Source organism: Phaseolus vulgaris, chromosome 8 (assembly GCF_051622355.1).
Source record: "Phaseolus vulgaris cultivar YP4 chromosome 8, ASM5162235v1, whole genome shotgun sequence".
In the NCBI taxonomy this organism is placed as follows: domain Eukaryota; kingdom Viridiplantae; phylum Streptophyta; class Magnoliopsida; order Fabales; family Fabaceae; genus Phaseolus; species Phaseolus vulgaris.
The window spans coordinates 3,053,857-3,124,983 of NC_143505.1; the positions used below are offsets into that span (position 1 = coordinate 3,053,857).

General features: G+C 32.8%; 9 protein-coding genes across 14 annotated transcripts; 5 read left to right on the forward strand and 4 right to left on the reverse strand.

Annotated features, from left to right (window-relative positions):
- The first annotated feature begins 55 nt into the window (after positions 1 to 55).
- Positions 56 to 3,187, forward strand: LOC137825864 (uncharacterized). Its single transcript, XM_068631657.2, has 2 exons — positions 56 to 526; positions 2,384 to 3,187. The coding sequence occupies exons 1-2, from the start codon at positions 161 to 163 to the stop codon at positions 2,942 to 2,944; spliced, it is 927 nt and encodes a 308-aa protein (XP_068487758.1). The 5' UTR covers positions 56 to 160; the 3' UTR covers positions 2,945 to 3,187.
- Positions 3,188 to 4,830: 1,643 nt separating this feature from the next.
- Positions 4,831 to 6,781, forward strand: LOC137824033 (calmodulin-binding protein-like protein). Its single transcript, XM_068629456.2, has 2 exons — positions 4,831 to 5,575; positions 5,848 to 6,781. Exons 1-2 carry the CDS (start codon positions 5,003 to 5,005, stop codon positions 6,613 to 6,615), a joined length of 1,341 nt encoding a protein of 446 aa, XP_068485557.1. The 5' UTR covers positions 4,831 to 5,002; the 3' UTR covers positions 6,616 to 6,781.
- Positions 6,782 to 8,556: 1,775 nt separating this feature from the next.
- Positions 8,557 to 9,232, reverse strand: LOC137824035 (LYR family of Fe/S cluster biogenesis protein). Its single transcript, XM_068629457.2, has 2 exons — positions 8,848 to 9,232; positions 8,557 to 8,745 (listed from the first exon to the last, which is right to left on the reverse strand). Exon 1 carries the CDS (start codon positions 9,135 to 9,137, stop codon positions 8,853 to 8,855), a length of 285 nt encoding a protein of 94 aa, XP_068485558.1. The 5' UTR covers positions 9,138 to 9,232; the 3' UTR covers positions 8,557 to 8,745; positions 8,848 to 8,852.
- Positions 9,233 to 23,267: 14,035 nt separating this feature from the next.
- On the forward strand, positions 23,268 to 31,467 carry LOC137823872 (putative galacturonosyltransferase 14). The gene is made up of 6 exons (XM_068629180.2): positions 23,268 to 23,900; positions 24,747 to 24,802; positions 24,894 to 25,049; positions 27,874 to 28,464; positions 29,865 to 30,167; positions 30,486 to 31,467. The coding sequence occupies exons 1-6, from the start codon at positions 23,684 to 23,686 to the stop codon at positions 30,768 to 30,770; spliced, it is 1,608 nt and encodes a 535-aa protein (XP_068485281.1). The 5' UTR covers positions 23,268 to 23,683; the 3' UTR covers positions 30,771 to 31,467.
- A 2,280-nt stretch (positions 31,468 to 33,747) lies between these two features.
- LOC137824341 (membrane-anchored ubiquitin-fold protein 2) lies at positions 33,748 to 38,099 on the forward strand. Of its 4 annotated transcripts, none has more exons than XM_068629953.1 (5): positions 33,748 to 34,131; positions 34,594 to 34,883; positions 36,326 to 36,490; positions 37,490 to 37,601; positions 37,692 to 38,099. In XM_068629953.1, exons 2-4 carry the CDS (start codon positions 34,751 to 34,753, stop codon positions 37,561 to 37,563), a joined length of 372 nt encoding a protein of 123 aa, XP_068486054.1. In that variant the 5' UTR covers positions 33,748 to 34,131; positions 34,594 to 34,750; the 3' UTR covers positions 37,564 to 37,601; positions 37,692 to 38,099. The 4 variants fall into 4 exon arrangements, with proteins under 4 accessions (XP_068486054.1, XP_068486056.1, XP_068486053.1 ...); XM_068629955.1 differs by having other exon boundaries at positions 37,508 to 37,601; XM_068629952.1 differs by having other exon boundaries at positions 37,490 to 38,099.
- Positions 38,100 to 39,403: 1,304 nt separating this feature from the next.
- Positions 39,404 to 46,208, forward strand: LOC137823387 (chaperone protein ClpB3, chloroplastic). The gene is made up of 10 exons (XM_068628493.2): positions 39,404 to 39,937; positions 40,393 to 40,611; positions 40,741 to 40,978; positions 41,219 to 41,414; positions 42,003 to 42,057; positions 42,276 to 42,426; positions 42,680 to 42,988; positions 44,029 to 44,294; positions 44,532 to 45,458; positions 45,692 to 46,208. The coding sequence occupies exons 1-10, from the start codon at positions 39,686 to 39,688 to the stop codon at positions 46,025 to 46,027; spliced, it is 2,949 nt and encodes a 982-aa protein (XP_068484594.1). The 5' UTR covers positions 39,404 to 39,685; the 3' UTR covers positions 46,028 to 46,208.
- A 1,268-nt stretch (positions 46,209 to 47,476) lies between these two features.
- LOC137824010 (UDP-glycosyltransferase 83A1) lies at positions 47,477 to 53,167 on the reverse strand. Of its 2 annotated transcripts, XM_090293969.1 has the most exons (3): positions 53,028 to 53,167; positions 49,224 to 49,627; positions 47,477 to 48,511 (listed from the first exon to the last, which is right to left on the reverse strand). In XM_090293969.1, the coding sequence occupies exons 1-3, from the start codon at positions 53,036 to 53,038 to the stop codon at positions 47,664 to 47,666; spliced, it is 1,263 nt and encodes a 420-aa protein (XP_090150095.1). In that variant the 5' UTR covers positions 53,039 to 53,167; the 3' UTR covers positions 47,477 to 47,663. The 2 variants fall into 2 exon arrangements, with proteins under 2 accessions (XP_090150095.1, XP_068485523.1); XM_068629422.2 differs by lacking the exon at positions 53,028 to 53,167 and having other exon boundaries at positions 49,224 to 53,021.
- Positions 53,038 to 53,792, reverse strand: LOC137824011 (EID1-like F-box protein 2). Its single transcript, XM_068629424.2, has one exon. The coding sequence runs from the start codon at positions 53,790 to 53,792 to the stop codon at positions 53,046 to 53,048; it is 747 nt and encodes a 248-aa protein (XP_068485525.1). The 3' UTR covers positions 53,038 to 53,045.
- An 11,899-nt stretch (positions 53,793 to 65,691) lies between these two features.
- LOC137826968 (uncharacterized) lies at positions 65,692 to 68,568 on the reverse strand. Of its 2 annotated transcripts, none has more exons than XM_068633135.2 (2): positions 68,354 to 68,568; positions 65,692 to 67,444 (listed from the first exon to the last, which is right to left on the reverse strand). In XM_068633135.2, exon 2 carries the CDS (start codon positions 67,397 to 67,399, stop codon positions 65,858 to 65,860), a length of 1,542 nt encoding a protein of 513 aa, XP_068489236.2. In that variant the 5' UTR covers positions 67,400 to 67,444; positions 68,354 to 68,568; the 3' UTR covers positions 65,692 to 65,857. The 2 variants fall into 2 exon arrangements, with proteins under 2 accessions (XP_068489236.2, XP_068489235.2); XM_068633134.2 differs by having other exon boundaries at positions 68,157 to 68,568.
- Positions 68,569 to 71,127: the final 2,559 nt, after the last annotated feature.

Consider the following 71,127-nt stretch of genomic DNA (forward strand, 5'->3'; position numbering starts at 1 on the left):
TGTATACAAGTAATTTTTTTGAAATTAGTGTAATCTAATTAGATGATTAAGTATAATTGTCTTGTGCCATATAAAGTTTTCTCTTTCTTCGCATCTTCTTGGTCATCGTCTTCATCATCCTTAATTTCTTTATCTCCATGCCACTCAAAAAGGCATAGTCATGGAATACGGAAATTGGGCTGATTCGCTGCAAACTGAAACCCCACTCCTTTCTTTCCCCCAACCTTCCTCCTCCTATGCTCCTCCATCATCTCAGATTACCCATTACCCCTCTTATCCCCAAAACCCTAATCCCTCTTCTTCTCTTCCCCTCAACCCTCCTGGGGTTGATTCCCACCCGCCGTTGAACCCTATCATGTATTCGGATCATGAATCTGTTCCCATTCCCAATTTGATCTATCCTCAGAACCTTGTTGGGGCTGATTCCAACTCATTTGTGCCTTCTTCTGGATACTATGTGGACCAGAACTGGGCTGCCAGAGAGGCTGTTAGGCAATTTGGTTCTAACCCAGCTGTCTATGCACCTGTAAGTGCTGGTTTCTTTCTAATTTTTTGTCTTAAGTTTTGATTCTTTTGGAGGAAAAGGTGGATTTGGATAATGTGTATGCATGAGTTTGATTCCTTTTGTATTTGTGACTGGTTTATGGTGTTTTCTGGTTGCAAGTGTAGAGGGTAGAGATGTACTTATGATGTTGGTTGACAATTATTGATCTGCTGTAAGCAAGGTTTTAAATTACAGTCACGGTGCTAGTCTTGTTGAGATCCTTGATATTGTGGGAAATTGTAGTCAAATCTGGGCTACTATCGTGGAGAACCCTGTGTCCTTGCTGTTGCCACTGAAATTGTTGTGACTGACAGTATTTTAAAGCTTTGCTGGTGTACATTCCAATTAGTTTAATGAAGTAGTTGAAAATAAAAATAAAAATGATCATGTTCTTGTCTAGTGGCAGTTAGTTGAAGTGTTGTAGGAACTTGATTTGTTGTTAGTGATTATTGGTTTGCTTTGCTCGTAGGGTCTACCAGTGATGTATGACTGGGTTTTTTCTCTTCTTTTGTTCGGAGACAGGTCAAATCCATGTAGAAATCTGTGGATACATATTCCAACTGAAAGGAGCTTCCCAAATTTTTACTTCCTATTCTTTTTTTACCTCAAGTTTTCTTCTTCTTTGATTCAAAGTAGGAAAACAAATTGTTGTTAATATTTTGAATTCATAGAGTTGGTCATCTGGATGCTTAGACATGCTTAGTATAGCTTCATATTTTTATTCAATTAGATTAGAAGTTCATGTATTTTTAAAATTACACTATTTACTATAGCTACATTGCAGATTATACAATGGTTTTGTATTTCAGTACTGAAATGACTTTGGACATATATAGAATCATGGATGAGTATGAGAGGAATTAACATATAGGTAGTCAACATTGTTTTACGTAAACCTAATCTTCTGATCCATTCATGATTATATGTTCCTCTTAGTAGAGCATACTCTTACTAATCTAATACACATCCTCTATATCTGGGTAGTGAAAGTTTTATGACCTCAACATTATGTTATGCGATTGTTTGGGTTTCACATGAATCAAGTAGACATTGTCTGTTATCTAGATATCAATTTATAACAAATTTAAATGAAGGAGTGTAAAAATTTATTCTATTATATATTTCTGAAATTGAGTGGATTATGATTTTGAATTTATTTAAGTTGTCTATAGGTTTCAAGTTACTATGAACTTTGTTTGGCAGTTCATTGCCTTTGTGTCATTGACCGTGCCATTTTTAGTTTTCCATTGAAAATTGACCTGAATAATCTAAAAGGTAAAGAAAGTGAAAATGAAAGTGAACAAGTTTTGCTTACTACTTGGATAGGAGTAGTAACTCATGACATTGATGAAGTCATTCAGCCTATGCTATTAGGAATATTATGGTAAAAATTCATTGTGTATTATCTTTTATAATTGTAGTCTCGGTAATTTCCTCTACATTCATCGTGTATTTGAAACCAGTTTTGTAAATAAGTGCTTAACTACAACATGTTGGTTCAAATAGCTAGGAGGGGAGACTCTGCTAAGACGATAGGTTAGGTTTTCCCGAAAAATAGTCAGGTTTTTGTGGGGAGATTAGTCATTGTCAAATACTCTGCACAAATCACATGGGGACCCCAAAAAGGCAATTGATGAAGGCTATGTTAAAAAAATTCCTTGAGTGACTCTGGGTTTTCATTGTATTATTGTTTTTGAGATTGCACGGTTAAGGATTTGAATAGTATGTTGAAGTTTGTTTATTGGCTGTATGCAATTCTTGATTCTCCATTTATTTTTTCAATTGCACTGTTATTATCTAGATTTGGAAATAAATACATAAATACATGCAACCGTGCAGGGCATCTCTATACCATCCAATGGCTCGGAACAGTTGGGTATGGTAGATCCTATCTCCATGTGGTGGGCAAATAATGCAGCTCAACTTCATGGCAATGGAATACTGAATAAAAAACAGAAGAAAGCTAAAACTAAGGTTGTGCAACCTGCATATTGTGAAGTTTGCAAGATAGAATGCACCGGCAAGGAAGTGCTGGACCAACATAAATTAGGAAAGAAGCACAAGAGGAACTTGGAAAAACTAAGAGAATCATTGAACCCAACCCAAGTTCAACCATCTGGGTCTTCTAATCCTGTAATAGGACCCCAGTTACCATACGACAAGAGCAAATCAACCAGTGTGAACAATATTAAGAGAAAAAAAGTTGAAACTGTTGAAGACTTGGAAAAAAAGAAAAAGAAGGTTCTTGATGGTGGGGCAGCAGCCGAAGCAGTTAAGATTTGTGCTATATGTAACGTGGTGTGTAATAGTGAGACAGTCTATAATTACCATCTTACTGGACAAAAGCATGCTTCTATGCTGAAGAAAGCATTTCATCATACACAGTCCTATGCCAGTTGAATTCGCCCCTTATATTTAGGAATATAGCTTATTTTGGCACCTCCATTCTGAATTCGAATAGAATATCCATTACTCAATTTTTAGTTTAGATATGAACTTGGGTGAGTATATACACTTTTAGATTGTTTTAGCAGATGAGAACTTGAGATGCAACACAGCGTCTCTGCAAGAACATGTAATCTTGCATGCTCACAACACTGAGCTGCTTTCTTGGAACATGAAAAATGAATCCATTTTACTTCACCATATCTCTCCATACCGATTTTCTTAAAGAAATGGTTTTGGGTATAAAACTCAATTTACAGTTCAAAAATACTTTCACTTTATTGTCCAAATAAAAACAAATTTTCTGATCTCACTTTTAAAATATCATTTTCAATCACTATTGCTTTGATCTTAAATCTTTTTAAAATCAACATTATCAAAAATTAAAATAAACTGTCAATAAGATATGTGAAAAAATGTATAGAATTTTTTTTCATCTTTTTAATACCTTTGCCCTACTCTATTTAGGCTTGAATTGGATAAGCTTAAGTTAGAACAACTCCATTAGTAGGAGTCAAATTGAAGACTATTAATGAAATTAAAATAATCCCTTTTCAGGCCATTTTCATTTCAATAACTCGTTTATTTTTTATTTTGAGGGTTTTAAATGGGTCCAAATTTAACAAGAGAAACAATAATAGAGTCTTTCAATAAAATTATTGTTATTATTAGTCCAAATTTATGAATTATATTAAGTAAAAAACTACTTTATAATTTCTATTTTTTTTTCTCGATTATGTCACACGACAACATTCCTAAACACTTTAGACACCAACTTTGCCACCATCATCGTCACAACATCTTAATAATACTTCTACATACCCCACACATCTCTCTCTCTTTTTTTTTTAAGAATTGTGTTTTCACAATATAGGAATTTTCTATCATTACCAACACATTTGTCTGAATCCCTTTACATACACTCAGCTCATTCAAAATTAAGTTGAAACTGTAGGTTTAACTAATATTTTTTCCTAGTTTAAAATAATTTTCAATTTTTAAAATATTTAGGTAGTTTATATATTTAATGTTTTAATATTTTTTATATAAAGAATTATATTTAATTATATTTTGTACATATATAGATAGGTTATTTGTCTTAGTAAGAATATAAAAAAATTATCTTATATTCTCTCTCTTTTCTTTTCTTACTGAACCTAATTTCATTTAACAAACTCTGATGAAAAAAAATAACTAACAGTTTTTCAATGAGAATAAGCATAGATTGAATATTTTACTTAACTCTATCTAGTAATTATGTTTTATTTTCAAATTATCTAGTAAGTAGGGATTGCAAATCAACTCATCTCCGTGGTATTTTCCAAATTTTTTTCTAATTTTGATAGGAAATATTAAGTTTGAGTATAAATATGTATAATTTTTGAATTTTTAAATTAAGTGTTATATGAAATAAGTAGGTACATATTTACCTGTCCCAATATTTATCTTCGTTGTTATATTCGTTATTTTTAAAAATTATTAAAACATATTTAATTTATTAAAAAATTTAATAACTTATATTAGCCTTGTTGTCATGTTCGTTATTTTTAAAAATTATTAAAATATATTTAATTTATCGGAGATTCTAATAACCTATATTAACTTTTTTTATCCTGAGATTCACAATTTATTTATGTCATACATGTGATCATTCTCACGTAATTCTTTTTTCTTTCTATTATTATTTTCCTCAACATTAAACTAAACAAACATTAATTTCAATTGTTTAAATCCCCGAGGATTATTAAATATAATAAATATAATATATGTAATAATAAAAAATATAAAAAAATCAAAATTAAAGTTTACAAGATAAATTAAATAATGAAAATATGTTTGATCATGAATTATTTTACTAAAGAAAATACATATCTGATTAGAGGAGAACTTTAGAAATGGTAAACGAATTCATTACAGTGTCTTAAATACCCTTTGAACTGGCCAAGTACTCACGAACAAGACCAAAACCCTTCTTCCCTCGAAGTGTTGCTGGTCCTCCTAGACGCTGAATGAATGGCCTCTCACTGCCACTGCCACCACCACCACCACCACCAAACTCCTCCTCCTCCTCCTCCTCCCACCATCACCACCATCACTACCCAATGCTGCTGTTACCACAACCCTCCTAACACCTGTTGCACACCCCCACCACCCCAACACCACCTTCTACACCCCATTGCATCACTCCTCTCTCAACCCCAACCTCACCCTATTCTTCCCTCCCAACAAAACTACACCAAATCTTACACTCGCCACAACCTCGCCACCCAAAACCACCACCTTCAACACCAACACGAAACCCATTCCGCCATCTCATCTCTCCTTCACCGCATCGAATCCCTCGAGTTCTCTCTCAACCACTACACCCACCATTCCCTCCGCCACACCGCGGCCAGCGTCATCCAAACCCATTTTCGCTCCTTCCTTGTTCGCAGATCAAGAACCCTAACCCAACTCAAACACCTTGCTTCCATCAAATCCACCTTCAACGCTCTCAAATCCTCTTGTTCCAACCATGACCACGTCGATTTCGCTGCTCTTTCTCTCAAAGCCATGAACTTGCTCCTCGAACTCGATTCCATTGAGGTAATCCAATCATGGGAATTTTCTTTTCAAATTTATTATTTTTTAATAAAAAAGAGTAGAAAAAAACTGATAAAGTTGGTTAAATGGGTAAGGATCAGAATCCTATCCGTGAAGGAAATGAGTTTGAATTCCTTTAGGAATGTTAAGATTTTGTTGGTGTGCAATCTGTATGTTCTTTCTAGCACACTTTTCTGAGATCTGTACTTGTGCTCTTTAGCCTAATAACCTCTTTAACCCCAACAAAACCTTAAAAGTTTCAATTTTGATTCTAGGGTTGCGATCCGATGATTGTAGAAGGGAAAAGGTCAATCAGCAGAGATTTGGTTCGGTTTTTGGACTCAATTGAAGAGGTTGCTTTGAGAAAACACGTGCTTTGTGTTAGAGCAGAAAGGCCTGTGAGGTCTGGTAAGAGAGTTCAAACACCGAGAAATGCAGGTGATGACGAAAGGAGGAAGCTGTTGCATAATTTGAGGGACAGGGTTGAGAAGCTTAGTAGATTGTGCAAGGTTTCTGTTAATGATGAAGAAGATTCTGAGTCTGAGAACGGTGCTCATGATGATGGGGTGACCAATGTTTTGATTGGTGGAAGTAGTGAGGTGTCTCCAAACAAAAATGGCGTCTTCCTTCGTAAGCAAGGAGTTCAACCTGGAGTGAAGAAGAGTGTGAGGTTTGCTAATGTTAGTGATGTTTATTGTAAGAGTGTAAGATTTTCCGATGGAAGTTGTTCATCCAGTGATGAGCAAGGAGAGGTTTTGGATAATGTGAGTGGTGCGATAGAAGATGATGGTGTAAATTCGTATCAGGGTGCTGATGACGAGGAGGAAGTGTTGGTGGTGGAGAGTGGAGGATCATCGCGAAGCAGTGATGATGGTGAGAGGAGCAGCAGTAGAAGGGTTCTGGAAAATGAGGGAAGAAATGCAGTGAAAGAGCAGCTTCATGCGCACCAAGAAAAGCTCCTGTTCTCTGCTCCTAAACCACTTAAGATGGAAAACAAAAGTGGTGTGAAGAAGAATAGTAAAGGTGTGAAAATTTTGACGTGAAGGGCCATGGCATGGATCATGTAAGACTGAATTTTCGCTCTATTTGTTGTTTAATTGTAATCTAGGAGTTTTTTTAATTGGATTTCAGATTGGTGGAGTTCATTTGTGTGTCTCGCTGGTTCTGTAATGGACTTGAAATGTTCAACTTCAATTGTTGTTTGCTGCATTCGGTTTATCAGCCCTTACCAACACTATTTGAAGCAGTGTCACTTGTTTTCTCACGTTGGTAGTAGGAGACGTGTTACTTTCCTACTGATTGACTTCAAGCAGCTGTGAAACAAAAGACATGCTATCAACTCTACACATCTCCCAACATGCACTGCACTATTTTGGTACAATGAGAATAAAAGGATAATAGTGAATAATGTTAGGCCATTCCTCCATTTGGCGGATTTGAAAAATATACTATTAAGCATTTGTTTGGACGATTTTTTACGGAGAAAAATTCGAAAAAAAGAGCTAAAATAAGAAGTACGTGGAGAAGCTCTGCCAATATACTTGCCTCTAATAAGTTGGAGTGTTTAACTTATGTATGATGTCATCGTCTATGATAGAAATCTCATGTGGCCCTTAGTTGCTCAACTAAGGGAGAAAACTTTTCAACTAGCACGAAATTTTGAGAACCGGAATTATCTGCTGCCTCTACAGCATCATATTCTCCACAGTAAAAATCTTAGTCTTTCACTGTATTTTCTCTCTTTCTTAAACTATTATGCAATTGATAATCAATGATTTGAATTTAGTAGCGTATTGACTGTAGACAAGGAAAAGGATTAGCAAAGGTTATATGTAGCTTGTGACAGTAGGCCAGAAATTGCCAGAAATATGGTTAAATGGCTCATTGAAGAAAACCCATAATTTTATGATGGATGGCTTTATCAATGATATGCTTTGGTTCGTATCTTATTCATTATTTGCATCATATACCTGAATGCCGATGTCAGTGAGCTAATCAGTTAACCCACCCAAAAAATTTATACACAGAAAGGATGATTGTTAAGCAAACCACGATTTCTTATCTGACTCGTGTAATTAAATGTAGGGTTCAACACTGGTCTTGAGAAAAAGATATAAAACGGCCAGAAAAATAACAAGAGAAAGCTTAAATGTCCAACCAGAGTTAAATTGAAGAATGATTTTATGAAGAAATATCGTGTGACTGATTAGTACGTCGTGAGACATTTTGATGTGTATTCATGAACCCCCATAACACGATAAATTTAAAGCACCCCATTTTGAAGTGAATTGAGAGAAAGGAGAAAAAAATAGAGAAAATAATAGATCCTAGTGACGGGATAAAAAATTAAGTAAATGAAAAGGAAACAATATTCTTCTTATCATATTGTCTTCAAAAATCGGAACTCGAGGTTGTGAAAGAAAACAAAACAAATTGGAAGAATCAGAACGACCTACGAATTTGACTATCTTCTATTATATTTTTCATGAGCGTGTCTTTACAAACACATGCCATGTAGTTAGCACCAAACACGGTTTCGTTTTTCTAAGGTCCTCCTTTATGCATTGTGCACAATTTTGGAGGATAGATGCTGTCTCTTTGAAGCCGTTGATTACTTGTTATACAATTCAATGGAAGTGAAGTTCACCGTAATTCTAAAATTATCACCGCTCAGCAATGGTTTCATCAATCCTCTGCTTGGTGACTGTGTCTAAAAATTGAACATAAGGTTGCATCTAAATTCATGTCTAAAATATTTTAACAATGTTTTGAACTTGAAAATCCATTGTCTATTCTTTCGACCATTCCTTGACACTACCATTTTGCCCAGATTCGTGAAATCCCAAAAGGAGGAACATGCAGAAATCATATAGCTTATATTTAAGCAAAAGAAGACATTGCAATGCTAATAAGCGCTTAACCAAATTGATATCACCATCAAACAAAAAATTATAAAATTTTCAGTAAACCAACTAAATCATCCCTTCTAAACCCTAGAAAACGGTTTTCCTTTTATTATAAGAAAGCACCACTCAAGTTTTAAAAAATATGCATAAAGTTGCCCTAAAAAATGACTGCAGGAAATTAAATAGCAGTTCTAGGTTGAGACCTGAACAAGACCTTCACTTCCTTACAGATAAGGGAAACACAAGTCTCCGATTAGTTCTCAGAACCTGAATTAATACCAACACAAGTTATTACCAATTAATACAGCAAGTAACAAATTAGCGTCACAAAGAGGCATAAAACCTAAACCCTGTGATGCTATAGATTACCGTTACTAGAAAGGGACTTGCTGGAGTTCCATGACGCTGCGGAGAGGAGGCGCGTAGAGAGAGTACACGACGGTCTGTCGTTTGACGACGGCGAGCTGAGACTTGCCGTGGGAATAGGCGGAGGAAATTGAAGAGGGGTCTGAGAGAGAGGCGTTTTGCCGAAAGGCATCGATGGTGCGTCGAATGGTGTATTCCCTAATGTTGTAATCAGGGAAATCTCGAGCGACGCGTAGGATGGAGCGGAAGAGAGAGAGGATTTGTGCGGCCGAAGGAGTTGCAGATGCACTCATTGCTGAGTTCGAATACAGAACACGGATTCACAGCTTCAGAGAGAGAGAGATATGTGAGAGAAAATGCAATAAATTTGAGTGACTATGAGTTTATACGTATTGGGTCCAAAAACCTTGCCCAAATCAGTTCCAACAAAAATGTACTCTACTCTCTATGCCTCTATTTTTTTTAATGTGTTTGTTTTTTCTAGATTTAGAAAATTCACAAATTGATTAAAAAAAATTATTTTGATTTAATTGATTCTTAGACCTAACATAAATGTTGTAGGAAAATTAATTACTTAAAAAAGAAACATGTGAAATTAAATATTAGGTCAAAGTTGTATTTTTTTTTTAAATGTAAGCTACAGTTATTAAAAACTAACGAAAACCTGGATCGGGTTCTAGTGTGGTCGGTTGATTGGGGTCTTGGTGTTTCTTTTCTGTTGTGGTTGCTTTGAAATGATTGGAATTCACAGTGAGAAGAATTCCACCAGTTGACAAGACTTTGACGATCATATAATTATGAGTATAGTGAGTAGTGTATGCATTTCAGGATCTCAAAATCCTTTTATAATGCTTGTCCTTTAGGAGTTAACAACCATCAAGATATTCTATTAATATATCCCTTTATTTTAGAAAGAGCATTATCTCTAACTGTTTATGTTTTAATATATTTTGGTAGTCATTCGGGCTTCTTGACAAATCATTGGGTCTATTCTTGTTTTGGGACACCTTAAGTATTTACCTTCTTAAACTAATCAGACCAAAATAATATGCATAGACCAATACATTATTATATGTATAGTATTATATATGTATTTATATTTATTTAAATGAAATATAAAGATAGCTGTGGGAAATATAGGAGCAGAACCATTCGTTGGAGATAAAGACTCCGATCGGTCAGTTGCCCGACTGGTATTTTCCCCGAAACCGGTCAATATCATATCCAGATCCACCTTAGTCAGAGTTGCATCAACTAATACGGAATATCCGGTGTTAAGGAGCTCTAAACCCCTGTTTATTCGTATCTAAATTATATATATATATATAAGAAAAACATTAAATTCTTCTTTAAAGGGAATACCAACTAAAAATAAAGATGATATTCAGGATGTCTTTTTGCGTATTATTCAAAAGAAATAAAATTGTTGTTAATGAATATCTTCATTAAAGTTTACAAATTTTATTTATTATTTTCTTATTTGTGTATTCTTATTGAGATTAAAAAAAGTAGATGGCTAAGTATTATGATTTATTTGATTCTCAAAAGAAAAATAAAAATCGAATTACAACGTGAAATAAAAAAAAAAGTAAAAAAAAAGCATAATGAAAGTGGAAGAAGAAAGAAGTTGCTTGGTGAAGCAGTTTTTAAAACAAAACTATAATATCATTCTTAAAATCAGTTATAAAGAGAAATATAATTATGAAAAGAAAAAAAATAAGATGAGAAACTCCAGTAATAAATCCTAAAAAAATATATATTTTCTAATCTATTTCCTCTTCTCCGCAACAATGTCGTATTCGGAACGCATTCATCCTCCTAATCGACTCCCACATCAACAATGACATCAAGATAACTTTGTACCTGTGCAAAAATCTGAATGCCTTGCGGTTTGGGATATTCTGCTTCTCTATCTTCTTCCTCTTCCGCCTCCACTTGTTGTACGAAAATGAGAAGACTAATAATAATGAGGAGCATTAACAATTAAACAATTAAAATTTATACAACCTGTATTGATTGATCATAACAAATAAACGATAATGACATTAGTTCAATAAGAAATACCTTTAGATTGACGAGAATGTCTCCTCCTCAACGGGACAGGGAAAGAATAGGTGATAGAGACCGGGAAGGACGCCATCAATAGGCGCATTGGCCTCTCCACCGATAACCTCCACAAATTCCTCTCCACCCCTTCCATCCTTCTCGACGGTGAGAGAGTCATCGCCATCAACTTGGAGCACGTCAAGGCCATCATCATTGCCCAAGAGGTCATCTTCCTCAACTCAGGTGACCTCTTGATGACTTTTTACGGCAAGTGAACCGCTTTGTCAGAAGTAATAATTGTCCCTAGGGACGGATATTGATCCCACAAGGAACAGTGAATTATCAAGTACAATAATCGCTAAATATAGAACAAAACAATTAAAACTATGTTGAAAGTGGTTGTGTTGGCGATGATCAATAAGAAAACAGACAAAAAATTGGTTGCTTCAAGTTGGAAAAATAAGGATTAGGTTTTGTCCCTCACTTTTATGTATTTTGATTAGCATGTCAATATTAAGTTCTTTGATTGAAATTGTTATCCATATAAAAATCATTTATATCGGTTTCTCGCATCTAAAATCCTTCCCTAACTATCCCTCGTATAATTATAAGAACAATTTAATAACAATTAACATTTCAAGTCTATTCCTAACACTATGTTAAGTATTGTTGTTTAGGTCAGAACCCCAAAAATACTTTCCAATCAATTTTAAGATTCTCAATTTGTCACGAAAAATTATTAAAAGTAAAACAACAATACCAATAATCAATCAAGAACTGAATATTTTATTATAAGATATCACCTCAATACATAAGAGTTCGAGCAAATTACTCTCAATCCCAAATGGTAGAATTAACCACGCATACTTCTAGCACCTTCCATTCTCTCAATTGGGTTACAATTCATTTTATGATATTTTCCTCTGAATCTGGCACACTAGAATTGTGACTCTAGTCCCGTATTTAACCTAATTTGCTAGGGTTCGGTGATTTTTTGTGTCGCGCTCATAGGCTTAATGATGTTGGTCCCTCTTAGAGGGACAACAAACAACTTGATGTCTATGAGCTTGACACGCTTATCGAGACTTACTTTATGCAGAACGATAACACATTGAAGAAGCTCTCCACGGTATGCACACCACTTTAGGTTATGATCTTTGAATATTTATGATCTAATATGGTTATCTTTTGTAACAAATTTTCGTGCTTTTATAATTTTCTAGTTACCTGAAAAAGAAGTGAAAGTTGATTTTTCTGTTACTCTCTCTTTCTTATTTGTATGTTGTCTTGATAAAGCTGAGGAAATATGTTGGTGAGAAGGAGACCTACATTAGAAACACGCTCGCTTACCAACAAAACAATCTCTTCAAGCTGGGAGTTGTATTGTCCATAACATTCGTGGGATTGGCTTTGTTGATGTGGCATCCTAAAAATGATGTGATAGTATAAAAAATTGGATTTGTGAATACGCGTCAAGTGAAACTGCCCCAAAAGATACTCCAAAAGAAGAGATTTGCAGTGGTGTTATTCAAATTCTCAGAATATGAAGTTTCTGAAATTGTGAAAGAGGAATTAGGGTTTTGAAGAGTAGAGTGAAGAGGAGAGATCGGGAGAATTTAATGTCATATTAATATAATCAACCCATGGCATAATTGGTTAAAGCAATTATTTACAAAATTATTGTACGCAATTAATTAATTTGATGATGATATAATCTCATGATTAGTGAATCACTACATAATTTGCTTGTAATTTGGAAAGAGAAAGTCTCCATACATGCATGTGTGGTTTCATTATTTGATCATATGTGCAGGTGAGGGGATGAATTGAACCAGTTGTTCATGGACGGTAACCATGTAGGTGAGATGTGTCTAACAGAAAAGTTAGACAAACAAATCTCTTTCGGAGACAGGTATTTACTTTTCTGTTAATACATCTTTAAAATTTCTTTCATTCGATGTTGGACCCTCTTACAGGGACATCAAGAAACTAACTTGATGTCCAGGAGCTTGACACACTCTTGGAGACTTATTTTATGCATAAAGATGACACATTGAATAAGCTTTCCACGGTATGCACACCACCACTTTAGGTTATGATATTTGAATATTTCTGATCCAATATGGTTATCTTAAGTGAAAGTTGATTTATTTGTTTGTTGTCTTGATAAAGCTGAGGACATATGTAGATTCGAAGGAGACCTACATTAGAAACACGCTTGCTTACCAACATAACAATTTCTTCAAGCTGGGAGTTGTATTGGCTTTGTTGATGTGGCATCCTAGAAATGATTTGATAGTATAAAAAAATTGGATTTGTGAATACGCGTTAATGAAATTACCCAAAAGAAGATATTTGCAGTGGTGTTATTCAAAGTCTGAAGTTTCTGAAATTGTGAAAGAGGAATTAGGTTTTGGAGAGTAGAGTGAAGAGGAGAGAGCGAGAGAATTTAATCTCATACTGATATAATCAACCCATGACATAATTGGTTAACGCAATTATTGTACGTAATTAATTTGATGATAATATAATCTTATGAACTACATAATTAACTTGTAATTTGGAAAGAAAAAATCTCCATACATGCATGTGTGGCTTGATTATTTGTCATATGTCCAGGTGAGGGATGAATTGAACTAGTTGTTCATGGACGGTAACCATGTGGCTGAGATGTGTCTAATAGAAAAGTTAGACAAACAAATCTCTTCTTGAAACAATATTCTCTTTTTTGTTTTTACCTCTTTAAACTTTCTTTCATCCGATGTTGGACCCTCTTACGGAGATATCAAGCAACTTGATGTCCAGAAGCTTGACACGCTTATGGAGACTTACTTATTTTATGCAGAACGATGACACATTGAAAAAAGCTCTTCAAGGTATGCACACCACCACTTTAGGTTATGATCTTTGAATATTTCTGATCTAATATGGTTATCTTAAGTGAAAGTTGATTTATTTGTTTGTTGTCTTGATAAAGCTGAGGACATATGTAGATTTCAAGGAGACCTACATTAGAAACACGCTCGTTTACCAACATAACAATTTCTTCAAGCTGGGATTTGTATTGTCCACAACATTAGTGAGATTGACTTTGTTGATGTGGCATCGTAGAAATGATGTGATAATATAAAAAAATGGATTTGTGAATACGCGTCAAGTGAAACTACCCCAAAAGAAAAGTTTTGGGGTAGTGTTATTCAAATTCTCAGAATATGAAGTTTCTGAAATTGTGGAAGAGGAATTAAGGTTTTGGAGAATAGAGTGAAGAGGAGAGATCGGGAGAATTTAATCTCATACTGATATAATCAACCCATGACATAATTGGCTAACCAATTATTGTACGCAATTAATTTGATGATGATATAATCTCATGATTAGTGAATCACTAAATAATTAGCTTTTAATTTGGAAAGAGAAAGTCTCCATACATGCATGTGGTTTGATTATTTGATCATATGTCCAGGTGAAGGATGAATTGAACCAGTTGTTCATGGACGGTAACCATGTGACTGAAATGTGTCTAACAGAAAAGTTAGACAAACAAATCTCTTCCGGAGACAAGTATTCACTTTTTTATTTTTACCTATTTAAACTTTCTTTCATTCGATGGATAACCCTCTTACAGGGACATCAAGCCAAGAGCTTGACACGCTTCTGGAGACTTACTTACTTTATGCATTACAGTGCAGAATCGAACACCCAAAGGGTTACAAAGGAGAATAACTCCTTTTCACACTGGTTAATTCCTGTCAACTTCATACAACAATTGAGATCCCCTTTCCCACAACAGGTTGGTCTTTATTTAAAGACCCCATCACCTCAACTAACTAACCCAACAACTAACTAACCCGTTCAACCTTTATTTTTAAATTTCCTTCTCTGATATACCCTCCAAGTGCTGTCTTTATTTTCCGGCCTAACATTGCTCCTTTCTGCCAAAAGAACCTTGTCCTCAAGGTTGAAATCGGGAAACTGCTCCTTGATGATAGCCACATCCTCCCATGTAGCAGTATCATTGTCCCCTTCCTTCCATTGAACTAAGATTTGTGGAACGCGTGCTCCTTGCATTGTTACGTCACGTCTATTCAAAATTTCTCTTGGATAGAGGTTCGTAGCCTTTCCCTGAAATTCTTGAGGCAAATCCGGATATATTTGGTGTTGTCCCACTGCCAACTTGAGTTGAGACACATGAAAAATCGGGTGTATTCAACGTATGCACACCACTTTAGGTTATGATCTTTGAATATTTCTGATCCAATATGGTTATCTTAAGTGAAAGTTGATTTTTCTATTACTGTCTCTTTCTTATTTGTATGTTGTCTCGATGTCTCGATAAAGCTTAGGAAATATGTTGGTGAGAAGGAGACCTACATTAGAAACACTTGGTGAGAAATAGACCTACATTAGACACACTTGGTGAGAAGGAGACCTACATTAGAAACATGCTCGCTTACCAACATAACAATTTATTCAAACTGGAGTTTTATTGTCCACCACAATCATGGGATTGGCTTTGTTGATGTGGCATCCTAGAAATAATGTGATAGTATAAAAAATTGGATTTGTGAAACTAACTCCAAAAGAAGAGAGTCGGAGAATTTAATCTCATATTGATATAATCAACCTATGACATAATTGGTTAATGCAATTATTATACGAAATTATTGTACGCAATTAACTTGTAATTTGGAGAGACAAATTTTACCTACATTAATTAGTTTGAGAAAGGTACAAATCACAAATCAACAGAATAAAAGAAGTCAAATTTAATTAGTTAGTCTCTTATCATATAGAAAAGGATAAAGAAAAAAAACATATATATATATATATATATATTACAAAATCATAATTTTTTTTATAAATAAAACTTATATAGTTATATTTTTTATGTTATATTATATTTTTAAACCAGTTTATTATAAAGTTTATCAAACAGTTATAATTTAATAGTGTATGGTGTATGAATTTTAAACTTATAAGTTAAAAGCTTTATTAGCTAGTGGCTAACTTATAAACCAATTTTTCCAAACACAATTCCTTTTAATAATAATGAGTTATAAGTTATGAATATGTAATTTATGTTAAAAAAAAAATTATTCATCTTCTATAATCTATAGAAGGCTTGTTCTTCCTGCACCCCCACATTTTTCTTCCTGCACCCCCACAATTTTCAATATTCCAACATTAACCTTGAGCAAAAATTTGAAAAGGGCAACGTTCAGCACTTCCACATTCACTGCTCATCTTCATCCTTGGGTTTCAAGTGTTGTGGAGGTTCTTCATAATTGTTGGAAGCAAGGCGGAGGAGTATACAACGTTGCCGAAGTGTTGTCTGGGTTATAGAGGTAAGAGTAAAGGTTTTTTTTAAGAAACACGGTGGTTATGGAAATTTCGGGATTACCGGATATCGGACTCCGGTAATACCTTCCGGATTCATGAATCCGGAATAAATGAAATAATGTGTTCCGGATGAGGGGGTGTTCCGGAAGTAAAATGCAATAATATGTTGTTCTCCGGATTTGTGAATCCGGAAGCTAAAATTTCATTACGGATGGGTTGATCCGGTACAGTATTTTGTGTTATGGATTCATGAATCCGGAATGCTTTACTTGCATTATGGAGTTATGAATCCGGAATTGTATTTTGCATTATGTTTTTTTTGTGTTATGGATTCCTGAATCCGGAATAGTCTTTTTGAGTTATGGATTGTTGGATCCGGAATGATTTTTTCACTTATGGATTCATGGATCCGGAATGCAATAACTTTGTTTTATTTTTTTTATTCGTAGAAGCATGGATAGTAGTGAAGAATTTGAACAACAATTATATGATGGTGTGAATGTGTGGGATGATGATGATATTGAGAATTCATTATCTAAATCGAAGGGATATGAATGTACAGATGCGTTTACTACAAATGAGGTAAAGTTAAGTTTGTAAAGTATTTTTAAGTTGTTTGTTAATTAGTAAATAATTTGTTATGATAACTTTTGTAGATATTTCGTACTCGGGATGAGCTCCTAAAGTGGGTTAGAAAAGTTGCGTTTGACTTTGGTTTTTGTATTGTGATATTGAGATAGGTATAGGATGCCCTTGTTTGAAGTTGTTGGTGTAACCTCAACGGGAGTGACTTTCAGTGCTGCATTTATGTTACTCGCATCAGAACGTCATCATAACTTTGTATGGGCCCTTGAGAAGCTGAAAGGTTTGTTTTTGAGATTTGATTCATACCCGAAGGTTGTGGTTAGTGATAGAGATATCGCCCTGACGTCGTCCATAATGGGTACTCACCGGAGGTCGATCATCCTCAGCCATCTGGATGATATATGGGTGTGATATAGACCGGAACCACTCCAAATATGCAGGAATACAGGTTCCAACATCAGCTGCTAATACTACACCTTGTAGGAGGTTAGCATTATAATCTAACCATCGATGGTCGATATCAGATGTGGATGGATCGCCATGATGAACGGTGGTTGGGTGACTAGGGATACACTGTATATATCCAAACTGTCTGAGTACACGTTCAGGCAAATGCATCTGCCTACAACCCCTCAACCGAATGTACCCTGAAAATAATGAAATCCACTCAAAAGGACGCACCGCTCTATGCTCTTCATAGGGCATCCATTGAACAGCACCAACACAGAGGCTATCTAATTGCATTCGAACTGAGGCAAGTGTGGACAACCTACTCCCGACCACATATTTCATACACCGCGGCTCATCCTCAACATAGGCATCCCGAAGCTGTCGGTGTCCAATACTCGGAAAGTGCTCATATATCCATGATGAAAATAACGTGACATACCCAGCTAACTGTCTAGTATTTGCATAGGAACCATCTCCCAACTGCTCATACATGTGGGTCAAAGTAGCTGCTGCCCACGAGTATCCTCCGGTGTGCCTTAAATCTACAAATAATCCCAAGTAGGATACACTAACCGACGTAGCACTCTTATCTGCAAAGATGGTGCAACCTACTAGGTGGAGCAAATATGCCCGTGCAGCAACAGTCCATTGTCTCCTGGTACATGCGTCCTCATACATCTCCCTAAACCAGCTTAGACGCACATGTCCACCCCGACAATGACGAGTCTCAGCAGCTGCTACTCCCCGATCTACACGAAGTGAATCAACAAGCAAATCGGTTGCCGTAGCTGTATCCAAGCTCGGATACGTGTAGAATTGCCCCATAATTGGGAGGTGCAACAAATTCGACACATCATCCAATGTGATGGTCAACTCACCTACAGGCAAATGAAATGAATTTGTCTCTGGGTGCCACCTTTCTACAAAGGCACACAACAGTCCTTTGTCTATCGTGTCATAGCTTGCCCCAATAAGTGCAGCTAAACCTGACAACTCCACTGCAGGTAGTATCCGAGGATGAGGAGCACCCATCTTACTCATTTTTCGGCCATGAGACACCAATTTTAACTCTCCTCGATCCTAATTTAACCAACCAAAATCATATACAGTTTAATGAACGAAAGTCATATCAAATTAACAATGAACAAGTATCATATTACAACATATTTACTTACCACACCATTCCATAATTGCATGGCCACATGGTCTTCATAACCTGTCAACAGTGTCCCATCCCGTGGACCTCCAGGATAACCTTCACCTTCTATTTCAGGTGCGCCTTCATCCTCCACCTCCATTTGGGGTTCAGCTTCTTCAAGTTCGACATCAACATTTTCTGCATCTTCATGTTCAACATGTTCTTCATCTTCATTAACATGTCTTCTTCTTCTTCTAACAGAAGCTGTGGGACGTAGACGATCACCTTGTGAACCTCCTCCCCTAGTCTTCACCATTTCTGTTCAATTACACCATTCAAGTTAGATTCAACTTATATTCATAAACCTGCAGAAATTTGCATGTGGAACACTACCGGATTAACTAAAGTTTGGATTTTAAAACATAGTGCAGAATTGTGTTAGTCATTGTTCAAAAAAATCTTCTTTGAGCCAAGGAGATGAAAACCATTAGTGTAAGATTAACTATGCATCCTAAAACTGATCAGACCTTATAAATCAGCGTTACCAATTTACATTTTATTTTAATTTTACAAAGACAAAACAAAATATATATCCAAAAAATTGTAAGCAATCGTGTCATGTGGGTCCAGATCTAATTAATAAAAGTTTAACGATTTTCGGTACTGAAAATATAGAATATCAACATATACTATAGATATAATGTGTAAGTGAAGTGGGTGAAAACCCAGAATAGAAATACAAGAACAGTATCTCGAAGTGGTGGTGGAAACAAAAATCCATCAAAAGAGAAATCCCAATGAAAGAACACAAAAGAAATAAAACAAATTAAATAGTAATAATAAAAATCACAGCCTAAACTTGAATTTACAACTACTGCTCTGAATTCTAATAGTATAATATCCCAACTGTGATGGCAATGGCCACAATCAGAATCAGCAATATGCTTATCAACCAACAGAAAAACCTGCAGCAGCAGCTTCTTCTTTTCTTTGGTGTGACTCTACTTAAACTTCACCTAAATCTGAAACACTACCGGATTCCTAAATCCGGAACACTACCGAATTCCTAAATCCGGAATACTACCGGATCCTTACATCCGGGAAACTAACGGATCCACAAATCCGGTAAACTACCGGATCCCTAAATTCGAAAACTTACCGGATTCTGTGATTTGGAATGTGAAATAACATTTACGGAAACAACAATCCATGAAAAAAACGGATACCAAAGTCTGGAACACATGAATGTACCTTTATGAATGTGAGATGGATGAGATTTGGAAGAAGAAGCTATTGCAAGAGATTGCCACTGAAGAAGACCTCTGCTGTTGAAGAAGCCGGCCAGCCACCACGCACAAATGAGCATCATTTTAAGTTTTTAGGGTTTTATAACATCAAGGGTAATGTTGTAATTTCAAAAATTTTAAAGGGCAATTTTGTCTTTGCACAAGACTGTGGGGGTGCAGGAAGAAAAATGTGGGGGTGCAGGAAGAAACACCCTCTATATAAATATATAAAGGGCCCATTCGGTATATACATTTCAAATACCTTCTTACCCTTAACTAGATTTTAAAATTTTAAAAGAATTGTATAAAGATATTCACTAGTTGATAGACACAACTCAAACTCCATTTTTATCTTAATTACATTTTCAAATTAAAAAATGAAAACAAACCATTTAAATACTAAAACTATCTACGTATTCATTTTAAAAGCACAACAAATAATAATGACTTTTCACAAAAAGATATGAAATATTAGTTAAACTTATAGGTTGGTATATTTTAAATAACTTATTTAAGAATAATATATAATTTACTTTTTAGAATGAGAACATTAAAAAATAAATAAAAAGCTTTTCAAATATTTCTTTAAAAAACTATTTTAAAAAATAATAACAAATAAATTGCCCTTTTTTAATCTAGGGATATATAGTTCAAATCTAGTTGAATTCCACACTATTATCCTTTAATCACAAAATTATACACCTTCAGTGAAGAGTGCCAAATTGAAATGGTCTCTGTCAAATTGTTTAAACGGTGAGACACTTAATTGAATTTTAAAATTTACAAGTTAATTTTTCTTACTAAAAAAGTTCCAAAAAATTAATTACTAAATATTATTACAAATAATTATACATAATTGTAAACAATTACTAATTAACTATAACTTTAAAATTCTTCAATTATATGTATTCTATCTAATGATCAGTTAGGATATTTTAATTTATTATAAATAATTTATTGTATTAAAAGTTAGAATAACATTGTTAGAAAATAAATTATTTTATGAATAATTTCAAAAATAAACAGTGATTGATAAGTATACATGATTTCGTATTTGTCAATTTTATTTCCTAATTTATTCAAAATAATTTATGACATTAAAAATTATAATAACATTATTAAAAAAAAATCTTCATTAAATATATGAGACTGAACTTTTCATTTTTAAAAGAAATAAAAGGTTTTGTTTAACTTAATGAATGAATATGTGAATCCTTTACCAATTTCAAAGTGTGGTGAAGGATAAGGGAGAAGGAAGCACCCTGCACATGAAAGCATGTTACTTTCATTGATTCCAATACACTTCATTTTCTCAGATTTTGCCACTTGTGATTGTTAATATAAATTTCCCTTATGTTCTTTAATAATATTCTCCAAACTCCAACTCAGTTTAAGATATAGTTTGGATTTAAGCTAATTTAAAAGTAAATTAACATGTTAAGTGAAAAATAAAGTATCAATGTATTTATTTTTTGTGCACATGCACTCTAATAATTTTATTTGTATCCAAATTAATTTGGTTAATTTTCTTTAAATATTTTCATTTTGACTTCAAATCTATTAAAATATCATCATTGCATTTGAGGTAGTGTTTGTTTTAATATTTAATGTTTTATCATGATTTTGTCTTTAAAAATACCTTAATAAATTAAGAAGAAAAAAAAATATTTAAAGCATAATTAAATTCAATTTTTTTAATACAAATTAAATATTTGTCAATATAAGAAAACTGATGAATTTGTTTGCGGGTGCCAATCTGTGGTATGCATATAAAAAACGGAAGCAAGAGAGAAAGACTTCTATTTTCATTTATGAAAACACTTTTTAATTAGTGTATTTTTATTACACTATTATATAATAGAAAACATTTTTTTATAACTACTTTTGTTGTTGTTTTTAACTAGATAATTATGTTTTTTTATCAAATTAAAATAATTAAATAAACAATCATATAATTTTCCTAATAAAACATCAACATATAACAGTTAATTAAAAAAAAATTACATAATTTGTCAACTATTGTCTTTACATAATTATTAATATTTTATTTTTTAATTATATTATTTTAATTTGTATAATTTGTCATCTGTATAAAGTGATTTTTCTCAATTTATATAATTTGTCATTTTATATTTAAATTTGATTCTTAAATTTAGTTGATCCAAATTAGAGTGTTCACCTATGTATATTATTTAAATGTGTAGTTAGAAGTTTCATCTTTAAATTTGTGTACTTTAAGATAATGAATATTTAGAGAAATTACTTTCTTAACTACACTTTCATATCTCATACATCAAAAGAATTACTCTGTAATTTCCTATCTAATTATACCTTATACAGCTATAACATTTATTTTATGAGAATTTTTATTGGTCTAAACTAATTTAAATAACTCGAGAATAAAAATCGAATAAAAAAAAAATTAAGCATATATGTTTTTTTATTATTAGTAAGTATTGTGGGAATTTACGGTGCAATTAATTTTGTAATTATACCATTATTATTTAATTGATGTAATTTAAGGACAATAAACGTTTTATTTATATACTTTAATGGATAAATCACGTGTGAATTTTTTAAAATGATAGTTTTTCCCTTTTTCAAACATACAATTATTCTACAATAAGACAAATAACTGATCCAGAACTAACTAATTTTTAATTTAGTTGATTTGATTTATATTAAGTAAAAAAAGGAAATTGGAAATTTAAAACCAATAAATGTAAGCAGTCCAGATTTAAATGTTGTAAACTTAATACCAAAAAAAAAAATCTAAATGTTATGAACTTAAATTATGGTATGTAATAAAAAATAAAAGACGGTTTATTTAGTTTGTCTTCATTATATAATAAAAATAAAATAAAATCCATTGATAACAATAAAAACAATTTTTAGTCCCTTTAATTATTATTAATTAATTTAATTTATAAAAATTTAACAACAATTTACCGAACTTATTAATTTTGGAATTGATCCTTATATAAGAGGATGTGTAGAACAAATGTTATCTTTTTTTTTTTATAAAAAAATTTTATGTTAGACATTACTATGTAACTTGACATCTCAGTTAGATTCACACCTCAAGTAACAATAGAATAAATGTTATTTTTTTTTATAAAAAGTTTTAATGTTAGACATTAGACATTACTAGTAATGTAACTTGACATCTCGGTTAGATTGACACCTCAAGTAACAATAATCATCTGCCATCAAACAAATGTTATCATTTTCGAAGAAACCAATTTAATATTTTATATTACTATTATTTATTTATTATATATTTGTTAATAAATTATTGTGGTGTAAATCTGAGAGTAGTATTCCTACATTCCATGCAGAGAAGAAGGTTTTAATAACCCTAAACAGAAAATAAAGAAATTGAAACAAAAATTAAGGAGGAATTGGGTGATAATGGTGTTTAAACCTTGTCCATAAACATAGGAAACATCCAAATTTAGGTCCTAAATCATGCTTCCACACCCTAATCTCAAGGTCAAACACTCACCACATTTCTCTCTCTAAGCGCAACACGCTTTTCAGATTTGACTGGTAATGTTTTTCACTTTTTTTTTTCATAATTGTTTTTGGGGGAAAACGAAATTTTAGATCGGACCAATGAGAAGCCTCCGCACAAAGTGAGCAAAAAATAAAAATAAAAATAAAAAGAAAACGAGAAAAAAGACCCACAAATTTCTCTTTCTTTTCTTTCTCACCATTTTCTCTCTCTCTCTCTCTCTCTCTCTCTCTCTTTCTCTCTCTCATTGTTGATCGATCCATGGGAGAGGAACTCGAAGCTTAGTCGGAACGTGAGCCTCAACCTCGATCGATTATTTGTGGCAATCTTGCGTGGGATTGACAGGGTTGGATTGGGCGCGTGGTGCTGAGATCGGAATAATGGGAATGTGATGGTGTGGGCATGGGGGCTGTCGTTGTCGTTTTGGGGTTGTGGTGGTGGTGGTAGGGTTGTTGCGGCGGTGGGGCTGCGCGAACGACGATGCAGCTTCACTTCTCGCCGAGCATGAGAAGCATCACGATATCGAGCAGCAACAACAATGGGTTTATTGACTTGATGAAGATCAAGGTCGCAGCTCGCCACATTTCCTATCGAACCCTCTTCCACACCATCCTCATCCTCGCTTTCTTGTTACCCTTTGTCTTCATTCTCACCGCTCTCGTCACCCTCGAAGGTGTCAACAAGTGCTCCTCCTTTGGTACTCTTTCTCGCTTTCTTTCATCTTTTTTCCCTTCCGATTTTATTCTTCATTTCTTTTATAAGCTAGATCACGATTTGGACGTTGTGTTTGTTGTTTGTATATATCTGATGGGTTCTAAAAAGGTGAAGATTTTGCGCTGGAATTGTTTTAGATTTATATAGCAACAATTGTGTATGACTGCCTGATCCATGTAGCCGACCTCACCTGGTGGGATGCTTTCTTTTTCCTGTTAGTGATCCGCGTTTGGTGTATAGACGAGTTTAGGGTGGCTCTGATCTATGTAGTTGATCTCCTAGTGAGATAGATAATAAAACATTTGTTGTGGTAATGCAATTTGTGTAGGTGGTTTTCCTGTTGGATAGTGTTAATGTGTTATGCATCTTTTTGTTTTAGGATCTAAATTTGAAGTGTGACTGGCTTATTTAAGTGTTCTGTTTGGGTGGTTCTTGATTTCGTTGATGGGATGGAGATGTTTCTGCGGCAAGTGTTCCTGAATTCTTTAGGCTGTTTAGTATTTCATTTGAGGAATGAAAAGTCTCCTCTAGTTCTTGACTGCATAACTATTTGGTGCTGTGGTGACATGTCTGGGAAAAAATTATGGGCGACGTTTTTTTTTTAAGTCCCTGCCTAAGCAATGCTTGGTTCGTCTGTTTTCAGTATGTTGTTGATGATAGAAGTTTTGTTCTATCTGTTTCTGTCTTACCAAAATATCTGCTGTATGACACTTTTTTTAACATACCCGAATAGGTTCTGAAAGTTTATTATTTGTGCCTTTTTTTTATTCTCACCCTCACCTTGTGCTTGTTTTAGAACATTAATTGATTTTTTTATTTTGTGCTCCAGATTGCTTAGGTAGGCGGTTGGGGCCAAGGCTTCTCGGGAGGGTTGACGATTCAGGGGTAAACATTTTTTATTATCTTATCCCATATAGTTTTGATTTAAGTTGTTTTCTGAACCTGAGTGGTTATGATGCAATCAATGATGTTGCAGAGACTAGTTAGAGATTTTTACAAGATCCTTAACGAAGTAAAGGCAGGGGAAATTCCACCTGATCTAAAGCTTCCGGATTCTTTTGAGCAATTGGTTTCTGATATGAAGAACAATCAGTATGATGCAAAAACTTTTGCGATCATGCTAAGGGGAATGGTAAGTTGCTTGATTCATTCAACACGAATTATTGTCCGTTTCTTGGTTAATTGATATTGTGTAAGGAAGAGGTTGTCTTAAATTGAATTCTACTAACAATTTAAATCTCATGACTTATGGTTTTCTTGGAACATACATTTTGTTGTGTCTTCTGTCCAGAGAGATAATGATTCAGTACTTTTCTAGATGAATATTTATTTTGAATGTAAGTACATGGCTTTGGTTTTCTAATTGGATGAAAGTCTTGCTAGACCTGATTCTGTATTGTTTGGTATAGTTGTACCGAGTACTGACTGTTTTATGATATGGATTTTTCTCAATTTGTACAAGTAGACTGCATTGTCTTTTTGGCTCATCTTCAAGTAATATTTACAAAAGGAAAAGAAAAATGTGAACACAGTTACGTTTTATCTGTGGAGAGATTTGACAACGCTTCTGAGTTATGTAGGTGCTATGCATAGATGTTAATTTACTACTTGACTGGAGAAAGGGTTATCTTGCTTTTGTTGATGTTGCTGCTGACTTGGCTGATTTGTTGTAAAGCAGTCAGTCCAGAATACTTGACCAAGATTATTTCATTGATTTTATTATATATATATACTGGCTGTTCATCTACTATGGATGCCAGTTTATCATTTTACTTGAATTTAGTTTGATGCCACTATTCCAAAAAATAGATAACCATGTCCTTTCCTTCAGTTTTTCACCACGGGTTGCAAAGGAAACTGTAGAATGAGAGGTTTCTTACATGTCTCGCATTAGTTAACCCTGTTGTCTATACTGGTAGTGTGTATTGTGTAGTTTATTGGAGACTTTTAAAGTGTTTTTCCAAACAAATCATATTACTATTAGATGGAGAAAGTTCTCTGGTTGTTGCACTTTTCTTAAATTTTAGGTTGTTTATAGATAATAACAACAATACCTTGCAATTACAAATACAATGTTTTATTCTCAAGCTGCTCATATTAATTTAAGTTATATCTGTACATCTTTTAGCTATTTATATAGACTCTTATTTTGAGTTTCTCTTCTAGTCAATTTTGTGTGTGTTTCTACTTAATTTTATATTGAATGAACAACTCTGTTAGTTCAATGAGATAACTTAATTGATGGTATATTAAATTGAGATATTCATTCTTTATATTTTTTTCCTTTTTTTTATAATGTGTTAATATCTTGTTCTAGACTTAGCATTCTTTTCTTTAACATTTTTGTTTTACGTCCACCATCCTTTCAATTTTTTTTAGCGCTTTTTTAATATACAAACATGTTTAACATTTTTTTGTAAAAAATATGTTTTTATATGGGATTGATAATTTATATTTAAATTATAAGATTATATAAAACTTATGTAACTTTTTTTTAAATTGGTACTTATATTTTTACATAGATGTGTAGTTTTCACTACTAGTAGATGGATAAAGTTCTCTGGTTGTTGCACTTTTCTTAAATTTTAGGTTTTATATAGACAATAATATTAATAATACCTTGCATTTGCAAATACAATGGTTTATCCTCAAGCTGTTCATATTAATTTAAGTTATATCTGCACATCTTTTAGCTTTTGTATATTTAATTTAACCTGTAACTGTCTATGTAGCTGACACCCTGTGTTTTGTTTAAAAAAAGTTTAATTAAGATCAAGTGAAGAAATTAGGATGAATTTGGTGGATTAGGAATTCTCCCTAACATAAGAGCAAAACACAAAACAATAAAGAGAAAAACTTAACATTAATGGAGCAAAGATGCCTTATCACTCAACATATCTGATAGAGGAGTTCCCTCAAAAAGGCCTTGTACTTCAGACCAAATGGAAGCCAATTGCCTTTGATTATCCCAAATCAGTTGCTGTGTGAAAAAAAATATCATTAGCTACTACAGTTATGCTCCACCCATATTCATTAAAATGTTGTGGAGATTGCGCATTGTTACAATTTTAGCGTTGTTATTTCTTTCGAAACTGTTGAACTTGATCATAAATATTTGTTCCAAGGATATATTTTAAAACTAGATTTGCCAAATGCAAAGAGTATCAAAGAGAAATAGAAGTAGATCAAGCAATGTATGAACAGATGTGGAACTGATTCTGAGCAAACCCTGCACATCTCATTGACTTGGGGAAAAGAGTCTGTTGTGTCCTTTGAACCTGCAACCTTTTTATTACTAATATTCTAGTAAACATCGCAGTCCAAATATAACTTAATCTGGAAATCCATGTATTTTTTAAAAATCTTTTAACTAGTTTATTGTACTTTAAAGACTCTAATTAAATCCTTATATTTAGTTTTAAAATTCTTTAATTAAATTCTTAAAATTAATGCTGTTAAAACGCACATTAGATATTGCTATCATGGTATTTTTTACATGACAAAATCTTGCCTATTTTCCTCCATTCCCATCCACCCTCCTCTGCCCACCAATATGTGATTCAAGTGTCATGTTCATTCATGTATTTTTTTGACTTCGATTATATATCAAGCGGAAAGGCTCGTATGTTTCACCTGTTATATGTTTTTTTGATGGATTTTGTATTTTAAATATCACTAGTCTTTCAAAAAACATTTATTAGCATTATGTCATTATCATTAATCTGCAACGTTAACTACATGATAACCATCGGTTTCTGCATCCCCATTAAGACCCTGAGAAATTGTATGAGTAGATGCAAAGTTGACGTGTGAAACTTGAGCACAAGTATATTAATAATTCATCTTTCAATAGCTTAGTCGTACTTTTCAGACTATGCATTAACATTCTTGTATCAAAAGTTGTGATAAATGGTGATTTTATTGATCTTTGTTAAAATGCTATGCTTCTTGAGCAGATGGAGAAACTTCAGAGAGAAATCAGAGAGTCCAAATTTGCAGAGCTGATGAATAAACACTTTGCTGCAAGTTCTATCCCTAAAGGGATTCATTGTCTGTCTTTGCGTCTGACTGATGAATATTCATCAAATGCCAATGCACGCAAACAATTGCCACCTCCAGAGTTACTTCCTTTACTGTCTGACAACTCGCACCACCATTTTATTTTGTCAACTGATAACATCTTGGCTGCTTCAGTAGTTGTTACTTCAACTGTCCAATCATCTCTGAAACCTGAGAAAATAGTATTCCATGTGATCACTGATAAAAAAACTTATGCTGGTATGCACTCTTGGTTTGCACTGAATCCGGTCACCCCTGCTGTAGTCGAAATCAAAGGAATTCACCAATTTGACTGGTTAACTCGAGAGAATGTCCCAGTACTTGAAGCTGTAGAAAATCAAAACGGGATCAGGAATTACTACCATGGGAATCATTTAGCAGGAGCCAATCTCAGTGATACTAGTCCACGTAAATTTGCATCTAAATTGCAGGCAAGAAGTCCAAAGTACATATCTTTACTCAACCACCTCCGCATATACTTACCAGAGGTAAATTTCATTCATTACCTCGTTCTGTTTTTTTCTCCATCTTTCTCGTACACTCACTCACTGTATATTGTTGATATTTTCAAGCCATAATCTACAAAAGTATGATAATGCAATTTATTGGTTACATTATTATTTTTGTATCTTATTGTGATTTTGTATGTTGAATTGAACGTAACATAGTAACATAAAAATACGGACAATTACCCTAAAAAATAAACGAACAATTAACTGGCCATTGAATGTAAAAAATCTTCGTTATACTTTTATGTATGTTTTTATGAACTGAATTTGTGATGGTAAAAGTGCTAATGGGCACTGAATGCGTCTGAACATTTTACAAACTACAGTAATTTAAGACAACATAAAAGCATGTTTTAAAACATATAATATGTTCTATACGACTTAATTCAAGTCAAATGTTTGCTATTTTGCCCAGGTTGCTTCTAGGAATTTACATAACACGAAGCATAACATAAGATCGGATACAATTAAAAAATAAAAGAAAGCCAACTGAAGTGAGACAAAGCAATTATATGGAATACGACAGTTAAAACTGTTAGGTGGTTAAATAGTTGAAAGGGACAGTATCAAAGCCTTAGCTTAAATAGAGGGGAAAAGTGCAGAACAGAGGGCATTCTTAGTTTTTATTATGGAGATCTGAATATTGGCTCAATTGTAAAAGCCATGGAAGTTGCATTCTGTCCCTTTTTATTTAAGATTCAATATATCCTTGTAAATTGTACAATTTCTGTATTTTTCAGTGCTGGGGAACTCACCTCTAAAAGGTAATTTCTAAGGGGGAAGAACCAAGCTCTTAAGTACTCTATTGAACATCCCATAGTAATTTGAGACTTAGACACCCATAGTACCCAAGTCCCTATCATAGGATAGTCTTTAAAAGCCGAAGTCTTGGCAGCTTACTCTCTACAACAACACTTCATTCAACTTTCTCCTTGGTGAGATCCTCCATTGATCGAAAGCCTCCATGGTAGCCCTTTTTGAGACACTAACAACCGACTTTGATATCAATTAATAAGCACCCAAACACTTAGGGAACTCACTTTTTGAAGCTAGATGTCAGCGGTGGAATGCCAAACACTTAAATGTTTCACCAGGCATCCCATACTACTGGATATGAGACTTAGGCATCTTATAATACCCAAACACTTGTTGTTTGTTCAATAGATCATTATTAACTTTAGTTGTGTTTGCATTGTGTTGCCTTCATCAGTATTCGGAGCTTATGTACCAAATATAGCTAAGATTGCTAAATTATTTTTTAATAATATTCATATCAACAATAGAAAAATATTTGTTATTGTAGTACTTCTCATTTGATCATAAGTTGTATTCCGTTTGATATATTTGTCCTGATTATGTTTGTCTTGTATGTCAAACAGCTTTTCCCAAACCTTGACAAGGTGGTTTTTTTGGATGATGATGTGGTGATTCAGCGTGACTTGTCTCCACTTTGGGAAATTGACCTCGAAGGAAAAGTTAATGGAGCTGTCGAAACTTGCAGAGGTGAGGACGAGTGGGTAATGTCTAAGCATTTAAGGAACTACTTCAATTTTTCTCACCCCCTCATAGCAAGGAATTTGGACCCTGATGAGTGTGCATGGGCTTATGGAATGAATATCTTTGATCTGCGTGCATGGAGAAGAACTAATATAAGAGAGACATATCATTCTTGGCTGAAAGAGGTAAAATTCTAAATTTTTTCTGACTAATATAATTTTGGTCTTTCAAAACATTAAATTATTCTTTGATTTTCTATAATTTGAGGTTCATACCGAATCCACACATTATTATAAATTAATATTGTGTGGCAACTGATTGAGTGACTTAAACATGGTCTATAAGGTGACCTTTTGTTTCCTTCTGTTTTTGTTCTTCTTATTGAACCCCCCTGTGAAGCTGTAAGAGGGGGGGCTGGGGACTGGGAATTCTTGGGTATTTGGTCTGCAATGTTCCTGTTATGTTACCAAAGAATATATTTATTGACAACTTCTATATGGCAGAATCTGAAGTCAAACCTGACGATGTGGAAGCTTGGAACCCTGCCTCCTGCTTTGATTGCATTTAAAGGTCTTGTTCACCCAATTGATCCCTCTTGGCACATGCTTGGATTGGGTTATCAGAACAATACCAATATTGAGAGTGTGAAAAAGGCTGCTGTTATTCACTACAATGGTCAATCAAAACCTTGGTTGCAAATTGGCTTTGAACATCTTCGGCCATTTTGGACCAAGTATGTCAATTATTCTAATGATTTTTTGAGGAACTGTCATATCCTGGAATCATAGTCTGCCAGCGAGGAGAGCAGTGTTTTGTACAACAGTGAATATAAAAAGGACGAGTAATACAGGTTTCATCTACATTTTTGCAGCTTGAAATTTTCTTCAAGATAAATTTGACAAGGCAAATATAAAATTGGTTGAGAGGGCAAAGTGATGAAAAACACTGGGTGGATTTGCTTCCATTCCCTACATTTTTACATACGACACCACCATCCCTGCACGGCCTTAAAGAATCATTTGGGTCCTTGAGTTTTGACATAGAAACACATCCTCTATTTTTGGTTTGTGAAAGAATATACTATTATTGGTCTTCTATGGGACAAATATAGCAAATATTCCATAGTTGATTATTGGAGAATAAACTGGATGCTGGAGATAAAAAAAGTCAGGCATGTTTCATCAATCTAGTTGGTGTTGAGAACACAAGTGCTAGGGCAGTTTATTTGTGAGGTTCCCCCCCTCTAGAGCAGCATTTTACCCTTCATTTTTTAGTTTCTTAATTTTTGTTAGTACCAATTTTTACCTTCACCTGCTTTGATTTGATATCATGATGGTGAATTCTAGGAGTAGTTCATGAGATTGCTTCGTTACGGTTCATTGAATTGGGGAACTGTTTGTAGGATATATATAATATATATTGTTATTCATTATGTACTATTACCAGACATTGGAAATGTGCAGAAAATTCATTTTCTCTCTTGTCTATCCTTCCAATGCCGTTTCGTAATCGTGCTAATATTTTGTGCCTCATGCTTTCACAACTTAGTTAGGGCAGCCGGATATATAAGGTGCAAAAATAAAATGGAAATATTTTGGAAGTAGAGTGCGACTTACATAGTAACAAAAGCTTGGCTGTTTTTTGGTAAGAAACATTGAAGACGCTTCAATCACATTCGTTAAGAAAATCAATGAGAAAAAGACTTTGTACTACTCCTTTTAACACAAGTGGGGAGTTATTAGGGTGAAGGGGTAGAGATACTAGTGTAGATGGCAAAGTTATGTGGGGTTAAAAGGCATTAATGGTGATTTATTTGTCACATGCTGCGTCTTAATCTGTCAATTATTTATCACTTTCCCTTCTACTTAGGACAATAAAAGACTCATCATTCATTTTCTTACCCTGATTTTGAAGAGTATATACCAAACCCTTATTTTAGTTGATTTCAGTACTTCTTATCAGAGAATGAAAACATGTCTAAAATATTATGTACTTCTTGTCAAGTTATCAGTTATTTATAGTTTTCTTTTTCAGGAAACATAATTTTTTATTTGTTGTAATCTTGTGATTTTTAACTGACACTCGTAATACAATATTAAATTACTTTTTACAATTGTAACAATGCATTGATAAGTGAGAACATTACTCACATGTAACAGATCTTGGTGACAGAGTTATTCCATTAATAAACTTTGCTACCATGATAGTTATTGTGGTAAGAGAAACTTGTTAAACGTCTAAAGTATATTACATATAACTAAAATTATATATATTTTAAACAATCATCTCACTGGACAAAGTCTAAGTAAAAAGTAAGTAACCCTACTTAACATGTAAAACAAGAAAGAGAACAATGATGCTGAAGGAGTTTTACATGTTGATGATGACATGATTTCCAATTAAAACTATTTTAACGTAAAGCATTCTTCATAGCTCTCTACAAAATTTGGCCTTAATGGTGCCTTCAAATTGCATGCAAGATATTATTATTTTTAAGGAGTTTTCCAACAAAATATTATGGACCCACAATTTGGCTGAATGATTGAAATTTAAGAAGCATCACTTAGTTGTGTCTCTCTATATTTAACAAGTGTCAATTCACCCAAAATCTTACACTGTGAAAGATTCTTTAGCATGAAAGAGAAAGGAAATAACCATTGTTATTATTAGATAAGAACCTTATATATTACAACTTTATAGCATGTAAGAGATGGACCACAACTTTATCGATATCTACCATATTATTTATACTATTTATAACAATAACAATAATAATAAATAACAATAATAATAAATTTATCCACAATAATCTCTTTGTAGCTTTGTACTCCCATTAATAAAGGTTGTTGTCTTAGCATTAACATAGCATGCAGAGTTTTTCACGCCATAAATAAAATAACAAGTTACGATTTATTGTTTTTTTTTTATATAACTAGAACAATGTATGCATTCTCACTTCACACAACTTGAAGAAAATGTCCAAAAAATAATAATTTAACACACACTCTGATTATTATAAATTAAAATTCTAGCCAAATCTATTCATTTAAAAAGTAAAACCATGAAATGAAAATGAAGATTTTCCATGAGTTTCAACTGCTGAAGAAATTATCAGTTAAATGTGTTATTTTTTAACCGTCGACTGTTTTTCTTCCAAAAAAAAAATAATTTAATTATCGACAACAACGAGTATTTTCCTTTCCACACTTTATTTCATAATGTAGTATCACTATATTCAAACCCGAATCAATCAATTAAAAGATATAAATCACTTTTATAAATTTAATTATTAACATTTCTTTAGTTATAAAAAGTCAATAATATTTCTTAGGAAGTGAAATGCCATTTACCACGTTATTTTTTTTGTTTGACCCCTTAATCAAAGACTTGGTGTTTAAAGTATACAAATGATTTTAAGACTTTTTATAGTATTAGTACTAATGTGTACAAGAATGTAATATATTTTATGACTTCAATTTTTATTTACCGAGTCATAATTTTTGTGTGTATTATTTTATTTAATTACAAATCATAATAGATGTCTTTTTAAGTACTCATTATAATAATCTATAAATAAAAATAGTATAAAAAACCTTTGTAATGTGAGAAGATTTAAAATGTCTCTTGGAAGTACCTTGATTATAATTTTTTACTATAAAGAAATGTAATCGAAGCTTACACTCAAAAGAGTAGTAAATCAATGTTTGTATACAAACAACTTGCATGTGTGTATTGTATTATATATGACAAGTATTGTAAAAAAATAATTTGATATGCATTTCCATTTTCCACACTTTGAAGGCTATGAAGAGGGAAAACCAAATAAATAAAGAAAGAAATGAGTGATTGACCAAATCCAAGATTTTTGCATGACTTTGAAAATTCCGAAGCAGCCTCCTTTCTTGTTTCTTTATTTCATTTTTTTATTCATCCCTTTCACCATTTATCATTATTATTATTAATTATTATTATTATTATTGCTCTCCAAAACACTAACCAACCAAAACAAAATAAAGCATCCACTTTCCCTTTTTCTTCTTCTTCTTCGTCTTCAATCTTGGGTTTTCCCAAAAGTGAAAAAGCCAATTCACCCCTCAGATCAGTGACGCACATACCCATCTAAGAAACCCCACATCAACAAAAACTCAGGTTTTTCCATATTCTATTCTCTCTTTTTTCTTTCTTTTTTGGATCCTTGCTTGTTTTGCAGGTGACCCAGTTGAAAATTCGAGATTTTTTTTCTTGTTTGATGCATACCCATTTCAAGATTGGATCTCTTCTTGATTTAGCTGTTTGAGATTCTCTTTTTTTTTTTTTGGCTGGTGACAGTGTGTTGAATTATGTTATGATGTTGGATTTCAATCATTTCATTACCTTTATTTTGTATTTTTTTTTTAATTTTGTGAGAAGATGTATCCACCTCAGTTATTTACAATTTCTTTCGTTCATATTCTTATTCAACGATTTTTATCTTAAGAAATTTTCAGACCTCTCCAAACTTTTCCCTGATATATCTAGATTCCCATGCCAGATTCTGCATGTTAACTGAGTATGGATGCGTGCGTGAGAGGGCTCTAACTCAACCTTTTCTTTTGTGTCTAAACTTTGCAGAACTCACGAGATTGGCTTTGAATGAAATCCTGTTTTTCACTGATGAAACTTAGCTGAATGAATTGATTCAGTGGAAAACCTATTTTTCATAGTATTTGACGTAAAACTGAAGCTGTAATATTTGTTTTAACTACACGAGTTCGTTGGATCTCCGAACATGGCTGGGAATCAAGATCAGTTTGAGATCAAGTTTCGGTTGACTGATGGCTCTGATATTGGCCCCAAAAGTTTTCCTGCAGCTACTAGTATTGCAACATTAAAGGAGAGTGTTCTTGCCCAGTGGCCCAAAGGTTACTTGTGTTACTGTTGTTTTTTTTCTTTTTGCTTCTCTTTTTGGTCTTCTGGTTTAATCGTTAAATTACCATGTGAGAACTGAGAAGATGTAGTATTATTCTGGTGCTATGAGGAACTTTGTGCTATGAATTAAGAGACTGCTGGTTTGGGTGGATTGGAAAACATGATGATGGAGGGTGCGGGAATATTTATGTGGGTTTTATTATTTTGGTTATAGAAAAGTTCTAAGACCTGGTATGGGCAAGGATAGTGGGCTGAATTAGGTACAAAGTGACTTTAGAAAGATTGTATAACAGGATGAAGTAGTACCTTAAGGAACCTGATGTCACCTCAGTTAAGGCTCTTGGGCTGGACGAACTCTTAGAAGGTATACACTGAGGATGAATAATTTATAAATTCATTTTAGTATATAACTATTACTTCTTGAGTGAGTGCAGCAGTGGTCACTGTTTTCCATTGCCAAAATGATGAAGAGCAATTGAAATTATTTCATTCTTTTGATGAGATAAGAAAATAAACTTATATGAATAAAAATATTTTCCATTTAATGTATTACAGTTACTTCTAATATTAGTCAAAGATATGCTCTCCAGCATATGTGCGTAATTATGTTTAATGTGCCAATGTTGGTTAATTCCTTGACAAAACTTCACTTATATTAACAAAACGACATTTTTTTTTCTTCATAAGAAGGCTCTTTTGGGAGTTTATAAACTATGAAAGTATCTAAGGTGGTAAGACCTGTATAACAGCCTTTTAAATTAAAAATGTGGGAACTCTTGGTATAAGTCCCTTTTTTTGTTCATCATCAAGGAGTATCACCCCGTCAAACATGGGAACTAGTTTCATTTGGGGGTTTGATAGACTCTGAATAGGTGGATATTCCCTCCCAGCTTGAGTAAAGGTCCCTAGTTTGGTAGTTTGGTAGTTTGTTTCTTAACCCTCAATTTCTTCTCCCATTTTGACTTGTTCAGGAGGTTGCCTACCAATTGTTAGCAGTGTAGTTACAAGGAGATATTATTTCTCTAATTATTTTACTATTTCCTTAATCCGGAACTTTCGAAATTTTAGGCTTTCCTTATTGCTTAGTAATTTTTCAAGAGGATGTCTGTAGCTTAGTGTCCTTGCAATTGTTCATTGTTTATGGATATTGTTTGATGTGTGTAAGCATAGTATCCTTATACTGAGAATCAAGGTACCATTTTCCATGATTCGCCACAACTTTCTGGCATATTATAAGATATAACTAAAATGACATTTTCTAGATTAATATGGGAGCAATAGTTGTATTTCACAAAGGTAGGAAGATTAAAACTGATATCTTTAATTAGATTCTGTGGTGAATTCTGATGTTTGTCATATTGTGAGCTTCATTTTAAATTTTTGCCATTTGTTTTGTGATATATGAGATTTGTAAGTTTGTCTTTTTGTTTTGAAGACAAGGAGAATGGCCCAAGGACCATAAAAGATGTGAAGTTGATTAGTGCAGGAAAAATATTGGAGAACAACAGAACAGTTGGGGAATGCCAGAGCCCATTATGTGATACTCCTGATACAGTTACGACAATGCATGTGGTTGTCCAACATCCTGCTACCGAGAAAGGTATTTTATTTTGTGTTTATTTGAGATATGCCAAAAGCTAGTCTTAATAGCTTTGTATTTTATTAGTAAGCAGTTTTTTTTTTAAAGTTTGGCTGCGATAAGGTTCAAGTTCTTTTCACTCACTTCAGCAAAAAATTTCACTTGCTTACTACAAGAAATAGTTGAATTCCTCTGTGTCATCTTTTTAATTGGAATTGTCGTTTAATCACTTTAAGGGCCAAAGATCACTTACATTTTTGACATAAATTTATATTATAGAAGTATTTGTAGAAATTATAGGGTTTTAGGTATAGAGAGGGAAGAACAAATGATCAAAGAAACTAAATTCACCGAAATGGCCCTAAGCTTAAAAAAAATGATTTTATGATATAAGTTATATATATATATATATATATATATATATATATATTAAGAAATAACACTTTCTTGCTCAAAAGAAATCCACTGAGGTTGTTTTTGTTTGAGCTTGAATCTTTTTACAAATAAAATTATCTTAAAATTTAGATATTTTTGCCTAAAACATGCTTTTCTTCTTGAGAAAAAAACAAACAAATGGGTCCTTGATGCCATCAAAGTACTATTCTAGTCCAATTTTTAGAATTATTGTGTCGGACAAAACTGTAGCCATCTGTTTGAAAATTCAAATAAAAAGACAGTCCTTTCTGAAAATTCTGGGAGAAATAGAAAACTGAAAGATAAAAATTGTAGTTGGTACTTTCATAACTAGAAGGACTTCTATGGAAACAAGTTTTTTTAATTATCAGTTATATTAAGAAAGTTATATTAAAAAATGGACTTTAAGCCTAATTCAACTTTACAAAATCGGTTCTATTATAAATTGTCCTATCTCTAGTCGATGTGGGATTTCAAACAAGTTACTAGCAGTTCCAGAACTAAAATAACCACTTGCATCTAAATGAAAGAGTGTGACTATTCTGTTTGACTGATTTTGTTTTCATTCAGTTTTGGTGCCTGATCCGGTACTTATTGATAATTTAGTCTTTTTGCCTGATACAGAGAAGAAAGCTGCAAACAAAGCAACACAGAACAAATGCATGTGTATTATCTTATAGCATCCAGATTGAATAGCAGATGTCATCTATCTTAGAAGGTTAGGGACACTTCATTTTTACGTAAGCTGCGGCGTTGAAGATTTCAACATACACAAATTATTTGGTTGCATGTCTCATTCATACTACAGGCAAAGAGTACTGGAGTGTTTACCTAAAAAAGCACTTTTACTTGGTGAAGATTGTGAAACTAGTAGTTCCTTGATTCCTCTGCGGCTCTCTATTTCTTGCACAATTTGATAGGAGATGTTCTTCTGCTGGTCTCAACATGTACTAGGTGGTGCCTCATCAGGCACTTGTTATATTGAAATGAACAATACTAGTTTGCCATCTTGCACCTCATATATACTTTACAATCCCTCTCTTGCATCTGTCTGATACAGCATGCTTCCAGACATGTATGTGTTGAACACTTGAATGTGTTTTAATTTGCTTTTTATTTATTTGGTACCCTTGCTACTCTTGTATAGCAGTTGTGGGAATAGTGGTTTGACCACACACCTCTTACAAAATGGAGATTTGATGCTTGAATTTGAATATCCTTGGACTTCATTTATCCTTCACTTGTGTCTTACCATTCAAGTTTCATGCTTGGGAAACTTGGACAACCTTAATTTTACACCATTACTATTTTACCACAAGATATGCAGTATGTCTTTTCAAGATTATAGGCCTGCAAATAAAAAGATTCTTTTAGTATGTCCTATTCTTTCTCAGAAATATATGAAATTATCATTTCTATTCTTTTCTCGGATTCAGATGTTCATTTCTTATAACATTCTAAATTCTTACTGCTTGAGGTTGTTATTATAACTTAATGCTCCTATTCTGAACAACAACATTTCTATATATGAGATTAGATACTTCTCTTAAATAGTGTGTTTGGTGTCAGACACATGTATTGGACACCAACACTCGTACGACATCCATAGAAGACTCATTGGTGAAGTGTCTAATTCAAAAAATACTTGTTGTATTTTTAATATTTTTAACACGGTTTTAATACAATTTTAAGAAGAAATACATTAGTTTAAAAAAAGAGAAATTTATTGTATAAAATTTTATTATGATTATAAAAATAAAGAATAAATCATTTTGAACCAGTCTGTTTATAAAAAATCTAAAATATACTTGTTTACGTAAAGATTTATTATCAATTTATATAATTTATAATTATATAATATATATATATATATATATATATATATATATATATATATTCTATACGATTAATCACATCTATATTGTCAATTTATATAATTTATAATTATATAATATATATATATATATATACAGAAGAATGAAATAAACACAAGTTCATCTTACTAATCTTACTAACGTACTGTTTCTTATAGTTTTTCCATTTCATACATTGTTTATATTTGTGCTCATTTAGGTTTTGATCCTCATTGTTTAAATCAAGCGAAATCACAAGGTACTAATTGCTTCCTTTCTAATTCTAAAAGGCCTACTATGCTGCCTTTCTTGGCTTGCTGCCTTAGCTATGAAATAAGCAATACTAAATAATAGTGCTCAATGACTCATTCTTTCTAAATTAAGTTCAAATTCCAATAAATTTTATATAATTCATTAACGTGATCTAATAGTAATCACTATGATTACGACAGTGGCCCAGTTAACGAAGTTCATGAAACTTTTGAAATAAACAGTACAATTATGCCAAAATACACTGAAATATGAGAATCATACTTATAATATTTTTTTCCCAAAATTATATTCTTAAAATAACACTACCTATTTTAAATCATCCATCCTTGGAAGTTGCAAAACAACCTAAACAAACAGTAACAAATATATAACTTTTACATACTAAATTTTAGGAGATAACGCAAGTCATTTTCAGAGGAACTGCATAGCTCCAAAGCACAGAACACGTGGTGAATGGGTGCATATGTATACAAAACAGCATTTCAAGAAGCTCCCAGAATGCTCCACTCTCACTCTATTCCACGTCCAACTCTCTCTCTTTTAGCCCAAACTCTGTTTCAACACAGTAACACGGTTTTCCCATTCTCTCTTTCTCTTTTTCTTTTCTCAATACCCACGCAACACAAAGTTCCTTCTTCCCTTCTTTAAATTTCCACTCTCATTCCTTCTTCCCTCAATGCTCTCTTCCTCCTCGCCAATCGCCTCCATGACGTCGCTTTCTCTCTCCCACCTCGCCGTCCCCTTCTCCTGCAACACTAACCGTGCTCGCTTTTACCACCGCCGCTCTCCCTCCTTCTCAAAGCCCATTTCCCTTAAGCCACTCCAATCGCTCCCCTTCAACAAAAGACACCCTTTTGCAAATGGGTTTTGGACAATTCGGAGAAATTCCTCACCTCTCACCGTTCGCTGTGAAGCTTCAAGTGGAAGGGTAACGCTTTCTAAATAATTTGAATAAATGAATAGCGCATTGCTTCTACTTTATTCTTTTAACTTTCCTTTCGAAACATGCAATCGCCCTGTTTGAGTTAAGTTCAGAATTTTAGTTGAAACTGATCTGATTAGGTCCAGTTGGATAAATTGCTATGTAAATTTTTTTCTATTATCAAATTGTCCTTATTGGAAAACATGGTGGAGAGCAGAGACAGTTGAGAGAGAAGAAGATAGGTTGAACGGAGAAAAGTGGTTCAAAATTGAGCTTCTATTTTGTAGCAGAGAAGCACACAATTATCAACTAACTAACCAAACTCGACCAATTTAATATGTTTGTTAATTTTGTCAGCTTATTTGGAATTTTGAATGTTTGTGAATTTGGGTTGTATAATGGTCTTGGAGCTTGTTAAGTAGGGTGAAGTGGTTGATGTTGAGGTTTTGATACTATGGCAGATTACACAGCAAGAGTTCACAGAGATGGCGTGGCAGGCGATAGTTTCGTCGCCGGAGGTGGCCAAAGAGAACAAGCATCAGATTGTGGAGACAGAGCACTTGATGAAGGCTTTGTTAGAGCAGAAGAATGGGCTTGCTCGCAGGATCTTTTCTAAGGTTGGGGTGGATAACACTCGTCTTCTAGAAGCTACTGACAAGTACATTCAGCGGCAACCCAAGGTTGAATCACAGATACAAAGAAGATTGAATTGAAATATGAGCTTTTATATTTTGTTGTCTGGTTGAGTTTAAGTGCTAGTTATTCCTCCAGAGAACCCCAGACGTTTAATGCATGTTCAATTATGTTAGGTTCTAGGGGAATCGTCTGGTTCAATGTTGGGACGTGATTTGGAGGCACTGATTCAGAGAGCTAGGGACCACAAGAAACAGTTCGGGGATTCATTTGTTTCAGTTGAGCACTTGGTTCTTGCTTTTACCCAAGATCAGCGATTTGGGAAGCAATTCTTTAGAGATTTTCAAATATCTGAGCCGGCTCTAAAATCTGCAGTAGAGTCCATTAGGGGACCGCAGTCAGTTATTGATCAAGGTTATATTTTGCTATTTGTCTTCTTTTTATAACTTTTAGTATATGATATGTAACCAGGTGTTGTCATCTTTTTATCTTCTTACCTCTTTTCTTTTGGAGGAAGGTTTTAATTGTTATATTGAAGAGTATTGAGGACCAGTACATTGTTGTCTTTAATTTTTTTCCTTGAGTTTTGAACTGTGCGCTTTAAATGATTGGCAACTTTGTATTGCTTAAGCCTCATGTTAAGTTTCTATACAGATCCTGAAGGGAAGTATGAAGCCTTGGAAAAATATGGAAAAGATTTAACTGCAATGGCAAAAGCTGGAAAACTTGATCCGGTCATAGGAAGAGATGATGAAATACGCAGATGCATCCAAATTCTCTCCAGGAGGACAAAGAACAATCCTGTGCTGATTGGTGAGCCTGGTGTTGGAAAGACTGCCATTTCTGAAGGGTAGGCACTTAGACCTTTATCTTCTTCCATTGCCTATGATTGATTACATTACCATTTGTTGAACATTATTGCTATTAAAATCTTTTGGAATTTAGAATTAAGCTTAACTAGTTTATACCAATATTAACTGCCCTTAATTTCAATGTCTAACCTGCTTCATAAATACTAGCAATGCCATCTGTTAGACAGGTTAAAGAATAATAAAATTGTCTGAACATCTGTTATACATTTTATGAAAAAGATAAATGAAATTTTAATGCAGATATGTAATATTGTAAAATTAATCTTTTGAAGGTAAGTTTCTTAAATGGTTTTTTAGAGGTTTCCCAAGTGATACTTTAAATAATGACTTTTTTCCCTGTAGTAGTATAAATTAGAATGGAAAAACAATTTCTTTCAGCTGTGTGAACATGATGATAACGTTTGAAACATGCATTTAGCAAAAAAATTTAACACAGATTTTTCTTAACTCTATTGGAAAACCATCAGGTTAACTAATTTTTTCTTCTTGCATGTATCTTATTTGGATGATTTTTTTCTTGTTCCTTTCTATTTCTCTTTATTGACCGAATTCTTCACTTGAAACAGACTAGCTCAGAGAATAGTGCAAGGTGATGTTCCTCAAGCTTTGATGAACCGTAGGGTATGCTTTATCCAAGTGCTTTGGCTATTCCTGATAGAGCTGTGAATGAATGGAATTGATTTTCAAGTTTTTATTCCCATTTTCAATTTCTCTATAATAATCTCTATCACTATTCAATCCTCTGCAAAAGTAAAATGTCATATTTCACTTTTTTTTTGGAAGTTTGTAAATTGTCTAGTAATTGTAAACTTGATCTTTTTGCACTGTTCTCTCTTCAGCTTATATCTCTTGATATGGGTGCACTGATTGCTGGTGCAAAGTATCGGGGAGAATTTGAAGATAGGCTGAAAGCCGTGCTTAAAGAAGTAACAGATTCTGATGGTCAAACTATCCTTTTCATTGATGAGATTCATACAGTTGTTGGGGCAGGTAAGAAGCTTGAAACTCTACCATTTTGAACAACTTATTTGAGTATTGTTAAAGATGCTAAAAGGGTCAGACTGCTAGATGCAAACTGTTTTATATACCAAAACTCTTCGGATCAATGGGGACTCTTATATAGATGTTGCATTTTTATTATAATAATTTTCCTGAAATATGATTTTTTGTAGCTGATGCCATATAGAGATTCAAAATTAACATGTTGGAGAATTTGATTGCAATTATCATCTATTCATGTTAGGAGCTACAAATGGTGCTATGGATGCTGGTAATCTCTTAAAGCCTATGCTGGGTCGGGGAGAGCTCCGATGTATTGGTGCAACAACATTGGATGAGTATAGGAAGTATATCGAGAAGGACCCAGCACTAGAGCGACGGTTCCAGCAAGTTTATGTTGACCAACCTACAGTTGAAGACACAATTTCAATACTAAGGGGACTGCGAGAAAGGTATGAGCTACATCATGGAGTTCGAATATCTGACAGCGCACTTGTGGAAGCTGCAATTCTTTCGGATCGATATATCAGTGGGAGATTTTTGCCCGACAAAGGTAATAATACTTATTTTAGAAAGGGTATCACTCAAGAAAGCATCATTATGAGAATGTGACATCCCAACTAGGTTAGCATGTCATATCTCATCAATCACATGCTCTCCCAATGATATGTGCAAAAAAATTATGAGGGATCAAACCAAAACCCATGAATCAAGAACATTTATTACCTGGCAGACCAAACCTATTTCCAAAAGAATCAAAACTTATACAAGAAGGAAGAACATCCAGCCGCACTAATTCAATCTTAGACTCAACCATCAAATTTGAAAGTCTACATCTATTCCCCTCCCTAAAAATGTGAGAAACTTTAAAATTCAAAATATTACACATCCAGGCAACACTTCCATCTTCCCCTTGATGCACCATGGAACCATAGAAGGATTTTGAAATGCTTCAACTACCGGGAATCACTTTCTACCATAAAGAAGTCCATCCTCTAACCACTGCTAGTTCAGTGACTAACATGGCTCCCAGAAGGGCAATGTTATTGCCAAGAAAGAAATAATAAGGAATAATAAAAGTTATTTTAAACTCTGAATGTTTTGAACAAGGACTGAGAAGTTTCTGGAGCACTGACATTCGCTCTACTAATTTGTACTATTATGACATGAGTTTTACTTGAAAGATTAAATTCCGAATTAGAACATTTGTGATTTTAGTGCTTTTGAGAATTTATTAATTCAGTTGAGGTTGATGGAAAACAATTATTTCCAGATGATTGTTAGAATATTAATTGTTCTTGAAAACCTTGAAATGGCGATGCTAGAGAATATTTTGCTGCTATCAAGAATTAGATTAAAATTTAAAATCATTTGTAAAACTTCAAATCTCTAGCACTTGGCTGCTGTTGGTAACATACATAGACCGCAGTATTGGTTTCTGAAGGGTTTGGCTTTGAATGATCTTAATATAGCTCTGACTTGTGAGTGATACATCTCTTTTTGTTACACATTTATGTTAAACTTTCTTCTGAAATGGTATCAGCATCAACAATGCCCATAAAGCACTAATTGCTAGCTTCATCTAAATTGCAGCTATTGATCTGGTTGATGAGGCAGCTGCCAAACTGAAAATGGAAATCACTTCTAAACCGACTGCACTTGATGAGATCAATAGGTCAGTCCTGAAACTGGAGATGGAAAGACTCTCTCTCGTGAATGATACAGATAAGGCTACTAAAGATAGGCTTAATCGTCTGGAGACAGAGCTTTCTCTATTGAAAGAGAAGCAAGCTGAGCTGACTGAACAGTGGGAGCATGAAAAGTCTGTAATGACTCGTATTCAATCAATCAAAGAAGAGGTGTGTTATTTATACCTTTCCTGTTGGAGATTTTTTTTTTTCATTTTGAATTAAGCAATTGTTCAGAAGAGGGGTAGGATGAGTATTGCAGTCTGAAGTATTTTCAGCACATAGAACTAGTGCAACTACATTAGTTGATTTGGCAATTATAATCTAAGTTAGAAATTTAGTCACGTAAACGATTACTATATAATTTGCAGCTAATAGTAATAATGTGTCTATATATTTATGCAACAGATAGACAGGGTGAATCTTGAGATCCAACAGGCTGAGCGGGAGTATGATCTTAATCGTGCTGCTGAATTAAAGTATGGCAGTCTAAACTCCTTGCAACGACAACTTGAAAGTGCAGAGAAGGAGTTAAATGAATATATGAATACTGGGAAGTCTATGCTTAGAGAGGAAGTTTCAGGAAGTGATATTGCTGAAATTGTAAGCAAGTGGACTGGTATCCCTGTTTCAAAGCTTCAACAATCAGAGAGGGAGAAGTTGTTGTATTTGGAGGAAGTGCTTCATAAGCGTGTTGTAGGTCAAAACCCTGCTGTTAAAGCAGTTGCTGAGGCTATCCAACGCTCAAGAGCTGGTCTTTCAGATCCCCATCGGCCAATTGCCAGCTTTATGTTTATGGGGCCTACCGGTGTAGGAAAGACGGAGCTTGCTAAGGCACTTGCAGCCTACTTGTTCAACACTGAAGAAGCTCTTGTACGAATTGATATGAGCGAGTACATGGAAAAACATGCTGTTTCAAGATTGATTGGGGCTCCACCTGGATATGTTGGGTACGAAGAAGGAGGGCAACTTACTGAGATAGTTCGCCGCAGACCATATGCTGTTATATTGTTTGATGAGATTGAGAAAGCACACTCGGATGTCTTCAATGTCTTCCTTCAAATTTTGGATGATGGAAGAGTAACCGACTCTCAAGGACGCACTGTGAGTTTTACCAACACTGTCATCATTATGACCTCTAATGTTGGATCACAGTATATTCTGAACACGGATGATGACACCGTGCCGAAAGAGTTGGCTTATGAAACCATAAAACAGCGAGTAATGGATGCTGCAAGATCCATCTTCCGCCCTGAGTTTATGAATAGAGTTGATGAATATATTGTTTTCCAGCCTCTAGACCGTGAGCAAATAGGTAGCATTGTCAGGTTACAGGTAATATATTCTTGTTACCATATCCTCAATGAGTTCCAAAAATTGTTTGATCCATATGTTCATATTGATTGCCGACATGCTTGTCTTAAAAACGAAATCTGATTTGTCTTATTTCAACATCTGAAGTTACAAGAAGTGTCAACTTCATTAAGCCATGTTGAATGATTTCCATGGTGCTGTTACATAGGCTTAACATCCCTAATAACAATTTTCCCTTTGTGGTTGTATTACAGTTGGAGCGTGTGCAGAAGAGAGTTGCAGACCGCAAGATGAAAATCCAAGTGACAGACGCTGCTCTCCAACTTCTTGGAAGTTTGGGGTATGACCCCAATTATGGTGCTAGGCCAGTGAAGCGAGTGATTCAGCAGAATGTGGAGAATGAACTTGCCAAGGGTATTCTCAGAGGAGAATTTAAGGAAGAGGACGCAGTTTTAATAGACACAGAACTCACTGCATTTACCAACGGTCAACTTCCCCAGCAAAAGCTTGTTTTTAAGAAACTTGCAGCTGAATCAGAATCTCCCACTGCAGAAGACTCTTCCTTGGAACCCTCTCCACAGGCTCCGTGAACTCTTTCTACTGCTCCTTATTTTTTCCTTCACATACAAATTTGAGTATACAGTTTCCTTATACTGTTGAACAATCACCCCTGTGTAGTTTGCATGCAAAATATATATTTTCTACTACCAATACGAATAACATTTGTCACTCCAAAGCAGTGTAAATATATACTATTACCCCTTTTAATGAGTCGCTTTCTGCATAGCCAGCTCACCCCCATATCATATAAATGATATATACTAGGGATGATGTAAATGAGCAAGGATGAGTATTATTGAGTTGGTTTGGTCTCAGCTTTGATAAAAATTAAAAAGAGAAGCATCAAACCGTTCCTGCTCCAAAGATATAAGCGATAAGACTAGCTTTTATTCAATAATTTAGTTAAGTACTTTAAATAAATTTCAACTTAAATTCTCATGCAAATTGAAAATTTTATTTGCTTGCATATAAGTTCGTACTTTATGAGTATTTAATATTTGATAAACAACTACTTTATATATAACTAAATGAGTTTATAAATAATTGATATATGTTTCCTAAACTTCATGAATTTATTGAAGAACTAGAAGACTCATGAAATACATTTTCTAAAAAAAATTGAAATTACATAAAATTACATAAAAATGATAACATCTTTGCCAACGTGAAGTTACATAACTTGCAAAATTATCTAATTAAATTTTTTTAAAAGGAAATTAAACATAAATTTTAATATTTTAATGAAAGAATGTTTAATATCTAAGAAAATAAAATAAAATAAATATTAAGAATACTTCCATAAATAAAGAATAAAAAATAAAATAAATATGAATCAAATTATGTATAAAGAATAAAAAATAAAATAAATATGAATCAAATTTTGTATAAAAAATAAAAATAAAATAAATATTAAGAATACTTCAATGAATGAAATTAATAAAAAATAAAATAAATATTAAGAATACTTCAATTTTATGTATTATGTATAAAGAGCAAAGCAGGGTGATGGTCACCTTGTCTGCGACCCGCCAAATTGGTGAATTAGGTGGATCGGACTAATCACAGGTTCAAAAAGTAAACCACCCGCTGAGTCAGTCCGTTTTGTCATCTTTATTTTTCAGCTTTTCAAACTTTGTTAAGACTCATTTTAAAATCAACATACTTTCCACACCATCTACCAATACATACATAAACAATTTTTATCAAGATTTGAATTGCTGTATGATTTTGTCATAGATCAAACTTACTTATCTTGATATAGTGTTTCAATAAGCCAGAAGACTTCAAATATGCTCTCATTTTAACAACTCATGTGACCATATTTCCAAAAAATTGAGAAACAGCAAAGAACACTGTCTTTCGAAACTATTTGATCCCTCACTGGTCTTCTTCTTCTTCTTCTTCTATGCACCCACTATCATTAGGATTAACATTTTCCCCAAAATCATTTCAAACCATATTCACTTATCGGAAGATTATTATCAAGAATAACAATTAACAATTTAGAAAAGTTTTGCAGTACATTTAACACCAATCCTGTGTACCATGGAAATGGGAGTTAACTTTTAATATGTTAAAGATGCTAAAGACAACATAGTTTTTATGCTAACAGGATGGACATTATTAGTAACTATAGTTCAACAATTTCCAAACTATAAAGCATTATTACTCTGCCCAGCTGATAAAGCTTTTCAGATTCTTTGAAGAGTGACCACCTTCTACTACGTTATTCAGGGTCAATTCCTTCAGTTTCAACGACCTTGCTTTTATGCCTTCATCAGCAAGCAGTTGCTCCACCTTCTTCTTTATCTCTCCCTTCGATACTAATCCATTCTCATCCTTATCTAATCTCAGTCCAACTTTCCACACATCACAAATATATGACTTGTTAACAAACTGATCCTTTACTAATGGCCAACACAAGAAAGGGACGCCACCACATACACCTTCTATGCTAGAATTCCAACCACAGTGACTAACGAAGCAAGCTATGGCAGGGTGGTTCAATATCTTCTTCTGTGGTGCCCAGTTCACAATTCTGCCTTTACTTCCATGGAATTCATCAGAGTGTGAAGTGTTTTCCCTGTTATTGTTACAAGGATTCACAACCCAAAGAAAAGGCTTGTTAAGTAAATCAAGTCCAAGACCCAATTCCTTGAATTGTTTTTCATCAATAACTCCCGCACTACCAAAGGCAACATATATAACAGATTGAGGTGGCTGATGATCTAGCCAATCTAAGCAAGTTGTGTCTCCTTGGCAGAGTGAACTTTTGTTGCTGTCAGTTGCCATCAATGGACCAATAGGTAGGAACCGTGGTGATATGGAAAATGCAGCAGGCTCAAGATTATATGCTGTGTTGCAAAGCCACCATTCTCCTAACTTAACAGTCTGCATCTCTTGTGCAATATGATGAATGACAGTCTTATCTAGGCCACACCATGGAAAGTTTGCTGTGTCCATCATTGGCATATTTGGGTAGAGTTGAATTTCTTTCTTTTCAACAGGGTTTCCTGCAAAGCATAAAGGATGAGGTAAAGTTACATATAAAATTTTCTCAGCATCTTAACCGTGGCTTGATTCTCCTAACTTCAATGCTTTTAGAAGTAACACTTAACACAAAAGTTAGTGAAACGTTAAAAAATTGAGCATTGCTTTAATCTGATATGGGTACATGCAATAGTAAATAAGTAAAACGGTGGTGGAACAGCAAATTCATGTGCTCAGAATGTGTGTGAATTTGTGGATAGAGTTTCCTTCTGTTCCTTCAAACTATTTGGAGTTAAGCTGTAATCATACTCTAAATTTTGTTGACATGAAAGTACTAGAGTTTTTCAAAGCATTAACTGTGTATTTGAAAACAAATCTATAATTATCTGGTTACATCTTGCTATTATAAATCTCGATTGTCAATTTAACGCAAGTTCACCTAACTAAACAAACATCAATAACGTTCCAAACAAACATCACAAACAAATTAAAGAACAATAGGAATCAAGAAGAAAAACAAGCAATACACTAGAAAAAATTCTCAAAGTCATAGAGTTACAGAGGAAACATCATAGAAACATGAGAGATTATAACTCAATCATTAGTATCTCTTAGTCATAATAAAATAGCTCGCTCAACCAAAGTCACATGCATAACCCCATCAATCACTAACATAATAAGTTGACAAAACTATCATACAATAGAAACTCCTAATCTGCAGTTGAAAAGGTTTACCATCTGAATCTAGGATTCCATCATGAATCAACTTTGGAATGCAATCACATGTGGCCAACGAAGTGGCAGATGCAGGCCACAAAAGAGCTCCTTTAATTCCCAATTTGTGACCAACTTCGAGGGCCCAACCCATATTGATTGTGACAACAATGCAAGTGATCTTATTGTTAACATGCAATGCATTGATATCTTGAATGAGTTTGGGAAGCATATCAGGCATGTGAGTTTTGAGTGAGAAAATAACTTTCTTGGGATCATTTCTGTCATCTTCAGGGCCCAAACCATCTGGGAGCGTCACAAACTTTATCTGGGGTTCCTTGGGGTTGTCCAGTTCATCATCACCTCCTGTATTTGCTCGTTTGTGGTTGAACTCTGTGTTTAAAAAAGTGATCTTGCAGCCATGTCTGGCAAGAACATGAGACAACTGCATAAGGGGATTCACATGTCCTACACTTGGATATGGAATCAGTAGAAAGTGAGGGATTCCCATCTCATTCAAAATTGGCTTTCACTGGAGATGAACACTGTGACTCACTGTTGCTTTTGCTTCCTTCAAGACTTGAACTTGGATTTCTCAGAACCTTCACAAAATTATTACGTTTTTCTTCTGCTCTACTTTATATTTGTGGTCTCAACAAACTTTTACGCTTTACGAAAAATAATTAATAACATTTATGAAAACATTACTTGTGGGGTTTTAGAATGCTTGGAATTTTGTTTCTTTTTCTTGTTTTCAAACCATCTCATCGAAGTCTTGGTTTAATCGAGGTATTGACTCTTTTCAGTGTCAAAAAAGTTTTGTTGACACAGTAAAAATATTGTTTATAATAACATAATAATATTTTTAAATTAAAAAAATATATATATTAATTTATTGAAGTATAAAATGTGTATTTTTACTATTCAGGATGTTAATATTTCAACACCCTTCAAACCTCCTTTATTTTCAAATGTTCTCAATTTGACAAATTTTGAAGATGTTGGCAATAATTAATGTTTTATCTTGATGTTGGCAATAATTAACATTTGTTGTAGTTTATTTTTTTATCAATAGTTTGTTAGATTTTTTTTTGTTTTGAATGAGAATTTTTTTTATCAAGAAATATTTTTCAGTAGAAATTGATTGAAAAGTTATTAAAAAAATTCAATCAATAAATTGTAAAAATAACCTCAATTAAGATGAATTAAAATAACTGTAGTTACATCAATAAAAAATAATATTGGTTCACATCTAATCGAGAAAAACATGTTGGATATCAGTTCAAAAAATGCAATGAACTTTAATAAACAAAATAGCAATAACAAAGAGGTGGGCTGATATTTTCAACTTTCAAACTTTCTTTAAAAAAAAAATAATAAAAATAATAATAATTTATTTTTCTCGCAATTATTAGTTTAGAATGGGAAGAAGATTAAAGTTTGCAACATATATTTAACAATACATTTTTTAAGATAGTACCCATCCTTCATATTAAAAAAAATACTTTTGAATTTAATTTTTTAAGAGTGTTTGATCGAATATTTATACTCCACCTTCTTTTAAAGTAAAGAAGTGTTCGGAAAATCAGAACAAATTCTCTCTATTCGGTATAGATATAAAATAGACACTTACAAAAACAATAATTCAATAAAAGAAAATAGAATAATAATACTTAGAATTTTTAACTTGAGAAATACGATAATGAAATACAATATTTTTCTAGTCTCTCATTGGGAATTTTGATCTCATTACGGTGGATATAAACTCTCTATGTTGCTATTCTCACTTGTTTTATTTAGGTAATGAGAAGAAAACTTCTTTATAGAGAGATCATGGATAATTAATGTTTGTCGCATTTTCAAAATACCTTGAAAATACTATTTTCAACTTTCTAGGTTGAACTTCATAATTTTCAAGAAAAATATAATTTCAAGACTTTAGAATCTCCATCATTGAATATAATCAATAGATTAACTAACAAGATTCATTGGTCATGATCTTTCATTAATTAAGGAGGCATCTATACATATTACAAATGGAGAGGACTCTCAGGGTAAGTTTAAACACGTGTCCTCTCCACACAAATTTTGGAAAAAAAAATTCAAAAACATTTAATACTAAAAGTATAAAAAATTCCACCAATCAACACAACACACATGAACCAACAAGAACATGCCACGTAGAACTCTTTAAAAGTCAATTTTTTCTCTCTCTCATTCCGTTTCGTTTTCCTTCTCTCTCTGATTCTCTCTCTCTCAAACTCTCTTTTCTCCCAAACCCTAATCACAACCCTTTCGTCCCTCCCTTCTCTCCTTTTCCTTTACTCATTTTCACCATTTTGGCAACTGTGTCACTAATACGAAACTTCTGAACGATTCACAGTTTGTCCAAAATCAATGTTTTCAGAATGGAGGATTAGGGTTTCGTTATTCTCCCAAAAGCTTAAATTGGGGTTTTTATTCGCAACTGTGTTTGCAGAAGAATCATAAATTGCAACTGTGTCTGCATGCGCCATTTGAAGACACAAATTTTTTCTATTGTATTCTGCATACTGCATTTCATATGGATTCTCATCTTTTGTATTGTATTTTCATGACATTTTCTATTCCAGGTCTTACCCTTTTGAATCAGAACTGGCAAGGTTGGATCTGAAGTAAAATGTCTGAGAACCGAATTGAACAATCACGAGACCCTAAACCCTAATACATTTTGCTACGCATGTCCCGTGAGAATAATATCAACATTTCTTATGCGGGCTGACACGAGCTCAGGCCCACGGGCCAATCCTTATACGGGGCGGGCTAGAAAAACCAATCTGCATATTCTATGCAGGGCGAGCCTATGCGGGATGGGCCAGCTCGCATTGCCATCCCTACAATCAAATCTGGCTATGTGTGTGGACAACGATTGTAGAGAATTGTGGAAGCAAATGAATAAGAAGATTTTTAGAAATGGTAATATAGATCACGGTGAAATTTTCATGGTGGCACAACAATTGAAGGCTTGGTCATGGGTAACTGCGAAGATACGTTTTAGCGTGTTTTTCTTACTCTGATTAGTATCTCAAACCTCTTGTCCGTATAAAAAATAAAAAAGGGTAGGTGTGCGTGTGGTATACCAGCGGATGAGCACAGTCTCTATAGATTAAGGGGTGTAGTCGAGCTTATTTGTAACTAGAGTGCGAAGGTAGAGGTAAGAGTCTTATGTGTTGAGTAGTTAATTATGAAAGATTGCTTTTCATGCCTGTTTTAAGTGTGATGGAGCCTTGTAGTGTCTTGTATAAGTGTTGAGGTATCCCTGAAATATCTCAATTTTTTAGTTTTTTTTTTTTTGAAATTTGTTTTTGGATATTTAACAGCACACACTCAGGCAACTCAACATACATCTTCACTGAAAACATTGCCTATGTCTCATCATTTTACTAACAATGAGGCTCACCACAAGGTTTTGCCGACGAGTATGAGTCACACATTCACTACAGATGTTGAAATACAATTTTTATTCTCATGTTTTTTACAAATAATGTTAAATTTCTTATTTATTATCTGTTTAAATATTAACACAATCAAATTATATACTTTATAATCTCATTTTACGAAATATTATTTCAATTTTAAAAGTAAAGAATAAATATTAACTACAAGTAAAACATCCAATTAAATTCCACCTAATGGCATTATAAGTGGGTTCAGTTCTCAATGAAAACCAATTATCACAATTACTAATTCACATTTCAAACCTTATTTCCAGTTTATACTGAAATGTAAACAGCTAACGTAAACACGAGAGTAAAATAAATTATGATTTTACAGAAACAAAATTACCTGAGAATCATTTAGGTGTTATCGCAATTCAGATGCGTCTTCTGAATCGGACAGTGGTAACAGAGTACATATCCCAAGCATATGGCCGTTGAGGCACACGTAATACTCAATACAATCATCATAAGAACCCAATCTGAGACTAGCACTTTGAGGAATCATTTCAGCTTGCAGCATGCTCCACAACTTTGCCTTACAATAAGGGCAAACTTCACTTGGATGAAGCTTGGCACCTTTATTAATAAGAATCTTTCTGACCTTTGAGGTAGCAAATGACTTAAAAATTCCACGGAAGAATCCTACATCTCCTTCTTCTCCCTGGTCAAGATGCTCACAGGGATCAGACACGTACAAAACATCAGTTCTGCATTGAGGCAAAAGAAAGCTCTTTCCTGATGTTCTAGAAAATCGAGTTTGATAAACAAAGTGACCAGGGATCTGAATGCTATTGAACAAGCCACCTTTTGTGCATCCTGAACAGTATATTAGCAGCTTCCCTAAGGCTCTCCAGTTCCCATCAACGATGTGGCTCCCATTAGATTGCAGATCCTGCAGCATCTTTGGAGCTCTTGTTCGACAAAACTCTTTCCATAGAACTCGCTTAGCAAGATCATCAAACCATTTACACACACATGATAGAGTAGCAATTAGCTTGGGATTCCAATTCAAATTATGAAATACTAAGAATATCACATCTTCCATTAAATGCCCTTTGGTACATTGACAACTAGTCGAGTGTATGCATCGGTACTGCTTTGTGAGGATCATTTTCTTCACCTAGAAAAACTAAAAAGAAAAATTATCAGTTCATTACAACTCTATGTAATCATAAAAGTTGACAAATTCTAAATACCATTTTCTTAATTAAACACTTCTTAGTAATGAGGAGAAATCAAGCCAGCAGATGAAGCCAATACTAAACAATTCAAACAACAAATTTATAATTATACATTTAAAGCAAATAACTTACAATAAGGAATTAACCTAAACAAGTTGCTTTCTATGTTACTCCAGAGTTAGCTCAAGAAAAGAATACAAGAAATTCTCTTCTCCTTCCAATGCTTTGGTATGGAGTTGATTTCCAATGAACAGTTATTTCGATTACTTCTAGTCATGCAATCCATAAAATATTTCTCTGTCTCCAAACTGAAAATGAAGGCTGCAAATTAGAGTGTTTCTTTTTGCCATTTTCAGTTCATATGTTTTTATCATAATTACAAAAATAACATGTTCTTATTTTGCTCACTACATGTGGAACAAGATGACTAAAAGGGATCAGAAAGGTATCAAAAGAGACACTCAATAAATCAAGAGGCTTTGGACCAAGCGCTAAAATTTGTAGGTAGTGTGGTGAGAGATAGCATGGAATATAATGTTAAGGTTAAAAGGGAGAGCTATAAAGCACAGTCCCTGGGTAAAAACCTGAAAATTGAAAACACACATACATATAAAGGAAGTGTAGGTTTGGGCACTTGACAGATTATACCAAATCCTTAGATTTCCAAGGAAAGAATTATGTACTTGTTATAGGTATAAAAAAAGAAAGATGACATGAACGAAGTGAAATGCATTATGAACAAAGAAGGTAAACTTGTACTGTTATATTCATAGAACAATATACAAGGATAAGTGGAATTGCTAATCTGACAAGCTACTTAAAGAATGACAGAATTTTATTTCACCATGATTGGCTAAACCAAACAGACACGAAGGGTGATCAAAATTATACTTCTTTTAGTGGAATACAGGAGTCTGAGGTAAAAAAAGCAAAGAAGAGAATGAATAATGACTAAATAGTCAGAAAACGTAGTAACTATTGAGATACAAATGGGTTAAGGAAACAGACATAAAATATACCACAACTATTTAACAAGATTGTAACTCTAACATCGGATAAGTTCGGGAGTACTTATACCCCTGTCTAATAATAAGAGTGACTTTACAAGTACAAACAATAGCAAGATTAAGCTTATAGTCATACTAAGTACTTATGGGAAAGGGTAATTGAGCAAAGAATCAGATGATATTGACAGTATAGAAGATTAATTATATTTTATTTATGTCTAACTGATCAACTATGAAATCAATACACTTGCTATGAACGTTGAAGAGTGATAATGATGATTAATGGAAAGATATTATAGGAATAAAACTATAAAAGGAGATATTAGAGGAATAAAACTATAAAAGGACAGACATGGTTTCCGGTGATATGAAAAGTGTGTAAATAGGGTGCCTAGGGAATTATCGTGGAATATGGAAAAGAAAGAAGTTCATTAGTCATATTGTATATATTCAAGCAATCAAATATGCAGAGAGGGTGGGAGAACAGAAGACCACGTAATAGCTAATTGTAGAACTGCATCAAGGGCAACTGCAATCCCTATCTTTTTAACCAGGTTTTGATGAATTTACTGAATGTATCCAAGTGCCAGAGCAATGATTCACACTTTATCACATCAAAATGTGCTCTTACATACATCTAAGCCCCCAACCTAACAAACTAGAATACCAAGTTATTAGACATAAAATGGTGTTCAAATCCACCCCCAAGGCAGAAATTCCCTCACAAACGAGAAACTTCAAAAAGAAAAACAAATACAAATCAAAACCTGAATTTGAGAATTTCACAGCTAAAAGGACATAGAGAAGGAGATAAATATTTTCCTTACCCAAGCTTGCTTAACCCGCTTTCGGCAAAGCCTCCAAACCCTAGAAAAAAAATGGTGAAGTTCACCTCTGAGCAGGGGCAATTTGGTAAAGAGATGCATAGAACAGAACAACAGTGAAAGTTGCAGCAGTGGCAACAACAAGAGAGGAAGTTGCAAGCGTACAAGTGCAAGGATGGGATTGATGCATATGTGATGATTTATAACAGTATTAGTTATACATTTCAGGATAATCACGATACTGGTGCAATTCACAAATCAGTGTCCATTCATGAGGCGAAACGTGTCATGTGACGTCACCGCCACTTTAGGTGTCACCGGAGAGAGGTAGGAGGTGGGGCCCACATGCCATGTAGACAATGAAGGGTCATTTTCGTAAAATGTGGTGTGCCAGAAGCACGCCACCAACAACCTTGTCTTGTCTTGATCGATAAGGATAAACAGAAAGATTTCTTTGTCGGAAAAATTCAAGGTTCCTCTGAAGTTTGTTATGAACCCATTATGCCATGTGTCTCGTCAATGCTTCTCTTTTTCCTTTTTGTCAAACTCATCAATTTTGTTCTTAGTTTTATCTAGCTTATCATATTTCAATCACATTTTTTTTTCGTATTGATGCCTCAATCGATTTTTTACTCGTGAATGATGATTTTACAAATAGCTAAAAAATTTAAAAAATTAAAATTAATTATTACTTTGATACGATTTTAATTAGATTTCAACTAATTCTAATATAACTTTATTTAACAATTGAAGTTGTTTAACCTTAATATAATTTTACTAAAATCGTGTTATTTTGATATAATTTTTTTATTAAAATTATTTTAATTTAATACGATTTATCTATATAAATATTTTTTTAGAAATTTATTTATTTTAATAATTAAGTAATAAATTACTTTATTTTGGAAAAAAATTGGCTGAATCAATATGGAGATGCATAATTGCATTTCAAAAAACTATCTTCCTATCCAAATTATTTCTAACCCTTTCGGATTTAAACTCTTAAGTCAATTTTTAATGTGACATGTATGTTTTTCATAGATGAAAATAAATTAATTTTTAATAGTGTGATGTTTTGATAGATATTAATTATGAACAAAGTTGGAGGATACTTTATAATATAATATAATAAAACTTTATTAATATTATAAATAAAATTTGAATTTTGAAATATTATTAAACATGTCTGCCAAGGAATTAATATTATTTTGGAAGGAAAACAAGTATTCCAAAACAGACAATTTGTTATCTTTTGTATATCTATAGCATGCTATAAAAAAATTGTAAACCAATGAACTCAAAAGAAAAAAAAATAATAGTGTTTTGACCATTATAATAAAAAAAAATTATTAAAAAATGAAGTAGTAGATGTTACGAAGTGGACTTTAAGCCTAACTCAACCCCATAAAACCAACTCATAGGGTTGAAGTTTGCATCCACTTATATACAATGAAAGGCTCTAATCTCTAGTCGATGTGGGATCTCCAACAATTGATTCTGCTAACAAAAATATATGTAACGAAGATGCTAACATACGTGAAACATTATAAACTTTACCATTATTTTAATATTATAGTAAAAAAAATACACCATGTTCTTAAAATTTATGAAATCGAATATTCTATATCAACTATTTTTTTTAAAAAAAAATCTAAAATGAAATATTTCCAACGGTCAAGTTAGCTGAAATTTTATATAGTCCTGAATTTAGAATTATAACTCCTTTTACCATGATATATCCTTTATTCATATTTTTGTATTGAACTTTGTATTTTATGAAGATTAGAATAGGCAATCATTTTTTAATCATACTTTTATAATCCTTAATTAAAATTAATTTAATTAATCTGCAGTCCTCACAATGTGAAACTTTGACAGAGAGACCGCTTTGTCATGTCTTCTGTCGGCTACTCGATCTTCCGGTTTTGGGACACCACCTACAAAGGTTAAAGACATTTAAAACAGCTGAATTTTGGGATTGACTAATTCTGGTTGAAAGAGTTAATGCTCAAATGTTTAAAGTTATTGATATTATGTGTGTGTATTTATTTATGTTTTGCTAAAGTGAAAAGTATTAATAGTGTATGATAGTTCATTTAATCCCCAAGCTATTATATATAATAAATTTATAAATTTTTACAACAATTATCTTAAAATTACATTAACCATAAATTTTAATTAATAAATAGAGTAATTTTTATAATAATAAACTTAAGTTCAGTAACAAATTAATGTAAGATATTACCATCAATAGTATGATTTGCCTCATTCAAAATGAAGAAACTCTTGATCTCGTCCTACTCCAATCACACATAGCTCCACCTCATTCTGCATTGGAATTTGTCAATAATTTGAATGTGGAAAATATAATTTTCTTTGTTATAAATTATCTTCATAGATTTGTTTATTTGTGCAACTATAATTTTTCTTTTTCTTACAATATATTTATAAAGTTATTTGTTTATTCTTGAAAAGTTTAACCACTCCATTAGTCATATAAAGATACTCAGATTACGATTAATGAAATACTTCTTTGGACAACAAATATCTATAAATTATTGAAGGATTTAAAGCAAATATTCAAGAAAAAACAGAAAAATGGATATGAAAATTTTAGTCATAAGGATACAACAGAGCCCAACAATAATAGGCCCAAACGTCAGATTGTTAAGCCCAAATGGATGAAAGACTACATTATGTAATTAATTAGGTGTTATTAGAAAGTTTAGGGAACAATGTAAGGCCAGTTGGGCCCATACAACTTCTATTTAAGTCAGTTTTTAATAGTAATGAAAGGAGGAGAATTTTGATGTTACCCTAGTTTCAATTATTTTAATATAGCCGTAGAAAGAGTCTATCACATAAGGTAAAATAGAAAACAATACAAGGAAAGAAAATCACACTACCTAGAAAATAATTCAAATGTTACTTTATAACTTCCAAAACTCCCCAAAATAAGAATCTTAATAAAATCAAATCAAATTCTAAATAGACTCATATTCATATATTTTGGTATATTTTCTATATTCTCAAATTTTGTTTCTAATAACCTTGTATTATAAAGACAAATCATTTGAGTGGACGCACAAGCAAACTGCAGTGACAAGACTCAAAACCAAGTCCTCCAGTGACTAAAGAAGCTTTAACCACTACACCAAACAAGTTCTTTTGTCATATTATGATTTTTATTATACTTATTATTAATATTATTAATGCGGGACACGTGAACATTTTCTTAAATATGTAGCTTAAATATAATTTAATAAAAATTATATTAAAATTTTCAAAAATTTAATTTATTTTATTTTAAATTTATACAACAAATAAATAAATTTAATGTATAATCAACGGTATATAATTTATAAAAAAAAAATTCTTTAATTTATACAAAACAATTAAATTCAATTTATACAACAAAAATAATTCATTTCATTTATATAACAAAAAGTTATTTTAAAATATATAACAAATAATAATCTATATTGTTTAATTTATTTATGACAATATATAAATCAAATAAATTTAAAATAAATAATCTTTAAAATAATAAAATATTTTATATAACATTTAAATAATTTAAATACATATTTTCTTTTACTCAATTAATTTTAAATCAAACACTTAATTAATTTAATAAATTTAATTTAAATAATTTATTATAATATTAAATAAATAATTTTAAAATAAATACAATAAAGAATTAAATATTAAAATATTTCTTATAATGTAATACATTAAATAAATTTAAATAAATAATTTAAAATCCTAAAATATAAACATGAGTGGCCGTGGCCGACGTATATGTGTGGGTCGTGGCCGACGCAAACTGGATTTAAAAAAAAATAATTAAATCCATAAGTGCGTCCGTATTGCGTCGAATGTCATTTTGCGTGGGTTTTACGTCATTTTGTCCGACGATATCAATGTCTATAGTTGGTAAGTATTTGGAAACTAATTGCTTGTTTTCTTGTAGTAGATTATTGACACTTTTAACTGATATCTGAGTAGTTAATGATGAATAACTAATTATGTTATGGGTTGATTATATTAGTATGAGATAAATTCTCCTACTCCTCTCCTCTTCACTCTCCTCTCCAAAATCCTAATTCCTCTTTCACAATTTCGAAAACTGCATATTCATATCCAATTTTTTATACTATCACATCATTTTCAGGGATGTCACATAAATAAAGCCAATCCCACTAATGTTGTGACTCCCAGTTTGACGAAATTGTTATGTTGGTAAGCAAGCGTGTTTCTGATGTAGGTCTCCTTCTCACCAACATATTTCCTCGCCTTTATCAACACAAAACAGTAACAGAAAATCAACTTTCACTACTTTTTCATGTAACTAGAAAATTATAATAGCATGACAAATTGTTACATAAGATAACCATATTGGGTCAAAAATATTCAAAGATCATAACCTAAAGTGAAGTGATGTGCATACCGTGGATAGCTTCTTCAAATGTGGTTAGATATCATTACACTGACTATTTTTATTCTTAATAACCCAAACTCATGTTATTTCATAAGTATATATAGTCAATTGTTGATATAACTAAGTCTTTCTGATATGAGATAGCAAGTATAATATGAAGCTAAGAACAGGCCATTAGATGCAACTGGATAAATAAGAGTTCATTTAACAAACACAAGCACAAGGTACATATTATACAACAAACTTAAAAAATGAGACAAGAACAAAGAGAATAACAATAATCCTCAAAGTTGTATCTTTACCGTATTCAAAAGAAAATAGCAATTTAAACAGAAAATCAATAACTAAACAATTCTTGAAAATGATGGAGAAAGTGCAGATAAATGTATGGAAGAATCAAGCACGAGAAAATATTAAACTTCAGTGAAACAGTTAAGCTTCAAAACAACAACTCCAAAATTGGATTTCAATAACGTACAATAATTGCATTCAACAATGAAACAATAACGTACAATAATTGCGTTCAATGATTACGTATATGATCAAATAATCAAACCACACATGCATGTGTGGAGACTTTCCCTCTCCAACTTAGAAGCTATGTAGTGATTCACTAATAATAAGATTCTATCATCATTAAATTAATTGTGTACAATAAATATTCAAAGATCATATGTGTGCATACCATGGAGAGCTTCTTCAATGTTCTGCATCAAGTAGGTGTTTAAACGCATTTCAAGCTCCACGACATCAAGTGCCTTGTTCTCCCTTTCAGACGGTCCATCAACATCAAAGTTTTGCAATGTCCTAAAATTAGTAGAAAATTTACAGAGTCATAGGATGAAAGAAAGTTTAAGAGGTAAAAACAAAAAAGTGAATACCTATCTGTGGGAGAGATTTGTTGGTCTAACAATTCTACAATATATGTTAGACACATCTCGGTCTTACAAATGTGGCTAGATAACGTTACACTGACTATTTTTATTCTAAATAACCAAAACTCATGTTATTGCACAAGTATATCTAGCCAATTGCTGATATAACTAAGTCTTTCTGATATGAGATAGCAAGTATAATATGAAGCTAAGAACAGGCCACTAGATGCAACCGGATAAATAAGAGCCCACTTAACAATCACAAAGTACATATTATACAACAAACTTAAAACTAAAGGTTAAACTTAGTTCCTCGTGATTTTGTCTAACTTAATCTTAGCAATGAAATTCCTCTTGGGACAATATATCTTTAAGAAGAATGCAATTACAATAGAAGAAATTAGTCAGATTCAAAACTACCATTAGACAACCAGATCATATGGACTATCCCCATTTCGTTCGCCTTTCTCTGATAATAAGATAAGCTCATTGAATCTTCCAGTACATTAAAAGGGATGAATTTGGCCTCGCATTTCTAATATACGGTGGAATTAGTTCTTGAAGCTATGTCACATGTATATATGATCAAATAATCAAACCACAATAGTGAAGTAATTATTGCGTACAATAATTGCATTCAATAATGAAACAATAACGTACAATAATTGCATTCAATAATTACGTATATGATCAAATAATCAAACCACACATGCATGTATGGAGACTTTCTCTCTCCAACTTACAAGCTAATTATGTAGTAATTAACTAATAATGAGATTCTATCATCATCAAATTAATTGCATACAATAACGTACCATAATTGCGTACAATAATTGCATTCAATTTTTACAGAGGATAACCATATTGGATAAGAAAGATTCAAAGATCATATGTGTGCATACCGTGGAGAGCTTCTTTAATGTTCTGTATCAAGTAAGTGTTTAAACACCTTTTGAGCTCCACGAAATCAAGTAGCTTGCTCTCTCTTTCAGAGGGTACATCAGCATCAAAGTCTTGCAATGTCCTAAAACTTGTAGAAAATTTACAAAGTCATAGGATGAAAAAATGTTTAAAGAGGTATAAACAAAAAAGTAAAAACCTATCTGCGGGAGAGATTTGTTGGTATAACATTTTTATAATTTCTGTTAGACACATCTCGGTCTTACGATTATCATCATCCTTCAACTACTCCAATTTATCCTTCACTTGGACGTATATCAAATAATCCAACCACACATGCATGCATCAATCACATCAACATCAAAGAAAACCTAAACCCTAAATCCAATAATTAACCTTATGAACACGCGTAATGAGTTCGCTTAATTAGACTTTGATTTCATCAATGACTTTCGCTTTCCTTCTTCCCAAACTCCAGTCGTCGCCGTTTTTCTCTCCTCTTCGCCTAATATCCTAATACAGTCAACTCACAAAGCAGAAAATTTAAGCAATGCTATAAGAAATGTATAATTCAATTTAACCGAACTCAATGCACAAACCGTAAATATCAGTATGTAAAATTACATTAACAATTTTTGTTAAGAAAGACCAATTCGACAAATTCATTTAAAACTTTTGCAAGCACTTTCTTCATAAAGAGGGTACAATAATTGTGTACAATAATTGCATTCAATAATTGCGTATATGATAAATAATCAAACCACACATGCATGTATAAAAACTTTCTCTCTCCAACTTACAAGCTAATATGTAGTGATTCACTAATAATGATATTCTATCATTATTAAATTAATTGTGTACAGTAACATATTACAATAACATACCATAATTGCGTACAATAATCGCGTACAATTTGTACAGAAGACAACCGTATTAGATCAAAAACATTCAAAGATAATAGGTCTGCATACCGTGGAGAGCTTCTTCAATGTTCTTCATCAAGTAGGTTTTTAAATGCATTTCAAGCTCCACAACATCAAGTGGCTTGCTCTCCCTTTCAGAGGGTTCATCAGCATCAAAGTCCCGCAATGCTCTAAAAATGGTAGAAAATTTACATAGTCATAGGATGAAAGAAAGTTTAAAGACATAAAAACAAATAAGTGAATACCTATCTGCGGGAGAGATTTGTTGGTCTAACATTTCTAACATTTATGTTAGACACATCTCACGGTCTTACGGTTATCATCGTCCTTCAACTGCTCCAATTCATCCCTCACCTGGACATATATCAAATAATCAAAACACACATACATGCTTCAATCACATCAAAGAAAACCTAAATCTTAAATCCAAAAACTAACCTTCTGAACACGTGCATCAATTTCAATCAAAGAACTTAATATTGACATGCTAATCAAAATACTTGAGAGTGAGAGAGATGAAACTAATCCTTATTTTTCCAATTGAAACAACTAATTCTTTGTCTGATTTTTTATTGATCAGTACCAACACAATTAATTCAAAACTCTTTTAATTGTTGTTCTGTTTTTATATTTAGCGATTATTGTACTCGATAATCCACTGTTCCTTGTGGGATCGATATCCGTCCATATGGACAATTATTACTTTTGACAAACGCGGTGCACTTGCCTGCTCAATAGTCTTTGCCTGTGACGATGCCTTCCTCAAGGCCGAGAATGATGGAATGGATGGAGATGAATTTATCTAGGTCATCGGCGGAGAGGCCAATGTTCCTAATGATGGTGTCATAACGGACTTCTAGCACCTCTTCTTGTTTTTCCCTATCCAGTCGAGCAACAACTATTGTTGCCTCACTCTGACTTCCCTCTTCGGAAACATATGCACCCTTGTTTGTCTCCTCTTTTCGCCTAACATCTTATGCACAGTTTAATCATCATTCAAAAAGCACACGATTTAAAACCTTTACAATTATTTTCTTCATAAAGAGAAGGTACAATAATTACGTACAATAATTGTATACCATAATTGCATACAATATTGAGTACAATAATTGCGTATATGATCAAATAATGCTTTGATTTAGGATAGAATGAGTCTCCTGCTCAATTGTCTTTACCTGTGAATTGGCAAAGGGAGAGAAGTTTAGAATAGAGAGGGAAATTGACAATAAATGAAAAAAAAGAAGGAAAGGAAGGACCTTGTCATCCAATTTGTTAGATATTGTTTTAATGTTGAAACTGAGGATTTTGAACTCGAAGGGGAGAAAATGTTGAGGGCCAGTGGTCGGGGTCGGAAGAAGAGCATCCCTGGTGAACAGGGTCGGGGTCGGTTTGAAGAATATAATTCCTAGAGGATTCAGGCTTGCAGCTCATGGACCAAAGGGGTGACGGAGGGGTCATCTGTGTTGAGGAGGATTTCTATGGGAGTGATGATAGCCTTGACGTGCTCCCAATTGAAGTTGATGGCTCCCTCAAGGTCGAGAATGATGGAATGGCAGGAGAAGAATTTATCGAAGTCATCAGCGGAGAGGTCAATGTGCCTATTGATGGCGTCATACCGGACCTCTAACACCTCTTCTTTCCCTTTCAGGGTTGTATTCTGTAAACAATTTTTGTAAAAGAAACAAACAGTTCAGCAAATTCATTAAAAACATTTGCAAGCACTTTCTTCATAAAGAGGAGGTACAATAATTGCGTACAATAATTGCGTACAATAATTGCGTACAATAATTGTATACAATAATTGCGTATAATTTGATAATCATTATTTCTTTAATAGTTTACAATGATTAAAAAAAATGTAATTCAATGACACTTTTATATGATATTTGAATAGTTAATGATGAGTAACCAATTATGTCATGGGTTGATTATATCAATATGAGATACTTCCGCTCTTCTTCTCTCCACTCTACTCTCCAAAATCCAAATTCCTCTTTCACAATTTCAGAAACTACATATTCTAAGAATTTGAATAACACCACTACAAATCTCTTAATGTCCGGGTCCAATATCATTTTCTAGAATGGATTATGGAGCGGTTCTAAAACTGGGTAGAAAATTTATAGTTAGATGAATTAGACACATATAATTGTGTTCAATATAATTGTTTGATAATCATTATGGGAAATGGAACGAATTAATAGACATAATAAGGTTTTGATAACAAAATTGTGTGCAATGAAGATGCCTAACATATTAACTAAATGAGATTGTGATTGTTAAAAACATTTAAAACAACTGAATTTTGGGATTAATTAATTCTGATTTTATGTGTGTATTTATTTATGTTTAATAGTGTATTATAGTTCATCTAATCCCGAAGCTATTATATATAATAAACTTATAAATTTTTACAACAATTATGTTAAAATTACATTAAGGATACATTTTAATTAATAAATAGAGTAATTTTTATAATAACAAACTTTAACTTTTTTCATATGAATTTATTAAGGAAAAAGGGAGAAGGTAAGAGATAAAACAAAAAAATTTATAATTAGGGGAGAAGATTCTAGGAGAATTATCATGTAATAACAAAATTATCTCACTTTTATTTTATTATACTTATTATAAGTGTTTAAATGTTATTTCTATTTTTTGGTGGATGAAAAAATATAACTATATGTTTTTATCTAATTAAAAAGGATTCCACTTTTCATTTGCTGGATAAATGCCAAATCCATGCTGCTATCCATTTTAAGTCTAAAGATAAAATCAATAAGAACAACAACAAAAATAATATATATATATATATATATATATATATATATATATATATATAAGTTTCAAGAACAGGATGTGTGAACATAGTATTTTGAGCATTTAATGAGTGGTGACAAATCTATCTATACTTTCAGCTGAAAGTACATCTTGTTGGCTCACTTTTACTGCAACAAATTTGATTTTAATTTCCTATCATTTCTTTATAGAGTAAAGAGAAATCTAGGAAAAAAGTCTACCCAGATCAGTTGAAAGTGTTTGCCAAAGTCCTTTTTTCTTCAAGAGATATTATAGTTTCAAAGGCATCAATCAATGCTTTAACCCTGCCCTTCCGAGTTTCAACCAGATTACTTGCTGTTTCTTCAATCACATTATTATACAATCCTTCTCCATCCTTCTTGTCCTGCACATCTTGACATTTCAAAACAACCTTCTCTGGACAAGTTAAAGCAGCAGCCTTGGAATCAGTGGCGTTGTCCCTTAACACTTCTCCTCTCTCAATTTTCAGGCTTTTCAGATTATCTTTGTCAATTTGAGTTTCATCCAATTCTCCACTCAGCTTTTGGCAGTCCTTGTCTTCAGAAAAAACAACCTCAACATCTTTTTGAGGCTTTTCATTCTCCTCAGTTTCCAATGTGTCCACAATGGTCAGGTATTCAAGTTCATGATTTTGTGGAAAAACATCCTCCTCAAATTCAGTATTTGCATAGTCAGATTCCTTTTGGTCTTCTTGGGATGAGGTTTGAGAAATTGAGTTAGAAAGGGGGGATTCAATTTCCTGGCTTTCGTTTTGATCAGATTGTGAACTTTGGTTTGCACTTTCCATCTTGATGACATACAAAGTCTTTTCCTGAGCCTCCTTGTTGTGCTCTTCAGGTTCTACTTCTATAGCGGGTTGATTCATAAGATGAGGCACAATTTTCAGGCCTTTGTGCTTTCTTGCACTAACGCTTCCAATGCCTCCGGATGAAGAATTGGGTGAGGTTTCTCTCTTTTTCATCTTACTAATCCTTTGGCCACCAAGTCCCTCAGAAGAATTCATTGAAGATATGGTCTTCACTGAAGTCGCATGCTTTTCGGACAAAAGCATTTCTTTATCTTCACAACAAGACACCTTTGATGAAGCTTGCTTCATCGTAGAAATAGACTTTGATGAAGCTTTGACTAATTGGGAAGTTAATTTTGGATGAGTTTTCACCCTCTCAGAAGTTGCTGCCGGAGAAGATTCCACCCTTTTGAATGTTGGTTTTGATGGAATTTCCGCCTCAAAACTTGAAGAAATTTCCCCCTTCCTTGTTTCAAGGATTAAAGAAATATGTGACTTTGGAAGGAATGATGGTTGGACCCTGACAGATGATGCTTTGGCTGTGTTTTTCATAGCTTTATTCCCTATTTGCTTTTGGCTTCGAGATGATTTTGATGGGATTTCCAGCTTATTTTTGTCAGAGGCATCAGAAATCTGAGGCACAGAATTGAGTGAATCACTGTTTTTCACTTTTGACATCTTTGTTGGCTTGGAATCAAGCGATGCTTTCTGTTTGGCAACTGATATCGTTATCCCACCAATACTGTCCTCTGAACTTCGGGAAAGTGATCTTCTTCCAGCTCTCTTAATCATGGAAAGTTTCTCCTTTGCTTCCTGTACATCCATCCTCCCATATTTACAAAAATCATGACAGGAGCCAGTAGATGCTCTGAGATAACGAGGAACCACAACTTTTCTTTCATTATTTCCATAGCTTGCTATTCCAGCTGGGTAGCTTCTTAATTCAGTACCACTTGACATTGTTACTCTTCAAGTTTCGATGAAACAAGATCAGCGGCAAATATCCTTAAATATAAGAAACAAAATAAACGAAGTCATGTAAAACAGCAAACTCAAAATTTCAGTATCTACAAATTTTAAGATCAGAAACAACAATACAAAAGTATATCTTTGGAAGCTAAAATAAACAGAATATGTTTACAGCTACCCTTAATCTAGGCTAATAAATTTATTAACATTCAGTAAAATAAATGATTTTATAATTCTTTTATGACTTGACACACAAAAGTATCTCAAATTGAATGAATAAAAACAATTACTGCACAAAACGCTAACGCACAAAAGAAACTAGTGGGACACAAGTCATACGTGTAACTGCATGAGAATTACTTGTTTCAAAAACAAGTCTTTTCCATATATTGAAACACTAAGTTCTTGTTTGGTTTGAAGAATCATGCTCTATTTTCGTTTGTAGTTTTCACAAATACCTGTATTTTTTAATTTTGTTTTCAATTATTTAATATGTTTCCCGCGTCACAAAAAGGTGAAAGCAACTATAATACCATTTGTGTTTTCTTAAGAAAACTAACATCAATTTGATTCAGATGTGAAGATTAGAGACAGATCCAAACATATTATTCAGCAAATAATACTCTCACGAATAAAGTGCAATAATATTCCTCCAAAACAAAAAAAGTGGGATGATGCATGCATCACTTATAACTCATTTCATGCAAACACAAAACACATAATTGAAGAAATTCAACTAAAGCATCACCTTAAGCCGATTCTTCAAACTTCAGAATCTAGCAACCGTAACGGCCAAGCAAAGTGAACCAATCCAAGACAGAGCAGCAGAGACAAATATCAAAGCATGCTCTTAAAATCCGCCAAGATCACATTTTTCAGCAAATACACTGTTTTTTGGGAGGAAACTTGCAAAACCCAGATGATAATATTTTCAGAATAACGTACCTTTGTTTTATACGTTCACACAGCTGAGCCTAAGAAGCAAACGGGCCTTTTAACAGAAATGCGATGAAAAAGGAAACAGAATGTAACAAAAAAGTGGGATGAAGGGTAATTTCTTTTGGGGAGAGAACGTGAGCAACAGTTTCTGGTTTTTGTTTCTTCTACTTCGTTCGTTGAGCTTCTTTCTTCACTCGTTTGTTATGTTATTGTATTATTACAGAATACATAATACAAAATGTAATATATATATAATATAAAGGAAACAGAGGAAAAATATTTCATAACTTTGTTATTTTTGAATTTTTAGTGTCCCATTCATTCGAAATCTGAATATTTAATGCACTCATGAACAGGTTTAATGTCTTTATTCAAATTTGCAAGCATTACAAATAAAATATGTTAATTTGGTAAAATTGTGAAAATGTATTTTTTAAATTTAATGATATGGAAAAGTAATTTTGGATTCGAATTATTTTTCCACTTCAAATTTTGAATTTCGAAGCTAAAATAAGAAAAATGAAATTATTTTTTTAAATTTTTTTACTAAAAAAATACTTAAAATTTACAAAATAATAATAATTAATATTTCCAATACATTCACCTTAACCCATTTCTATTATTATTTAATTAAAATTTATCAAAAATCATGAATATGTGGTCCACATCTTGGCATTTAATATTATCACACCAAATGAATGTTTTCTTTTCATTCATTTTCATCATTTAATACTTTTTTTTTTCAGTTAAATTTGAACGAACATATAACGTTTAGTTAACGGCATTTTGTTAAAAACGCCCAAAAAGTAAAATATACGTTGAGATTAATGGTTTTGGTTTATCATTAGATAATATAATTAATGGGGGAGATTACAAGAATAAATTAAATTTAAATAACTTATTATTAATAATAATTTTTTTTAGTAAATAAAATCAAATAGATGTGAAGCTAATTAATAAAACTAATATATCTTATGTTTATTAATATGTTGTATAAAAAAATTATAATTGATTAAAATTTTAGTAATTCAAAATTCTATTTATCTGAAGAAATATTTCGTCAATTTGATTGTGTATTAAAAATAAAAAATATATATAAAAATAACTAAAAGTTATGTGACTTGTAAAAATCATTATATAACTATTAATAATAATAATAATAATAAACTTTTTGTTTAATAAATAAGGATATTTATACCTATATATAGGAAATTTTTTACTCTAAGGGTTATAAATTCTTTTCTTATTCTATCCTAGTTTTATATTTTATTTTATTAATTTATTTTGGTTATTTAGATATTTTATAATTTTAGAAGTTAATAAAGTAGTCTTTAATTTTAAAATTTTATTTTATTTGTTGTCATTTAAAGTAGTATCTTTTTCTATTAAATAAAAAAATTCAAGATATTATCGACCTTCTCTTCCTATTTTATCTTTACTTCATATTTTATTTTATTAATTTGTTTTAGTTATTTGAACATTTTATAATTTCAAAAGTTAATAAAGCAGTTTTTAATTTTAAACATTTATTTAATGTTGGAAAAATTGGTACTTTAGGCTCTAAAGTCATCTCTTTTTCTATTAAATAAAAAACTTATCCTTTATAATATTAAAATATAATATAAATTTGATTTGTTTTAAACTGATAAAATTGGAAATCTTACTTAAATTGAAATTTTTAAAAAAATGAGTTTGAAAATTAAATTTGGAATAAATGGTTAGAGAGACATGTATCATTTTATTAGAGAATGGTGGAGAGATAGAAGTGAAATGTGGGTTAATGGACGGTTAACTACGTGAAATGTGAAAATGTGAATTTATGGACGGTTAATTTTTTAAGACAAAAAAAAAACTGATTATAAGATGATGATTGTGAGTGAAAGAATATAAAAACATCTCAAAAACAAAACTGTTGTGTGGTGCTATTTGATATCCCAGCATAAATTCAATTTTGGTGCCTCTTCTTTCATAACAAAAGTATATTTCTCAAGCACACAAGGAAGAATCAAAACCCTAACGGTGAGTAAAAAAGCAAAGTGAGTGAAGACAAGAGAGAAAGAAATCGAAAAGTTCTAAGTTGTGATGCACCACTACATGAGCAAACGCCTTCACTAGCGACCCTTCCAACATGTAAATGCAAGCACACACAGTCTTTCTTGGCTACTACTAAGTTGTGCCTTCCGCCTCCTCAATGCCTTCAAAATCCTAATTTTGAGATTCTGAAATGTTGAATTGTTGTTCTTCACATTTCATCATCGTCACTCCACTAATGCTTCAAAAACCCTAATTTTGAGATAATGAAACTGTGTATTGCGGATTCTCTTCACATTTCATCTCTTTTATTTATCTTATTTTGCTTTTCCTATTTCTTTAATGTATGCATTTTATTTTATTTTTTTCAATAGACATATTTAGTTTATTTTATAAATTAATAACTTCAATTTGTTTACTCATTAAGAATCACATTGTTAAAATATTAAGTTCTTCAATAATATTACATTCGATATAAAAAATAATGTTAAAATTGTCTAATTAAAAAATATAATAATTTAATTATTTTAAATCTATTTAATTAAAAATAAATAAAAATATAAGTAATAAAAGATTAACAAATAGTAGGGTGTCATTTTTATTTACTTTAAACACTTTCGAAAAAAACGTGGTAACATTTTTGTAATTAAGTTCATTTACAAATGTGACTATTTGTAAATAAATTTATATTATAATTTAATTATATATTATTAGGAAAATTTTAGTGGTTCTTATAACATTATATCAAA

Coding starts and splice junctions, on each gene's coding strand:
- LOC137824011 (XM_068629424.2), bottom strand. CDS start 53,792: ATGATCCTCACAAAGCAGTACCGATGCATACACTCGACTAGTTGTCAA.
- LOC137824010 (XM_068629422.2), bottom strand. CDS start 49,713: ATGGGAATCCCTCACTTTCTACTGATTCCATATCCAAGTGTAGGACAT. Junction 48,512..49,223: donor TGGAATCCTAGATTCAGATG/GTAAACCTTTTC, acceptor TATGCTTTGCAG/GAAACCCTGTTGAAAAGAAA.
- LOC137824341 (XM_068629952.1), top strand. CDS start 34,751: ATGGCTGGGAATCAAGATCAGTTTGAGATCAAGTTTCGGTTGACTGAT. Junction 34,884..36,325: donor TCTTGCCCAGTGGCCCAAAG/GTTACTTGTGTT, acceptor TTTGTTTTGAAG/ACAAGGAGAATGGCCCAAGG. Junction 36,491..37,489: donor ACATCCTGCTACCGAGAAAG/GTATTTTATTTT, acceptor TTGATAATTTAG/TCTTTTTGCCTGATACAGAG.
- LOC137823872 (XM_068629180.2), top strand. CDS start 23,684: ATGCAGCTTCACTTCTCGCCGAGCATGAGAAGCATCACGATATCGAGC. Junction 28,465..29,864: donor TCCGCATATACTTACCAGAG/GTAAATTTCATT, acceptor TATGTCAAACAG/CTTTTCCCAAACCTTGACAA. Junction 30,168..30,485: donor ATCATTCTTGGCTGAAAGAG/GTAAAATTCTAA, acceptor TCTATATGGCAG/AATCTGAAGTCAAACCTGAC.
- LOC137826968 (XM_068633135.2), bottom strand. CDS start 67,399: ATGTCAAGTGGTACTGAATTAAGAAGCTACCCAGCTGGAATAGCAAGC.
- LOC137823387 (XM_068628493.2), top strand. CDS start 39,686: ATGCTCTCTTCCTCCTCGCCAATCGCCTCCATGACGTCGCTTTCTCTC. Junction 39,938..40,392: donor GTGAAGCTTCAAGTGGAAGG/GTAACGCTTTCT, acceptor ATACTATGGCAG/ATTACACAGCAAGAGTTCAC. Junction 45,459..45,691: donor GTAGCATTGTCAGGTTACAG/GTAATATATTCT, acceptor GTTGTATTACAG/TTGGAGCGTGTGCAGAAGAG.
- LOC137824033 (XM_068629456.2), top strand. CDS start 5,003: ATGGCCTCTCACTGCCACTGCCACCACCACCACCACCACCAAACTCCT. Junction 5,576..5,847: donor TCGAACTCGATTCCATTGAG/GTAATCCAATCA, acceptor TTTTGATTCTAG/GGTTGCGATCCGATGATTGT.
- LOC137825864 (XM_068631657.2), top strand. CDS start 161: ATGGAATACGGAAATTGGGCTGATTCGCTGCAAACTGAAACCCCACTC. Junction 527..2,383: donor ACCCAGCTGTCTATGCACCT/GTAAGTGCTGGT, acceptor GCAACCGTGCAG/GGCATCTCTATACCATCCAA.
- LOC137824035 (XM_068629457.2), bottom strand. CDS start 9,137: ATGAGTGCATCTGCAACTCCTTCGGCCGCACAAATCCTCTCTCTCTTC.